Here is a 72089-nt window from a genome sequence, read left to right as displayed (position 1 = left end):
AGAGGACATATCACAGAAGTATATCCTGTTGATCACAAAATTATGTGTGAAAAAGCAGTTACTTTAATGAACACTACTGTGATGGCATTGAGGATAGCCAGAGGAAGGAGTTTAAGGCTAGCATGGCTGCCTAGCTATGTAAAGGGCTACAGCCTTAAGAATTTAAGGATCACAGGAGATGGGCATTGACTGAGACTGAGGAAGCCATCAGTGTTTCCAGAAGAGTTCAAGAAACCATGATAGAAGAGAAAGGCTTTCTTCCAGAGCAAGTCTTCTTCAGTTAAAATGAAACAGGCTTGTATTGGAAGAAGGTACACAAGTGCAGATTCCTAAGATTGCCAAGCAGACAATCTTAGACCAGGAAAGATTGCTTTACTCTAGTGCTGTGTGTCAACACATCAGGTCATGTGATCAAGTCAGAGTTCATCTACCAAACAAACAATCTGCAGATACTTAAGGACAAAACCAAAAATTGCCGCCCATGTTCTGACAACACAGTAAGAAGGCTTGGGTGATGGCCATCTTCTTAGAATGGTTCCATAAGTGCCTAATTCCTGAAGTGAAGAAATACCTCAAAGAAAAAGGACTGACATTCTAGGTTCTCCTCACAATTGTCAATGTTCCTAGCCATTTCAAGTCTCTCGCCTTTTCACAGAAATGATGTTATTGCCTCCTGACCCTATATCCTTGCCACAGCCACTTGATTTAGGCATCATTAAATGTATTAAAGCAACTTACACCTGCCTCATCTTTGGATAGATTTCTGCTGCCTTTGATGATAACCTTGGCTGCAGCATCACAGATTTATGAAAGAACTTCACAACTGCACGTGCAATTGTGCCTATTGCATAGATCATAGATGTCCTAAAGCCGGAGACAGTCAATGCATCTTGGAAACATGATGGGTTTAGGTCGTCATTGATTTCAGGGACTCCTGTACTATTGATGCAGACGTCACGAATATCGAAGGTTGCAAGGAAATTTCTGAGTAATTCTCCTCTGATGTGATTAAAGATGACGTCAAGGAACACATAGATGCACAAAGAGGAACCCTTCCCATGAGGAACTTGAATATCAGTTGAAGTTCTCTGCAGATGATGATAATTATGATATGATGATGAATGTTTAGAGGAAGCAGAGCCATCAATTTGAACACTTGAAAAATTTTTAACAGTTTTTAAGTGCAAGTGTTAAAGGACATGATCCTTAAATACTATCCTTCTGTGGAAGAAAGACTCTGTGTCACCTGAAGGGTAACAACATGCCTTCAATCACTGAAAGATGTGTTTGATGCAAAGAAAAAGAAGAAACAGCTTTCTCTAACAATGCTTCTGACTAATGCATCTGCAATTGTGAAGCGTCCACCTTCAACATTGAAGATTCTTAGCCCTCAACCTCCACAGATCCTGACATTAGTATTACTTATTGATCCTCCTCCAAAGCATAAATGTTTGCAACTGAAACAGTTCCTACAACATAGATGATCTTTCTGACAAGATGTTCAGGTGTCTGTCACTTATCTTTAGTGCCACACACCTCGCCACCTCAAATATTGTCACTGTAGGCTCATAGAGCAGTCATTGTCATCATCTGAGGGTTATCAAGAGAATAGAATCAGAGTTTTCACACTGTGTGTGTGTTTGTGTGTGTGTATGTGAGAGAGAGAGATAATTTGTATTTTCTCTATTGACATTTTCTACATGTACTTATATTTTAAATAATCTGGGTTTTCTGGGTTTTATTTTGTTTTATTTTTTGGGTTTCCCAGGCTAGGGGTCAAATCAGAGCTACTGCTGCATAGGCCACAGCAACGCAGGATTCAAGCCACGTCTGCAACCTACACCACAGCTCACAGCAACACCGGATTCCTTAACCCACTGAGCTAGGCCAGGGATTGAACTTGTGTCCTCATGCATGCTAGTCAGATCCGCTTCCACTGAACCACCACAGGAACTCCAATATTCTGTGTTTTATTCTGTGTATTTCTGTTTAAGGTCATTAAAGGAAAGTAAACCATAAGTATTAAAAGAAAGGACATGTTACATTGCTGCAGACATGTATAATGTAGTTAGGTAGGACGGTTGCCTCTATACTAAACACATGCAGACTTTTTTGGTCTTGTCATTATTCCCTAAACAATACAGTATAGCAACTATTTACATAGTATTTACATTGTATTAGGTATTATAGGTAATCTAGAGATGATTTAAATTATATGGGAGTATATGCATATGTTATGTGTAAATGCTACACCATTTTATATACGGGACTTGAGCATCTGCAGATTTCAGTATCTTCAGGGGTCCTGGAACCAATCCCCTGGAGTTACCAAGGGATGATTGTGTGGCCTTTTAGTGTTGGATTATTGTATTTATTTGGAAACAAGCTTGCAGTTTTAATAACTGTTCTCATGGTTCTTAGATTTTATTGTTATGCTAAGGTCCTATATTTTTTGTTTTCCTATTTAGCTGCCTGTTTGCCACTCATTTTTAGCCAAAGTAATTGCTCAGGGGAGATTACTCCCTCCTCCACCACTCTTTATCAGGCTTAAGAAAACAAAGAGATTGCTGGGTGTCTCTTCTAGCCCTAGGCGTGGGAGGGTTATTTTTCAGTAGTGAAGGGAATGAACATAGCTTCAAAAAGTGTATTTGCCATTTTTCAGCTATCCTAGTCTTGCTGGTTCTTGGCCCTTCAATTCTGGGGAAATGTCATGAATTGATTTTTAAAACACTTCTACTCTTTCCCACCATACTTTACTGTCCTCTCCATAGAGATATGTACTTACTCTTGACATTCTTTTAAAACATCTTTTAAAAAAATCAAACTTACTGCCCTATTTTATGTAATGAGGAGAAATTGTCTTTTACACCTACTTGTAAACATATATTTTGATCAGTTTATGGGGTGTGTTCAGGATAACTATTTTTATTTTAATCACATATGATAAACTGATATGCTATTTCTATTTGATTTAATTCTGCTGCTTTTTTGCTCACTAAATAGCAATGACAGACATGCTGATTCCTACAGATAGCAATTACCATTTTTATTTTTCCACAAATAATATATGGAAATGGATTGATAGATGTGATAAAGCACATATAAACAAAATAATGATAAGCATTTGTTTTCAAATGCTACATTAAATGATTCATAAACAAAAACATATTCTTCCAAACCACTATAGACTAAAATATTTATCCATGACACTAAAGTTAAAACAAACAAAAATGGATCCACTTTGGTGAATATCTTTTATTTTTTGCTGCTTATGTTAAAAAATCTAATTTTGAATTGCATGTTACTCTTGTGATGTAATAAATAAATGACTCCAAATATAGATAGCACAATAATTAGAATTTTTTTCTTTTTTCACATTTTCTATAATGATTTTTATTTTTTCCACTATAGTTGGTTTACAGTGTTTTGTCAACTTTCAACTGTACAGCAAAGTGACCCAGTCACACATATATATATACACTCTTTTTCTCACATTATCACCCATCATGTTCTATCACAAGTGACTAGATATAGTTCCCTGTGCTATACAGCAGGACTTCATTGCTTATCCTCTTCCAAATACAATAGTTTATTAACTCCAGAATCTCAGTCCATCCCTCTCCCCCTTGGCAACCACACAAGTCTATTCTCCAAGTCTGAGTTTCATTTCTGTGGAAAACTTAATTTATGTCATATATTAGATTCCATATATTAGTGATAATGATATCATATGGTGTTTGTCTTTCTCTTTCTGACTTACTTCACTTAGTATGACAGTCTCTATTTCCATCCATGTTGCTGCAAATGGCATTATTTTATTTTTTATGGCTGAGTAGTATTCCATTATATGTGGGGACACACATATATCTCACATCTTCCTAATCCAATCATCTGTTGATAGACATTTAGGTTATTTCCATATCTTGGCTGTTGTGAATAGTGCTGCAATAAACATGGGTGCATGTATCTTTTTGAATGAAAGTTTTGTCTAGATATATGCCCAAGAGTGGGATTGCCAGGTCATATGGTAGTTCTATATTTAGTTTTCTGAGGTACCTACATACTGTTTTCCATAATGGTTGTACTAATTTAATTCCCACCAGCAGTGTAGGAGGGTTCCCTTTCCTCCCCACACTCTCTAGCATTTGTTAATTGTTCACTTGTTAATGATGGCCATTCTGACAGATGTGAGGTAGTACCTCATGGTAGTTTTGATTTGCATTTATCTAATAATCAGTGATGTTGAGCATTTTTTCATGTGCCTGTTGGCCATTTGTATATCTTCTTTGGAGAAATGTCTATTCAGGTCTTTTGCCCATTTTTCAATTGGGTTGTTGGCTTTTTTGCTGTTGAGTTGTATAAGTTGTTTGTATATTTTAGAGATTAAGCCCTTGTCAGTTGCAACATTTGAAATTATTTTCTTTCATTCTGTAGGTTGCCTTTTTTTTTTTTATGATTTCCTTTGCTGTGCAAAAGCTTGTCAGTTTGGTTAGGTCCCTTTGGTTTATTTTTGCTTTTATGTCTGTTGCCTTGGGAATCTGACCTAAGAAAACATTTGTATGCTTGATGTCAGAGAATGTTTGCCTATGTTCTCTTCTAAGAGTTTATGGTATCTTGTCTTATGTTTAAGTCTTTAAGCCATTTCTAGTTTATTTTTGTGCATGGTGTGATGGTGTGTTCCAGTTTCATTAATTTATGTGTGGCTGTCCAGTTTTCCCAGCAACACTTGCTGAAAAGTCTGCCTTTTTCTCATTTTATATTCTTTCCTCCTTTGTCAAAACTTTAATTAATTGACCATGTTTGGGTTTATTTCTGGGTTCTCTATTCTGTTCCATTGGTCAGTATATCTGTTTTGGGACCAGTACCACACTGTCTTGATTACTGTGGCTTTGTAATTTTGCTTGAGGTCTGGGAGAGTTATGCCTCCTGCTTGGTTTTTGTTTCTCAGGATTGCTTTGGTAATTCTGGGTCTTTTGTGGTTCCATATAAATTTTTGGCTTGTTTATTCTAATTCTATGAAAAATGTCATGAGTAATTTGATAGGGATTGCATTGAATCTGTAGATTGCTTGGGGTAGTATGGCCATTTCTACAATATTCATTTTTCCAACCCAGGAGCATGGAGTATCTTTCCATTTCTTTGAATCTTCTGTAATTTCCTTGATTAATGTTTTATAGTTCTCACCATATAAGTCCTTTTCCTTCTTGGTCAGCTATATTGCCAGGTATTTGATTTTCTTAGGGTGCAATTTTAAAAGATATTATATTTTTGTATTCCATTTCTAATATTTCACTGTTAGTATACAGAAATGCTACTGACTTCTGAATGTCAATCTTATATCCTGCTACTTTGCTGAATTCGTTGATCAGTTCGAGTAGTTTTTGAGTTGAGTCCTTAGGATTTTCTATGTATGGTATCATGTCATCTGTATACAGAGACAGCTTTATCTCTTCTCTTCCTATTTGGATGCCTTTTATTTCTTTTGTTTGTCTGATTGCTGTGACTAGGACTTCAGTTCTGTGTTGAATAACAGTGATGAGATTGGGCATCCCTGTCTTATTCCAGATTTTAGTGGGAAGGCTTTCAGTTTTTCTCCATTGAGTGTTATATTTGCTGTGGGATTGTCATAAATGGCTTTTATTATGTTGAGGAATGTTCCCTCTACACCCACTTTGATAAGAGTTTTGATCATGAATGGATGTTGGACTTTGTCAAATGCTTTTTCTGCATCTATTGAGATGATCATGTGGTTTTTGATTTTTCTTTTGTTAATGTGGTGTATGACGTTGATTGATTTGCATATGTTGAACCATCCTTGTGTACCTGGGATAAATCCCACCTGGTCATGGTGTACGATCTTTTTTATATGTTGTTGGATTCAGTTGGCTAAAATTTTGTTGAGAATTTTTGTGTCTATATTCATCAAAGATATTGCCCAAGAGTTTTCTTTTCTGATGGTATCTTTGTCTGGTTTTGGAATTAGGGTTATGGTGGCATCCTAGAATGTCTTTGGAAGTGTTCCTTCTTCTTCAACCTTTTGAAAATTTTAAGGAGGATGGGTATAAGTTCCTCTTTGTATGTTTGGTAGAGTTCACCTGTGAATCTAATCCTGGACTTTTGTTTGTAGGGAGTGTTTTTATGACATATTCAATTTCATTTCTAGAGATTGGTCTGTTCAGTTGATCTATTTCTTCTTGATTCAGTTTTGGCAGGCTGTAAGACTCTAGAAAGTTGTCCATTTCTTCTAGGTTGTCAAATTTGTTGGCGTATAATTGTTCATCGTATTCTTGTATGGTTTTTTTGTATTTCTGCAGTATCTGTTGTGATTTCTCCTTTTTCATTTCTTATTTTTTTTATTTGGGTTTTTTTCTCTCCTCTTCTTGGTGATTTTAGCCAGAGGTTTGTCAATTTAAAAGGCAAATATAATATCAGAAATCAAATGGAGAGAGGTTGGTATGTTTCATTGAAATAGCTGATTAATAGTTTCTATTAACATTTATTTTTAAAAAGATGTCAAAGATTGATGAGAGATTTATAACATGCAAAACTTTTTAGGGTATTAGTATCTATTATACATAAAGGACTCACAAAAATTATATATATACAATTAAATTAGAGAAAATACCTAAATAGGTATTAATATAAGAGGAAATATTAATGGATAATAAAAATCTTAAAAAGGATTTGACCTTGTGAGAAACATGGAAACAAATGTTAAGATTGCAATGAAATACCTTTTAAATTTAGCAGATTGATAAATAATTTTGACAAAATCAAACCTCAGTAAGACTGGAGGAAGGGAAACACTGTTGGTAAGAATATAATTTATTTAAATAACTTTTGAAAACATTTGGCATAATTTTTTACTGTGACATATGCTATAAGCAATGATTCCTTTTCTATACATATACTCTGGAGAAATTTTAAATTTTGAATTAGGAAACAATCACTAGAATATTTTTAATAGTTTTATTCAAAAGAGCAAAATCTTCCAATCAATCTAAATATCTTTCAAAGGAAATTGAGTGGATAAGTTGGAATAGGTTCATACAATAAAACAGTCCTTCCAGATGAAGAATCCATTAGCTATAGATTCATGCATCAACATGGATGAATTTTTTGAGGGTGAAAAGTTGGGTTCATAAAAAGCAACTTATAAAAAGCTTTACATATTGTGATAAAATCAGTTCAAAAACTGCCAATATTGAAAAATATATTGGTTAGTAATATCCTACATATGAGATTGAAATCAATAAGAAAGATATGATGAATTAAAAATTCAGAATAAAAATTATCTCTGGGAAGGAGGGAGAAGCATTGAGGGAGGTAGCTATAGGGAGCTAAAAACAATATTGTCTTTATCTCTTCCTTAAGTTAGAAAAACTTAGAACCATGTCTGTTTCCATTATTATACTTCATAGCTTACATAAAAAGTTCATATATATAAATATTAAATAATCATTTATTTTACAGCTATATGCATATATAAAATTCTTATACCTACATGCATATATGAAATATAATAACCATTTATATTTTTAAAAAAAGAGTACTGTAGCCTGCTTTAGCAAGTGGATTGCCTGTGAATGTTCTGAACATGGGAAAATATTAATCCAGCATTAAAAATTCATAGAACAAATGATCCGCATCGTATATTAAGAACTTATAGGTTTTTACTCATTAAAGGCCTTCAAAGATAGGAAAAAAAATTTTTTTTTGATTCCTTTATGGACAGTCAGGACATAGAACTTGCCAAGCCCATAAACCCTTTCTACAAAGTTCCTTTAATATGTGCCTCCAGCCTGGACTGGTGTCATGTGATCTATCCACCCTGCCACAACTTTAGACCATATGTGGGGGGGCAAGGGAGAAAGGGAAGATGTCAAATTATATGTTATACAAAGGCCTATGAGTTGTTTACCACTAGCAGATTACCCAAATCAATCATACCTTCTCTGTAATGGAGTAAGTACATTAGAAATCTCAATACTGTGTTGATAGAAATTATTACATTTCAGTTACTGCGCAGACAATGCACATCACCCACTTGCTAGAGTTGTTTTGGATCTGGATCAGGATTTCCATGCTAAACAAATCTTGGAAAATAACAACTAATTGCCGTAACTTTGTTTCTGTGGGGTTTGGCTGCCTAGCCATGATCACTGTCTTCTTAATAGTCACATCTATATTTAAAAGAAATACCTATTATTTGAAATAAAAAGATTCTAAGCCCTAATCTTGCTATAACTACATCAATATTCACAATAATGCTTCAAAATATATAGGGACAAATAATCCAGTATTTCTAATATATACTTACATGTTGCACATATGTTTCTCTGCATATGTTTACCTGATTTTAAATGTGACACAGTATTATATTTTCTAAAGATTTCAAAGTAAACCTGTATATGGCTAAGAATTAACTGTGGAAATATCAGATGAAAAGTTAAGTGTTTTCAGAGTTCCTACTGTGGCTCAGCAGTGGGTTAAGAACCCAACATAGTGTCCATGAGGATGAGGGTTTGATCCCTGGCCTCATTCAGCAGGTTTAGGACCTGGCATTGCTATAGTGTGATGTAGGCCAGCAACTACAGCTCCAATTTGACCCCAGCGTGGGAACTTCCACATGCCACAGGTACAGCTGTTTAAAAACAAAAAGTCTTTCTCAACCTCACCTTGGACTCATTCTCCAAAGGTAACCACAGTGATTCTTATGTATCTTTCCAAAAGCAAATCTTTCTTGAATATACCCACTTGTTTATCTCTTTCTTGGACAAATCAAAAAATGTTTTATGTACTGCTTTACAGCTTTTTGCATTTATTTATTGGGAAACTTTTCCACATCAATTAGTTCAGTTCCTGAATTTTGTTGTGTTTGCAAACAAGGCTTCCATATACATACCACATGTATATACCTTTTTCTCACTTGTTCAAATGTACATCACACATCACTGGGGAATGGGGTGGGCATTTTTCCCTCTGATCCAGAAACTAGATAGATAGATAGATAGATAGATAGATAGATGTCAGAGTTCATGAACTGTCTCACAAAACTGTTAACATTTGGTCTAAGATACAATGAAACTAGACACCCCCAATCTAACTCAGAATCATCTCTGAAGGAATCCCAAGAAATTCAGCTAATATCCTTCATTTGTTCTGTTTTCTATACATGCCTTTCTTCGTCATTTCTCTTCATTCTGACATCACCATCAGCTTTGTCTTTTACACTTTCCCCACTTGGATTCTGATAACTTTCTCTCAAACACATGCACTAAATTATTAATATGAATCATATGAAATTTGTTTTAGGTAAAAAATGATTGAATATTGGCAATTTCCTATGGCCAATATTTTTCATACTCCTCTAATGCTGAGAGTGGAAATACACCTCAGTGGCCATTATGTTATCCTACATCTTGATACACATTTATAGTTGCATAGTCAAAAATAATATTGATATAATTTCCTTCCTCTGGCCCCCATTCCTGATCATAACTGTCACTCATCTTTCTACTTGGCTACTAAATAGTTACAATTTACTATTTTAAACTAATCAGGTATCCTGCACTATTGCTTTCCTTTTAGGCTTACCTCACTTGAAGCATCCTTTCAAAACTGAAAGAACTGGAGTTCCCGTCGTGGCTCAGTGGTTAACGAATCCGACTAGGAACCATGAGGTTGCGGGTTTGATCCCTGGCCTTGCTCAGTGGGTTAGGAATCCGGCGTTGCCGTGAGCTGTGGTGTAGATCTCAGATGTGGTGTAGATCGCACACGCAGCTCGGATCCCCGCGTTGCTGTGGCTGTGGTGTAGGCCGGTGGCTACAGCTCTGATTCGACCCCTAGCCTGGGAACCTCCATAAGCCGCAGGAGCGGCCCAAGAAATGGCAAAAAGACAAAAAAAAAAAAAAAAAAAAAAAAAAAAAACTGAAAGAACTGTTCATAATCAAGTGTATATCCTAAGTGTAAAACTTAGACCGCTCCAAATTTACCCAAACCATTCCATTCTAGTAGGTTCCACATTTTCATGCACACTATACAAATCTATCTTCATCAATTATTAATGCTAAATGTTACTACATAAGACATGTTTTGATTCTTTGTATAATTACTATAGCAAGCATTATCTATTTCATGTCTCATCTAATATGTCAAGGAGAAAAATCTCTGTTTTAGAAATTTCTACCATGAAAAAATACTTTTGCTTTCTAATTAAATGTTTTGTACCAGGTAACAGAAAAGGTACACTTCTTCAGATATGAACTTTTAGTTTATTGCTTTGACAGGCAGGAAAGTCAGAGCTAAAAATCAGAGCACACTGAAACTAAAATAACTGAAAAATTCCTAACTTTAGTCCTAACATTAACCCTAAACCTAACTCTAATTTGTTTCATTTCATTCTATAGCTAGACTTAAAATTTAAATTCCTATGTCTGCTTTCTTACTGCAACACATATTATTTTAGTAACTTCATCTTTTTTAAGAGATCAATAATAAAAATATTATCAAAACTTAGAATAGCATAGAGTAAATCCATACATTAAAATTAAGAATGCATAAATATTAATAAATTGAGTTTTGAAATAGCATATAGATTATAAATGTCTTGATTTGATTTTAAAATAATTTAATACTGGGGTTCCCATCATGGCTCAGTGGTAATGAACCCAACTAGTATCCATGAGGATGTGGATTCAATCCCTGGCCTTGCTGGGTGGGTTAACGACCTGGAGTTGCTGTGAACTGTGGTGTAGGTCACAGATATGGCTCAGATCCCATTGCTGTGCCTGTGGTGTAGGCCGGCAGCTGCAGTTCTGATTCAACCCCTAGCCTGGGAACTTCCATATGCTGCTGGTGCAGCCTAAAAAGACAAAATAATAATATTAATAATAATAATAATTAATATGAATTTAAGGGTCAGATAATAGCTAAAATTGGGCCAAAAATTTTTTAAAGAAATACTGTGTATGATATTATAATGGTAGATACTTGTCACTATAACTTTATCCAAACCCATAGAATGTATAACAGTAAGAATAAACCCTAATGTAAATTATGGCCCTTGGATGATAATGATCTGTCAGTGCAGGCTTATCAGTTAATAATATATGTACCCTGCTGATGGAGAATTTTGATAATGAGGAAGGAAGGCTATATTTTTGAGGGGACAGGGGGTATGTGAATTATTTCTCAATTTTTCTGTGAATGTAAAACTGCTATAAAAATAATCTTTATAAAAATAGATTGAAATAATTATATGAGAATAACTTGCTTCTACAGAATATGGATGCTTACTTTGTAATTACATGAAAAATTCCTAAAGTTTAAAAACAGTGTTACCTTTCACAACAAAATATTTCTCCTACTGTCATCTTTTTTTAACACATTGTTTTTTGGTTTATAAAAGTAAATGTCTGCCCCAAATCTGAGTAAATGTGCACAAATTCAAAAATAAAAGTGTTTATTACAATTCAATGCTTTTGAGAAAAGTCACCTAATTCCAATTTCTTCATAAATACTTAAAATTGAAATGGAGGCAAATGGCTTTGGATCTGAAATATTATCAGAGGTAACAATTACAGTATTTACAGATATCAATAAATAAAAATTGATATACCTTTCTGAGACATGAATCTGTGTTCAGTCCTTAACTGTACCTGTATTATCTGCCTCTAATTTATCAATAAAACCTATATATATATGTGTATATATATATACATGCTCTTTTCCCTTATGTTTTATGAAATGAATCATCACTGACCCATTCAGTTATATCTTCATTCTCAGCTCAGTAGATAGTGTGGTTCATGATGTACAAGATAATAACACAGGATGATAGTCTGATCACTGAAAGCATCAGAGTGGGAGAATATGAAATCTCATTAGGTATACTGGCAAGTAGCCTTGTATTTATGAATCAAAGTTCTCAATTCCCACTAGAAGTAAGTAAAGGCATCTGTTACCACATTCTGTTCAAATGAAGGCATGTGTTCTGCACAGAATTCCAAAATCAAATGTAGTCTGCAACCCCGTGCTTTGGAAACTCATTTTTCTCTAAAATTTAGGGGTGAAAGTGTGTATATTGCATATGATACCAACCATTATTTCAAACATAACCCAATTTAATTTATCAAATAATTTTGTATGTTGACTCTCTGCAACTCAGCTTTCTGGGACTACCCACTTTCACTGAGTCATTTAGTTAATGGGTAAGTATATTACGTTTTTCATCAGGTTTGTCATTTGTAAAATGAGAAAAATGACCTACTTCATTGGTATTGTTTTGAGTGTATGTATCAACTGCTTCCTGTTCAAGCAGGCAGCAGGAGTCCTGCTTCATTATTTTGGTGAGCTGTGTGATATGGAGGATGGGACAGACAGTGGGAAGTAATACTTTAGGGTCTTTAAGGACCATGACTTGGAGAATAGCAAGGAGGGAAAAAAGGGACTTAGGAAAATTATAAGCAAGAGGAAAGTTTTCGTCCAACTAAGCAATAAAACTGTTTTCCTAGGCTGCAAGTTGAGGGAGAGGGTTAGAATATGATGATAAAAAGGCTATGTGTCTTTTCTTAGGGAACAAACTCTACACCTCATGGGTTTTCCAGCATTACAAAAGATTTCTCTGTTCTAATCATCATACGAAAGTAGTAAGGAGACCCTGGGTCGGAAAGGGCCGTGTGATCAGAAACAAGGGATTCCTCAGCAATAACCTATGAGAGAGATGACTGATGATCAAATGCCTGACAGTCTGAAAGCTCCCAGAACTTTGACAATTCTAGAAGGAAGAGTAGGAAGCATATGAACGACAGTTTCAGAATTCCATGCCAATTCATCTGAACGGAGACTCAGAAGAAACATTCTGTTCATGTGCAAGTGCTGGAGACACACCATGTTTCATGCACATCATGTGCCATGGACAGAGATTTAAACTTGATCTGTGTCTAGCACAGTGCTCAGTATTTAGTAAGTGTGCATTTAAAAAAAAATGCTTTTTTTCGTAGTAGTCTAAATTTAAAAAAATAAAAATGAAAAGAGCTGTGGTACTCTAATAGGCAAACCCAAAGTTCTCAAGCTTCGCATACAGGAGAAGAGAAGAGTAACAGTCCAAATAAATAGATGACAATTTCTTTACTATTAGGGTTTCAACACTCTATTGTGCAAGCAAACTATCTGTAGAAACCAAGAAGACTAAACAAGAAATGTTGCTAACCCAACCTTTTTCCCATGTTTCCCAGCCCTGAAGCCATAATATTCCTGAGGAGCTTGCTACGTTGCCTCCTGTTTAAATGGAAACTCAAATTCCAAATTATCCTCCACCAACACTGGAACAGAAAAAGGATATAAATGAAAGAATTGGTTAATCTAATTAAAGTCTGAAGCTTAGTTCATAGTAACATACTAATGTTGGGTTCTTAGCTTTGACAAATGTAGCAGCAATGTAAACTGAAACTAGGTTGTCTACACAAGTTCTTTGAATAATCTTTTCAAATTTTCTGTGTGAAAAATTACTATAAATTTTAAAGTTTATTTTTTTAAAATAACAAATAGTTTGATGCCGATATCTCTTTTAGTTGAAGTAGTTTAGGACAAGGTACAAGGTGAAGTTTAATATAGATTCCAAGAAGTTTGATTAGATTCAAGCTAATATTGAAAGCACTGTGGTAACTATTCTGTACAGTGATCTGGAGGGTATATTAAAGAATTAGATAATTTCAAATATGTACATGAATATTTATGATTCAAATAGTTATATTTGCCATTCTTACTAGAATTTATAGGTGAGAAATCACCTTCTCAAATTTAGGATCAAGAAAATAAAACTATGATTTGAATTGGACCTTGAGTGATTACTCGTGTTTGGAAATGTACTGATTAGGAAGAGGATAAGAAAGAACATACTACATAAAGTCACTAGGGTATACAGAGTTTAGGTGACATAAAATACAATAGTGACGATTCTTCCAGTACTCTGGATAAGGAGCTTGGAGTTCCCACTGCATCCTAAGTAGGAAAGAATTGAACAGACTGAAAGATCAGCAACTCATCTTGAATTTATAGAGGGTAATGGACTCAGTGGGAAATGTCAACCCAAGATTAGAGAGAACACAGTTACATAAAGAGACAGTTTACAGTAGCAGAGACTCAGGAGCAGAGATTGCCATGAGAACCAGTGATGGGATAGGAGAACCTAAATTGTAATTAACAAAATGCTCAAGACTGATAACTCTGAGAGCCAAAAACTCCAGAGAGATCTAGTCATAAAGGGGTCCCACAATATTGCAAGATTTTCCCCCCAGGTTCCCACAGTAAATATCTAAGAAAATTCTGCTTCAGGCAGAGAGGGGCAAAGGAACGATGTTTGAAAAGCACCAGGGCATTCTGTTCTATTTAACAAAACCTGGCCACAGGGGAAATCAATTACCCAGACCTTAACTTTCTGGTGTATTATCAGAGCCTACCATACTTAGAGGAAAGGAAATGACTAACTCTAACCAGCACAATCCTTCCACTTGAGGGAAAGAAAAAAAACCCCAAAGTAGCCCACTCTGCCCATCTTGTTATGCCTAAGAGAGGAGAAAAATAAACTAAAAAAACTTGTGAGGTCCACATTCCAAGGCTCACTAAAAGACTGAGACCTAATCATAAGACTACATAATACATATGGATATTTATAGCAGCTTTGCTCATAATTGCCAATGCTTGTAAGCAACTAATATACCCTTCAATAGGTGAGCAAATAAACTGTGCTACAATAGAATGTTATTCAGTACTAGAAAGAAATGAACTATTAAGCCAAGAAAAGACATGGAGGAAACATAAATGCATATTACTAAGTGAAAGAAGCCAAGCTGAAAAGGCTACATATTGTATGATTCTAACTATGTGACATGCTGGAAAGGCATAACTGTGGAGACAGTAAAAAGATCAGTGGGGAATGGAGCACAGAAATTTTTTTAGGGCTGTGAAAATACTCTGTAGGATACTTTAATGATGGATACATATTACTTTACTTTTGTCCAAACACATGAAATGTAAATGTAAATTTACAATGTAAATTATAGACTTTGGATGATAATGATGTATCTATGAAGGTTCATCAGTTTTAACAAGTATACCACTATGGTGTCAGATATTGATGATGGGGAGGCCATGTGTGTGTAAGCAGTGATATGTAGGAAAGCTGGGCATTTTCCTTAAATTTTGCAATGAACCTTTAACCACTGTAAAAACTAAAGTCTTAATTTTTTTTTTTTTTTTTTTTTTTGGTCTTTTCTAGGGCCACGCCCTCGGCATATGGAGTTTCCCAGGCTAGGGGTCTAATCGGAGCTGTAGCTGCAGCCGCTGGCCTATACCAGAGCCGCAGCAATGCCAGATCTGAGCCGCATCTGTGACCTACACCACAGCTCATGGCAAGGCCCACTGAGCAAGGCCAGGGATCGTTGGATCCTCATGGTTCCTAGTTGGATTCATTAACCACTGAGCCATGGCAGGAACTCCTAACCTCTTATTTTTAAAAAGAACTTTTCTAAAAACAGTGGGAACTGAAGATAGATTAGTTTCCAGCATTTTGCAGAGCACATTAAAGATCAGGTTGTTGTGTTTTACTTAACTTTGCAAAATTTTGACTTAGGAAGTAATTTGTCAAGGCACTAATTACAAAATACTGCATTCTTCTAGAAATCGTGCCTTATTTTAATACAGACTCAGAGAAGTGTCCAATAAATTTCTTACTCTTTAGTATGAATTAGAACTCCCTCCCCCCAGGAGACAGACCCTGGGGAATGGAGCAGGCCAGTGACTGGGAAGTTTCAGTGTTAAGACAGAACAGTTAATCAAAGCAAAAGTTGACATGGAGTTCCTGCTGTAGCACAATCAGGCATCTCTTCAGTGCCAGGACACAGGCTCAATATCTGACCTGGCACATTGGGTTAAAGAATCCATCACTGCCATAGCTGGTGCATAGGTCACTATAGCTTGATATGATCCCTGGCCTGGGAACTCCATATACCACAAGGCTGCCAAAAAAAAAAAAAAAAAAAAAAAAAAGGAAAGTTGACATATACCACATAGTATCATGGGAAGGTAGTTGTTCCAAAAGATGGAAAATAAAAGGTTTCCTTACAGATCGATTAGATCAACTCTGTCAGATCAACAGAGTATGAGGCTACAGAAACCAGGACAAGAAAATTATATAGAAAAGCATATTGACAGCATAAGGAAATCTGAGACCTGGGTCCAAGTTATTGTGCTCATATTTAAGACTGGACTCCAGATTTTCAAAGATAAGGAACTGATGAGATCAGTACTTGACTTTTTGTCAAGAGAGGCTAAGATAGATAAACCAGATTCCTAACTCCTTCCAAATTCATAGGCCATCCTATTCCCTTCCTGCCAAAATTAAATATACCTCTGATCTATTCCCCTGACTGTGTGAAAAATACATAAGATGGCAGGAGAGACTTAAGCTGTTGGAAAGGGCTGTGGCAGAATGAGAAATTTTTGGCCAGAAACAGAGCGTCAGTAGAAATGATATACCAAGTGCCAAGAATTGCCAGAGCTTTGGAGTGAAAAATGTTGGATGATACCAAAAAGTAAAATGAAGACCCCAAGGATGGCCAAAAATAGACATGTTAAGTCTACTTAAACTGTATCACACAATGATGCCTGTGCACATCAGAAAGTATGCTCGATGCAGGGGAATTAAGTTTCAGAGTTCATTTTTTCTGCTTCTGTTCTCCCCAACTTGGACAAGTTAAACATTCCCCAAGGTATGTGCAATGTAGGTTAAATTCACCTTCTTTCCTCAACTGATGGTTCACATGGAAAAGTCCTAATAAGTCCCTGACTGCTCACTAGTCTGGTTCTGAGTCATGTTAAATCCTATGATCCATGGAGCTGGCCACAGATAGAGGTTGCTGCCTCTGGACCATAATACAGAATTAGGAATAGCTCAAGTTTCACTTACCAAAGCCAAGTTATCAGTTAGACACTGAGCCCTTAAAATGATACAAAACACAGGCTTTCCAAAATGGAGAACATGTTTCTATTTTTCACAGTTTTTCAGCTCTAATATGACAAAACAGTGATGCCTGAAGAATCTAACATAGAAAATAAAATATGCTTTAGTTTATTTAGCATGACTGACCATATCAATGTTATTTCCATACCTTATACTCTGAGGCAGAATCATTCATATGTGAAAGGCTTTATAAGTAATGTCCATGCTCATACAATTCCACTTTCTGTATAAATTGAATGAAGCTCAGATCTATTGAACCTAAAAGGAAAAGAAACTAAGAAATGTTAACTGGTAATGATGTACTTGCTGTTTTACATAATGTAAATAATATACTTGCTGTTTTACATAAATTAATTTATGCCCTGAAAGTAGCAGCAAAATTATATATATCTTTCATCATGTATATGAGTGCTAGCCTATTTTAATTTACATTATCTATTAGAGAGATCAAGATGAATAAATAAGCTTATTGGCAAGCTGTATTTATTTCCTAATGTAACAATATTTTCTAAAACTTGTATAAAAAAGTAAAAAAGGGACTTTGATGATGAGAGAAACTATTTTAAATGCATATAAGGATATAAAATATACACTAGTTTTTCAAGCAAGATGTGGTTTAATTGCCTCTTTAAAAATCACCTTTTGTCTTCCTATAAATTGAATATTCCCTCCTGACATTTTAATACACTCATATCCCCAGCCTCTTTGAAAATTCTGCATCCATTCCTAGGTGAGCTGTTTCCATCTTCAAAGCATTTACTCAGTTATCATTAAATATGGAATTGAAAGAAGTTTTGGTTACTTATCTTCAATAATATTCAAATTGATCATCTACAGTGAAATACAGCTTAAAATTTATGACTGAGTTAGTAAATTAAAAGAAATGACAAGACAAAGTTGAGATGACCAGCATTTCTGCTTTAATTTTTCAGAAATAAACAAAATTAAATTATTTTGACAAGGACATACATAACTGACCCATTTAGATGCAATCTAAAATTTTAGAAATAATATGAATATCATTTTTCTTTAAAAAGGAAAAAACAACATATTTCTAAATGAACTATGTTAGAGAAAAATTGGTGTTTTTTATTTGCTATAGCAAACAACTCTTTACCTGGAGTATACAATTTTTCCAGCTTGATATTTGTAGCAGCCTCTTTAAATGGCTTGTAATTTCATGAGTCTTCAGTGTTATCTTGATAGGAAAGTTCTTTCTGAGCTGTAGTGAGAGAAAAATCTTTTTCATTTAGAGAAAGTAAATAGACACTGTGATTATAATGCCATTATAAATTGACCAAGTGTGCAATTTAAAAATAAAACATTTAAGAGGTTAAAAGAGACATAATATATATTAGTTCTTGTTTGTTTTACATGCTAAGAAATATATGCACTTATTGTTTGCAGACTTTTTGATGATGGCCATTCTGGCTAGTGTAAGGTGGTACCTCATAGTGGTTTTGATTTGCATTTCTCTAATAATTAGTGATGTTGAACATCTTTTCATGTGTTTTTTGGAGAATTGTATGTCTGTATGTCTTTGGAGAACTGTCTGTTTAGATCTTCTGCCCATTTTTTGATGGGGTTAAAAACCACGACTAGCAAAGACACATGTACTCCAATGTTCATTGCAGCACTATTTGCAATAGCCAAGACATGGAAACAACCTAAATGTCCATCGACAGAGGAGTGGATCAAAAAGAAGTGGTACATATACACAATGGAATATTACTCAGCCATTAAAAAAAACGAAATACCGGCATTTTTAGCAACGTGGATGGACCTAGAAATTATCATGCTAAGTGAAGTCAGCCACACAATGAGACACCAACATCCAGTGCTTTCACTGACATGTTGAATCTGAAAAAAGGACAGACTGAACTTTGCAGAACAGATGCTGACTCACAGACATTGAAAAACTTATGGTCTCCTGAGGAGACAGTTTGGGGGGTGGGGGAATGTGCTTGGGCTGTGGGATGGAAATCCTGTGAAATCAGATTGTTATGATCATTACACAACTACAGATGTGAGAAATTCATTTGAGTAATAAAAAAAAGAAATATATGCTCTTTAACTTATTTCAAATGAAAGTTGCAGGAGGTAAAAAAATAAATCAGCAAAGAAGCACAATAAATGCAGGGCAAAGACTGTAAGAACTGTGGGCTAGGAGATTCGCATAGAAGTGGGAATAGCTCTAATTGCTTTAGTCAGAAATACCCATTCTGCTTTCTGTGCCTTCAGGATTTTATAGTTGAACTTCTTCTCTACCAAACAAAAACTATAATCATATAATTTCAAGTTTTAATTTTTTAGAGCTGGTTCTCATAGTTATGGCCTTGGTTCTATGATTTCTAACGTGACCTTCTATTAGGTCTTCTCACGATTCCTTCAGAAACTACAATATGTTTCCTTAAATTATATAAATTTGGAGTTGATTTGTATCTTCTTCCTTTTTTTCCCCTTTTTGCCCCTCCCTGACTATGCAAGAAACATATATATCTTTAACTCCACTTATTTCCTTTCCACTCTTTTACTGTTACGTATTTTATTTTTCTGTATGCATTACACCCTAAAAAGCACTGTAGCTATTGCTGTGCAATCAACATTGATTTGGTTCAACCCACATATTTACCAGTTTATTCCTTTCTTTTTTTCTTTTTCCTTCCCTCCCTTAGTTTTCTTTCTTTCCTTCCTTTTCTTCTTTTCTCTTTCCCTCCCTTCCTTCCTTCCTTCCTCCGTCCCTCCCTCCTTCTCGCTGTCTCTCTCTGATACTGTCTCTCTCCCTCTTTCTATATCTTGGGGTAATTTTCCTTCTGACTGAAAAACAGGGTTTAGAGTTTCCTGTTGGAGTTTCCAGTTGAGTGTCTGTTGGTGACACTTTTGTTATTCTAAAAATATCTTTATTTAGCCTGCATTCTTGATGGGTACCTTTGCTGGTTGTTGACTTTTAAGCTTATATTAATTTTCTTTCACTGTGTGAAGTAAATTTTTCCACTAGTTTTTTGTTGCCTTGTTGATGCGGAATAATAGGTTATTCTTTTTTCTAACTGCATTTTATGTGTTTTTCCTTGTCTTTGGTATTCTGAGCTTTTGCTGTTATATGGATCCATGTTGATTTCTGTCTACTTTCTCTGCTAGGAATTCTTTGGGCTTCCTAATTCTATAATCAATTCTAGGAACTTATTAGCCATTATATCTTCGATTATTAATTCTTCATTTTTTTCTCTCCTCACTTGGAACTCCAATCAAACCTATGTTACATCTTATTTGTTGTAAGATTTTCTTCTCTATATTTTCCATCTTTATCTGTATCTGTGAGTCATTGTGGATACTGGTTTTTTTTTTTCTCCTCCTGTCCTCTTTTGGTCAGCTTTGTGCAATAGAACTGCCTGCATTGATTGAAATGTTCTATATTTGCCTTTCCCAATATAGTAGCTGCTAAACACATATGGCTATGAAGTGCTTCAAATGTTACTAGTGCAACAGAAGAGCTAAATTTTATACTATATAAAATTTTATAAAATTTTTATTTTGAAATTAGATTTACAGAAGACTTGCAGGGAGGGTATGAAGGATTTCTAAGTACTTTTCAGCCAGCATCCCATAATGTTAACTATGACACATTGATCAAAACTAATATGTTTAAGTAGTGGTAAAACACTGTTAATTAAACCACAGTAATTACATGAATTTCACCCGTTTTTCCACTAATGTCCTTTATCCCCAGCAGAATTCATCCAGGAAACCATGTTCTATTTAATCACAGTATATCCAGTCCACGAATTTCTTACATGTCCTTGTCCTTCATGGTCTTGGCACTTTTAAAGAGAACTGGTAACATATCTTGTGGAATGTTCCTCAGTATTAATCTATAGGATGTTTTCCATAATTGGATTGTGGGTGTGGATTTTGGGGAAAAATACCACAGAGGTGGTACACCCTCCTCATCTTATCATTTAAAGGAATGTATGTTTACATGTACTGATCACATAGCCAAGGTGGTGCCTGTCAGGTTTCTCCACTGTGGTTACTATATTTACCTTGCCATACTCTGTGTGTTAGAATTTAGCCCAATGGCAGGAGGGGAATTAAGTCCTACCTCCCGGACAGAGGAATATCACAGAAATTGTGGACATATGTTAAAACCACAACAGGAATTAATCAATTTAGGGAGGTGGGTGACGCATTCAGCATATGCAACTATCCTGTTTCTCCTTAAAGTTTAACCTACTAATTTTAGTATTCATCAGTGTTCCTTCCCCATAGCAGTTATTGCTATGATGTACTAATGGCGATTTTATTTTATTTTTTCTTTTTAGGGCTGCACCTGGGGCATATGGAAGTTCCTAGGCTAGGGGTTGAATCAGAGCTGCAGCTCCCAGCCTATGCCACAGCCACACCAATGCCTGACCCTTGACCCTGAGAAAGACCAGGGATCAAATCTGCATCTTCATGGATACTATTTGGGTTCTTAACCTGCTGAGCCATGATGGGACCTCTGTACTAATGGTGATTTTAAAATTTCCCATCATGGCTCAGTGGTAACGAATCCGACTAGGAACCATGAGGTTGCAGGTTTGATCCCTGGCCTCGCTCAGTGGGTTAAGGATCCGGCATTATTGCTCCAATACTGCGTTGCTGTGGCTCTGGCAAAGGCCAGCAGCAACAGCTCCGATTAGACCCCTAGCCTGGGAACCTCTGTATGCTGGGGGTGTGGCCCTAGAAAAGCCCGCCCCCAGAAAAAAATTAAAAAATAAAATAAAATTTCCTTATTCCTTTTACATTTATTAACTTCAATTCTTCTATAAGAAGAATTTGTTCCTTCACATTTATTTATTCCTTCATTCACTCATTCATTCATTCAGTCACTTATCTATAACAGTATGCACTCAAGGATATTTATTTTATTTCTTTTTTATACTGCATTGGTATTTATTTTGTTCTTTACATTGTTCAAGCTTTGGTCAGAGGAGTTTTTTTTACTTAGCTTGTCTGTCCTTTTGACATATTCCATCTGTGAGAGAAAGAGAAAGAGAGACAGAGGGCACCTTCTTACTTTCTGGTAACACAATATGTTCTAGACAGATGACAAATTGAAATAATTGAGTACTATAGTTCAGGCATACAACACTGAAGCCATGCAGCCATTGAGGATCTGGTCTTAGACAGATCTATACATCACTGAGAGCTTGAACTTGCCCTCAACTATGCTAGACCCAAGGATACCACCAACCCATCTGTATTCAGAACAGCATCTGCCAGTTGTTGATCTCAAGATCTCCCGTTGTAACTATACACCTATTTCAGACCCCAACCAATCCTTCCTTAACAAGCACTCTTGTAGTTCATGTAATTAACTGTATCTTTACAGTTATTGCTTTTATAAGCCTCCCCAATTTTGTAGTCAAGCAGAGCACAATTTAAGTGCTTCTTAAATTTTTGTCTCCTAGGCTGCAGTCCCAACAAACTCCAAATAAACACCTTTTTATTTTAATCAGTCCTCTATTTATGAAATATTGGCTAATAAGGCTCATTTTGGGTTTTGTTATTGTTTTGTTTTTCCTTCCCTGGCCCTATAACCAGGCATTTCTTTAAGGATGTCTAGTTCCTTTTAATAGAGAGGGATACTTAGGAACTAAATCTGGGCAGTATGTAAAATTTTATCTAATTGTAAGGAATATAATTTTAATTTGAAATAGCCATCTATCATTAATAGCTACCATATTAGACAATATAGTACTAGATCATCAATTATTTTCACTGTTTTCCTTAGCTGAAAACTGCTATCATTATCACTAATTGCAACCTTCCATATAAAATTTCTACATAATATTCTGACCATCATCTTTTTGCCCAGGTCACTCTTTCGAATACCATCACTCCAACTATTCTTTATCCCTTGAATCTATTAATCCTAATCCTTTTCACTATATCCACTTTATATTTCATGATCAGATATCATAAATTACTCCCTTGAGTCATTTATTCCTCTCTTGATCATGCTACCAAGTCTGTATCCAGCTCTCTACTTTCTTAGCACTCCTGTGAAGTTGAATGCAGAAAGGAGAAGTTACCACCACAATGACCAGTCTCATATTGAGCTCATGGTCACAAACCACAGTGCTATCAGGAAAATATTTCATACATTACTAGTCTGTTTACTCTATCATTCTTTAAAATGACTATGTACAATCTTCTTTGCTCTCCTCCAATAATTCCTCTCCCATTTTCACTCTCAGATAAGGACTTTGATTCCAATTTCATTAAGAAATAAGAAAATTTCTTCCAGATGCTTGCCACCACAACATCCACCCAACCTGCATCCTCTTTTATTTACTCTTCCTCCTCACCTAAGACCATATGTAGGACCAGATTCCTATTTTTTAAAATGCTTCTGTTTTTTTACCATATCCCATTATCTCTCACTTTTCTTCTCTCCTACCTGAATGATAAAGAAGTTAGATAAGGGACCACTTAATAAAATAGAGACAGAGACTAATGATCTTTAAGAAGAAAAGATTACCCAAGAGTAGAAGGAAAGTGTGTTTCTCAAGAGGTATAATTCCTGCATAAAGTTTACAAGCATCATTCCTCAGAGAACTTTGAAGAGGTTATGTAACTTCAGGGAGAAATTTTTTTGGTGGCTATACTAGGTCTCAAAATTGCTCAAGAATATCCATATTCAAGATTGGCATGGATGTTTCGAAGTTTACTCCTTAGAGAAATGGAAATATCTCAGAAACAACTATGAAGAACTGGAAATGAATAATTTTTCTCCCATTTTCTGATCAACTTGTAAGTCTTCTTACTTCTCATATAACTCAAGGTAGAAGGACCACCACAAATCAAAGTTTTAAATTCTCAGGAGTTCCCATCGTGGTGCAGCAGAAACAAATCAACAAGGAATCATGAGGTTGAGGGGTCTATCCTTGGCCTCACTCAGTGGGTTAAGGATCCAGTGTTGCCATGAGCTGTGGTGTAGGCTGGCAGCTGTAATTCCAATTAGACCCCTAGCTTGGGAACCTCCTTATGCCATGGGTGTGGCCCTAAAAAGCAAAATAAATAAATAAATAAATAAAATTTTAAAAGTTTTAAATTCTCACCATTCTAATGGGTGAAAATTCATGGCAAGATTTAATTTGATTTAGAAAAACCAATGTAACATTTCTTGAACTCAGATGTGGTTGATAATTTATACTCAGTACATATATGGGGCAATTTTTCTGATTGTTAAAAATTTTCATGCACCTCATAATGACATCGCAGACAGAATATAAAAAGTAGAATCAGAGCTGATTTAAAACAATAGCCATACCTGAGAGAGATCAACTGTGTAAAGGTGAGTTGAACTCCCAAAAGTCACTGGTGATTTGGTGAATATAAGTAGACTTTAATGAGTCTGAGCTTGCAAAAATATATCAAAGTGCCTTAAAATCCTTGAGAAAATACAGAATGACAAGGGGAAAAAAATACCAGACAGGAAAAGAGTGTGAATGCTATTTCTGTATAGTTTCCTATAACAAAGAGCTTTAAGTGATTTTCTAGACCTCCTATTTCAGACAATGTATCTAAACAATCTGAATTTTCTCCAGGCCAAAATAAAGATGCACACACTACTTAGTCTTGATTTGTTCTAGTGATAAAAAAAAAGTCCCCGTATTCCTAATTCTGGACTTAACAATAAGGTTTGGATAGGTGGTAGGGAAAGAAGTTGTTTTGCCTATTTTAAAAAGTGACAAGTTCCCCCAAATGAGGATGTTTTAAGAATGAGATAGCTGCCATAGGAGAAGAGTAAATAAAATATTAAATGGGCACACAATGGCTTTGCTGCAGCAATGGTTACCCTCCAGGGCTAGGAAATGGTGACTGCTGCCAGCATGTTAAATTTCCTTAGACTTTGTGGCCCTTCACACTCACAGAGCTAACCATACTTCACCGACACTAGCTAAACAACTGAGTATGCTGTCATAGGCTCCCAGAATTAGTAAAATCTACATCAATTATATTTCAGGTCAAATATTTGATTCAGCAGTGTTAACCTGGAGAACTTCAGACTTAAGAAGTACGCACCTTCGGTGCATGAAGACCGATAGGTTGGCAGGGCAAGGTAAATGGCACGCTCTGCCCTCAGCTCAGTCAGACTGCTCTTCATCTTGCTCGCAAAACCTCCCAAGTACTAAAACTCCTGGGGGTTGGGGGGAGGGGGAAGGAGGCGCGAGAAGATGAGAGAAAGAAGTGATTGATTGCCTCCACAATAAAGCCAATCACCCACAGATCAGTTTCAATGGACTCAGCCCAAGCCTTGCCACCTGAAGACTTATAACAGTGGAAAGTCTTAACTATTTGATGAGCTTTTGGGAGGTCAGGTGAGAGAACTTTTCTACATACCCCCTCAAAATTTTGCTACCCAAAGTGTCACCCATTGATCAGCAGCATTAGCATCACTGGGAGAGTACTAGAAATGCAGACTGAGAGTAGTCAGATGGATTAAATCATAATCTGACTCTTAACATGATCCTTAGTTATTTCACATATATCTTAAAGTTCAGAAAACAGTGCTTTAAAATTTGCCTTACAAAGCAAGAGAACCTACATATCATTCCAACTATTTGAAGTCCCTTGCTCATCTATGGATTTGGTTGCCTGGTGCTCAAGTGACTTGGAGAAGGAAAATAGATTGCTTAATAACATGGTCCAGATGCAAAGACATGTCAACATTAGCCAGGGTAGCACTAGTCACTATCATGGTAATAGACAAACACAGAAATCTTGATGGCTTAATAAAATGCAAGTTTTGTATTGGGATTTTTTTTCTCACATATTGTAACTCAATACAGATATGGTCATCTTCCTTCACTTTACAGGGTTGCCATTTGGAATGAGAGGTCGCCAAGGCCACGGTGGTGGGAAAAAAATAAGATGAAAGTGGCTCCTTAGCTCTTTATTACCTTAGCCTAGGAATGGCAAATATCAGTCCTGTTTATGACCCACTGGGCAGAACTGGTTAAAGAGTGGAGTTCATTAATATTTAGTGACTACTGCTTCAATCTCCCTATGTGCTGTCATAATTATCATTTTAAAAATTTGGTTCACATTTTCATATTTCCTCTATAGCAGCTCAGATTCATTAAAGGCCATCTGTTTTGGATATTCTGCTTATTTCCCCTCTCACTGACTACTGGATCTCTGTTAGAGTATATTATTTTTATTTATTTGCTTACTGGGCTCCCATCCAGCTTCTTGGATACCTTAAGCAAGTGGTCTCAAGTGAATTATGGAAGTGCAAATGTCTCTACCCTTATGAACAGACAGATCTTCAAGATGTCAGTGTCCAGTTGTCACCAAGCAGAAAGCTTTCAATTCCTCCAAGACCCCTTGGCTCGGAGGAAAAATTGAACTCAGTCCATCTTTTTCATCTTCTTCTTAGTTCTTCATGTACCATAAGGACACAAACATACTAATTTCAACCTCCCATCACCACCCCAGATAATTTGAAATTTTTTGCAGAAGCTTCTATGTACCAGTGTTCACTTCCAGGATTCTTGGTTACTACCCCTGCTCCCCCAAATTCTCCTCCCATGAGGAAATAAACTCCTGAGCCAGCTCTTTCTATCAGCAACAGGACAGATTGGTCTCACTAGCATCACCTGCTCCTTAAGCCTTGCTGCCAGCCGCTCAGCAACATAAAGATATACAGAGGAACTATACGGCACCTTAACTATAGTTTACCCAGAATTTCTTCTCTCCCCATTTTGCAGGGGTAAAAAAAAGTCAACTTACAGTATTTTATATTCTTTGCGCTGTTGTCAATTTTGTAGTAAAATGCAGAGATTAGAACCAAGGTTAGCTGGCTCCAGCTTCCAAGTTACTTGTATCTAACAGGTTCTATTTACTCACATAAGCCTCAGAAAGGTGAATAGGATCTATACTGGGAATCACAAAAGCCAGAAGAGCACATCTGTAGATGATTGCCACAGGTCAGAATGCAGCAGGGGAGTTGAGAAATGTGCAGGAAGTTTCTACTGTTGTTACCAACTCTTTTGAGTTAGGCCTCAGCAAGGGTCATGCCTGCTGATCTTTGAGCCAATAGAATGAGACTGGGCTTGGTTCAGAGGAACAGGAAGGCTTTATTTGATCAAAGAATGGAGAGGTGCAAGCTAGTACTCTGGAGCACAAGTTCTCCCTGAAAGGCCATAGGCCTGGGTGGAGGCTGCTTTTTAGGTTCTAGTCAGGAGGGAGGGGGCAGAGTTACCACCCTTTGGGTGGAGCTGTAGCTTAGCTGCTTCACTGGTTCTAGTCAGCAGGGAGGAGGTGGAGTTCTCACACAGTTGTATCCTTGCTGCTCACGGCTCTCCCTCCAGGTTGCAGTGCGGGGCTCAGCGTCTTTGCTTCCACCTGTGGCCATCTTGAATTGTAGAGCTGGAAGCAGCACTGTGCACACTGGTCTGAACTGCTGAGGACAAGACCCCTGAACCCTACAAGAAGTGAAGCTAGACTAAGGCAAAGGAAACAAGAAAAAAAGGTCAGATTTTATTTTATTACCCAGATTCTATTTTTATTTTCTCGGCTTGGCTAGTGACGAATCCCAGCTCTGTCATTTGTCCTGCTCCTCGATCTTGAGGGGTGCTGAGGGGTGCAGGTCTGTCTTCTGCAAAAAACTGCTTCTGGCTGAGCTTGGATAATGTCATAACCCAGGGGGAAGAACAGAGCTTCTTCCCCACAGCTTTCAAATGTGTTGATTGTCCTCAGCTCTGAGTGTTTGTATCCCTGAGCGCCTGTTTTAAAATGCATGGCCCACGTAATAGAATACAATAATGATCACATGTCAGTTTTTTCCTGAAAATGAAGGTATCTGTCTATTTTACCTATAGGCAAAAGCATGCAATGTCAAGGTTCACCATGCTGGCCTGATCTCCCTGGTCACACTTTAGTTGTTTTCCAGGAGAGAAGCTTTGGGTCAGAAATAGGTTTACAGGAGTAGTTAAGGTGGCCCATTGCCCCAGGTTGTCTCTCCGAAGGCTGGGACTTAGGGTCCTATTCACTGGGTGTGATGTGCCCACAAGTGCTCTCTTTCAGGGAAGAATGGGTGGTTAGGATCACCAAGTGGGTTCCAATCTACTTACGAGTAAGCTAATTTTGTGGCTTCCCATTCTCCAGATTTTTAGGTTCACCTGGTCTCCTGGCTGGAATGGGTGCAGGGCCTGGTCAGTGGGTACGGGCAACACCTGGCCACCATATTCCCTGAGAGCTTTCAAAGTTTCTTCTACCTGGAGGACACACTTGAATTGTTCCATTTCAAGGGGATTATGGTGTTCTTTCTCTCAGTCATGAGGAATGGGAGTTCAAATGCACTTTAACTTATTCCTGGGGGCTAACCACATGAGGGCAGGGAAATGGAAGCGGCTTAATCCAATTTTCTTGAATTTCCTCAAATAACATGGCTAAGGCCCACTTCAAGGTCTATTTGGATAGCTCTACTTTCCCCAACAAGGCGGTCTTCAGGCTGAAGGCAAGGTCCATTTTACACCCAGGGCACCTGTTATTGCCTTTGTCACTTGAGACACAAACGCAGGACCATTATCACTTTGTAGGGATCCTGAGAGCCCAAACCTGAAGGTTATTTCTTTCAGTAGTGCCTTAGCCACTTCAGCTGCAGTTCTAGTTCTAGCAGGGAAAGTTTCTATCCACCCAGAAAATGTGTCCATTAACACTAAGGGATGCCTGAAGTTTCCTGGCACTCTTGTCAGGGCAGTGAAACCAATCTGCCAGTCTTCTCCAGGATATGTCCCTCTAGTCTGAATGGTCCTTATCTGACAGCCTCCAAGGGGTCTAAGGTTGGGGTCATTCATTGTGCAAATGGGGCATGTCTCATATATCTGACTGATTATACTTTCTATGCCAGGAGTCACCATGACCTCCACTAACAAATTATATGAGGCTCTTTTCCTGTAGTGAGTTCCTTGATGAGCCTCTCAGATGGCTTCACAAGCCACAGTTTGGGGAAAGAAATATTGCCAATGGTCATTAACTAGCCACACATGGACTCCTAGATGTTTATTGAAATCTCATTTTGGGGCTTTGTTTAATTCTTCCTTTGGGTAGGTTGGGGAATAATTAAATGGATCTGCCTTCTAGGTATGAGGGGTAGTTGCCAGGTTACTGAATCTAGGGCCACTCTTTTGGCAGTTATAACTACCTCATTTCCCTTTATTACCTCTGCACCCTCTTTTGGTGACCCTTGCAATGAATCACTGCCGCCTTTTTTTGGAAACTGTACTGCTTCTAAGAGCTTCAATATGCTTAAGCCATGTTTCACCTGTTTATTCTCTGCAGTAAGCTTGCCTCTTTCCTTCCAAATAGCCTTGTCTGCCTGTAGAATGGCATATGCACAGCAGAAATCTATGTTATACTTAATATCCTCCCTGTTCTGAGCTCTAAGGCTCAAGTGAGGGCTCTTAGCTCCACCTTTGGGGCAGAAGTCCTTGGGGGCAGGCTTTCTACCTCCATGACTTAGGTGCAGGTGGTCACTTGTATACCACCAACATTTCTCCCTGTCATAAAACCGTTCCCATCTGGGACCCATGCCTCTTCAAAAATTGAGAGAGGCTTGCTTCCTAGGTCAGGCTTACTGATCTGGATGGTGTCTGTGGTTTCTATACAGTCATGTTCCAGAGGCCCTATTTCTGTGGGTAGTAGGGAGGCGTTAGTGTGACAAGTTTTTATGATATCCACTGGTTGTCTAAAAGCACAGCCTGAACTTAAATTGACCAGGGGGATAGCTATTCTTGGAATTTAGTAAACATAGAACTTACTAAAGCCTGAACCTAGTATAGAAACCTTATGGTGATTGGCTGATGAAACATTAACTTTTCAGCCTTCTTTAGCAGGGTTGTAGTAACTGCAAGGCGACCATCCCTTAGTGGTTTGATCTAATTGTTTAGAGAAATTAGCAACCATCCAGGTAAGGGGTCCATTTTTGAGCTAATGCCCCAAGAGGGATTCCTCTTCTCTCATAAATATAAATGTCAAAGGGTTTATTTGAATCTGGGAGGGCTGGAGCAGGGGACTGAAGTGATTGCTTTCTCAATTCTCAAAAGGCCCTTTTACATTCTGAACTCGATGCGAAAGGATTATCACCCTTTCCTTTCAACTTTTCATATAGAGACATAGCTATTAGATCATAGTTAGGAATCCAGATGTAGTAAAACCTGCCAACCCTCTAAAACTAGCTGTCTTCTAATTTTAGAAGGGGTGACTTCAACTGGTTTCTCTCCTTTCCTGGGGTAGGCTTCTCTGGCCTTCTCTGAGAATGAGGCCTAGGTATTTCACCCTAGTTTGTGATATTTGACCTTTTTTATTGGACATCTTGTATATTTTATCAGCTAGGTAGTTCAGAGTGGTTACAATATTTTTGGAAGAGGCCTCCTTATTTAGAGTTGGTGATCAGAATATCATCCTGGAGGGTAAAATATAGATCTTTTACGTTTTTAGCTAAAGTTTCCCCAGAGAGAGAGGTGGAGTTTTGAACCCTTGGGGCAGGTCTGTCAAGAAGTATTGTTTTTGCTGGATATTTGGATCCTGCCATGCAAGGAAAACTTTCTTGTGACTCTGGGCTAATGGCGTATAGAGGAAGGCAGTTTCTAAATCTAGTACTAAATGTTAGGTCCTGGTGGACAGTAGAGTGGCCAGCAGGATGTGGGGATTAGGGGCTACTATGCTAGATGTATATCCTCAGTAGCTTCATCGACTGCCCTGATGTCGTCTACCCTCTAACATTCCCCATTAGGCTTCTTTACAGGGAGAATGGGGGTATTACAGGCTGACTAATAGGCATGGTCTAATAAGGCCCTGGTCAATTAGGCCCTGTATAGCAGGGGAAATGCCCAGTAAGGCCTCTTGGTGGAGAGGGTACTGTTTTCTGTTGGTCCATGTATGTCCAGGTTTTAGATGAACTATCAAGGAACTGGCTCCTGTAGCTCATCCCATCCATCCCTGGGCCCAGGCCTTGGTATTAACTCCAAGAGGTTGACTCCTCTATCCAGAGAGAGGTTTGTCCTCAGCCATTAATATTATCATCTTATGCCCTTTGTCTAATGGGACACCAAGCTCCAGTTTGTCTCCCTTTAGGAGAATAGTAGCCTCCAATTTATATATCTCTTTCAAGCTGAATGTAGAACATTCAGGAACATACAAGAAGGAATGGATGAGTGAGTGTCCATCCAGTTTACATTCAAATGGCTCTATGAATGCCTATTCCTTGGACTTTCCCTGATACTCCCATACTCTTACAACTCTTGTGATATAATTCGCCTGGTCTGGTGTTCAGAATTGAGTGAGCGGCACCAGTGTTGACTAAGAATTTGACAAGCTTTCCTTCTAAGTCCAGTGTCAGCTGGAACTCCTTGTGGGTCAGTTGGAGTAACAGCTTAAGACACTTTTGGCCCTATCATTCTTCCTCTCTTTGGACCATCTGCCTTTGAGGGTACTGGCTAGGATCTGTCATTTCTATCCTCCTTTGGGATATTCACTATTCCAGTGTCCTTCCTATTTACATATGGCACACTGATTGGGTTCTAGTTTCTCTGGCTTTCTATCCCTCAGTGGGGGCTAAGAGTCACTCAATGGAGTCAAGAGTCTTTAGTCTTCATGGTTAGTTATTCCAGATTCCTGTCCCGACTGATGACATTGGAGGGTGACAGCCTGGAGGTGGGCTTGCCTCCAGACCTCTTTATCCTCTGACTTTTCTTCTTCTATATCTCAGTAATTAAATACCCATTAGGCAACATCCAGTAAGCAGAGGTAGGGGTATTTGGATCTATTTCCAGTTTCTGACATTTACACCTAATGTCAGGGCACTTTAGGAAATGAAATACAACCTCAGGATTGCATTCCCTTCCAATGAGTCAGAGTGATTGTGAGCATAGATTCAAAGGCATTTTCTGAGGCACTCTGGGAATGCTGAAGTGTTTTCCATTGGCTCTTGATTGATTTCTTTTTTTTAATTTTTTTATTTTTTTTTATTTTTTTTTTTGTCTTTTTGTCTTGTTGTTGTTGTTGTTGTTGCTATTTCTTGGGCCGCTCCCGCGGCATATGGAGGTTCCCAGGCTAGGGGTTGAATCAGAGCTGTAGCCACTGGCCTACGCCAGAGCCACAGCAATGCGGGATCCAAGCCGCGTCTGCAACCTACACCACAGCTCAGGGCAACGCTGGATCGTTAACCCACTGAGCAAGGGCAGGGACCGAACCTGCAACCTCATGGTTCCTAGTCGGATTCGTTAACCACTGCGCCACGACGGGAACTCCCTGATTGATTTCTTTTACCTTATTTCAATTGATAACTTCTTTCCTGCTGCCTGGATTCCCTTTAGTATCATATTTTTATAATTGTGGTCTCTGTCTCTGTCTTCCACCCACTTCTCCATTATCTCAGTGGACCCAAGTGGTCTTGTTATCTGGAACCACTTGACTCCCTAGTCTGGAAATAGCATGGCCTGTCTGTTCTCTTTGTCTAGTTCGGAAAATTTGGACCAGCACCAAAATAGGCATTCAAAGGGTATGGATTGTGATATATCTGGGGTCCTCCTTGAATTTGTAACAGTCCATGCTGGAGACAGTCTCTCCTAACTCAGACTATCCCACAGGATTTTAGATGGGATTGCCTCTGGGCCAGAGTAGCTTGGCCACTTTAGCTCCTAATCAATTTGTCCCATTAGGGAGTAGCAGAGCAGCCTGAGGCAGGGGTCTTCTTTCTGCCTGAAGAGGAGTTTTGAAACTTTTTGAAATTTTGCAGGAGATGAGAGCTGAAAGCATGGGTAATTCCCACAGAGTACTCACCAGATCACTGATGCAGCTGGGATTCTGTGCTGGTATCAATGTGGAGAGCCCACAGAGCCTCCATCAATAAATGACTTCCCAAGGTCCACCTCACAAGCAGAGGGGAGAGGAGGCTGTGTGGTGGTCAGTCCTATTCTTGCCTTAGGTGGAGACCATTCATAGGGCTTCCCAGTAATGGAGTTCTTGATCTTGCAAGCAACTCACAGGGCTCCTCGGCCCACTTGAGAAAAACTAGTGCTGACCAGAAGAGGTCAGGTTAAAGATCATGTACCTGCCTTGGGACACTTTTATCCTCAGTGTCTTTTCCTGAACTCAGATTGGTCATCCTCATTCTATTTTTGTAGGTGCTCCTCATCCTGGGGCCTTTTCAAATCTTGTCTCTTGGCTTTTGGGGGTGACGATTTTCCTTTATCAAACCAATAGTGATGATGGAGAATGCTACTGTTAACTCCTGGTGGTCAGCAAGGAGGACAAAAAGCCAAGGCAACCACTCCTGCCTTGTACAGGTGGTTAAGAGCACAGCACAGATGGTGATACAGTGGACAAATCAGATATGGCTCTCCTTTGTCCATAGGTCCCCATTGTCTCCAGGCATCTGCTACCATGGGAAGGCCAGACAGAGGGAGCAGGCAAACATGTATGAGTTTCAATTTCCAATCCTCAACACTGCCACAGTATGACCCCCTCAAGGGGGTGTGGTCCAGATTACTCCAAGGGCTATGCTGTGTGTGCACTGCTTCCGGGTATTGAGTAGCTGGGCAGAATTGATCTGAATTTGGCTTAAGGCAGCATCCTTTCTACTCCATCAGTGTACTCAAAGACCAAAGTTCATCATCTTCACATGAAGTTCCCAAAGCCTCTGCTTTCCTCTTGATGGAGTCAGAGTGAGCCAGAGCCTAGTGGATAGGTGCATGTGAAAAGGACAGGTCCATCTCATGTAGGTGACCAAAATTTGTTACAAATTTTTTTACCTACCATTTCAAGTTGGGCCCCTACAAGTGTCCTTCAGCCTAGTGTCGTTCAAGCCAATAGAAAGAGACCATAGTATGTTCAGAAGCAAGGTGAAGTTTTATTCTTTGATCAAAGAACGGAAAGTTGTGCGCTTACACTTTAGAATTTATGTTCTCTCTCACAGGCCATTGATGGGGCTGCTTTATAATATTCTTTTCAACAGGAAAGGGGGGTGGTGGTCTTGCAGTTTAGGCACAGCTGTGCTGCGCAGGCTCCAGATCACAATGCAAAGCACAGAGTCTCTGAACACAACTCACCACCACCATGTTGAATTGAGATTGCGTACACAACCTGAAATGTTGAGTGTAGCCATTTTGCACCAGGAACTCTGGTTCAAAGTGCCAGGTGCAAGACCTCCACACACAGCACCTTATGTGAAATTGAAACTAGAGTAAAATTGAAAGATTAGACTTTATTACTCAGGTTTCATTTTTATTTTCTGGGAATTGTTAATGGGCTTTTCCGGTGACACTGCCAACAGATAATCTGAGACATGCTGTGTTTTCACCTCTGTCTTGACCTGTTTTCTAGTCCCCAACCTTAGGCGGAGGAGTTAGATGGATGAGGATTGGATTTCCCCCTACTGCATTGCTGGAAGGGCTAATTGAAAAGGCCAAGTGTCCCTGCAGGAAGGTAGGCCCCTGGTCCAACATGAACCCCCCTGGGTTTCTCATGTATAAAAATCTCTACCTCTACCCAGGCCATGGTTACCCTAAAGTTTCATTTTGACCAAAGAGCAGGATTTCAGCCAGGTATATGAGAAAAAATGTAGGGTAAATTTTGGTATGGTCAATACTCCAATTAATCCAGAAAGACAGTCCAGGCTAACAGTCTTTACAGACAGACAAGCAAATCCAATCATACTCTTGTATACAGACACAGGTTAACACACTGACCATCTCAGACTACTGAAGCCCAAAGAGTTAACCATTGTGGTTACAATGATGCCCTAGATACTCATAATGTTAGAGAACACTGACCAGCTCAACAAATCTTAATGCACACTCACAGTACAGCTTAGAACTGGTGATCACCCCAGATCTGAGCAGCTAAAATCGGTGACCCAAAAATAGGCTGATAAAAAAACTATACCACCATCTTAGGTCTGCTGACTCCTATTCTCTTCCCTAATAGCACTCAGATAGGTAAACATCTGTCCATCCTACCTTGGCTGCTTTTATGAGTGGAGTCCGGAGAAGGCTGTCATTACTCAGAGACTCTAGTATAGGGCCAAACTTCCCCTGAATTTCAATTTGAAGTGGTTTTTCCAGGAACACATATTTTCCAAACAAACACAAATGCATGCTATAAAAACTACTCTAAATCTTGACAAGGACATGTTATAAGGAAGTTGTAATTTATGTTTGAAATTTTTGTGTACTATTTAGGGTTGTCTAGACCTCTCAGGCTTCTATAGAGACAGATGTTGGACCAAATCGTCTTAGATATTTTCTAATCTGTTTTTATTTATATCACATATACACTGCTCTCTCAAGTATGTCAGCACTGTATTTATTGTTATATCTGAAAAAAAATAAATATAGAAAATAAACAAAATGAGCCAATATTTTAGTAATAAGTATTAAAGATGCTCAATTTACATATGTAATACTCTGTAAAGATCATTCAAGCTACAACCTGAATGATAAAACAAGTAAGAACAGGAAAGAAATCTTGGAAGTAGCTTAAATAAACAAAAATGTCTTTTCAAGGGGTAAATGCTTTTGCAGAAAGCAGTGAGGCCAACAGTTGAGCATTTCATTAATTTATTCATTCACAGATTTTTTTTTCAACCTATATTAAATGACTACTTACAAATTTCTTTTTGCTCTCCCCATGCTAAGTTAAGCCCTGAGAAGGTAATGATGAATACATAGTAAGATAACTTATTTCTGAAGAAATAGGAAATGGATGAGTCAGGAAAGATATAGCAGTGATATAGAGCTTGGAGAATGCTAGGTTGAAGGGTATAACTGTGATTTTGAGCTCTTAATTGATATTTATTAGACAATTTTCATTTGGTTATCTAGGTAATAGTGGAGAATTATGGAGGGCATTGATATTAAATGATACAGGGAGAATAAAACAAAAAATTAAAAAGTGAGTTCATTTTGTCAGAATTTAATTGCAGAGGATGTTGCAAAAATAAAAGAACAAAATCCTGAACATTAAGGAAGATAATGAACTCTTAATAGTGATTTCAGATAAAAATATATTACTAAAGTTACATCTCTCCAGAACTGTTCTAAATAGGCAACTAAATGAATTATCTCATGCTTAACAAGTATCTTTCAAAATACAGATTTTTTTGTCTTTAACGTGTCAGAGAAGTTTTGAGGCAGTCAATGAATAACTCAGCAAAGTCTTACCAACAAAAGAACCATTACATGGATAAGAAAAAATTCCAGAAAAATGATGGAAGGCATACTTAGGGAAAAAAAAATAATGTTTACTATATTTAAATACATTTTTAGATTTTTCATCTGTACTTTTTGTCTGCATAAATGAATTTTATTTTGTAGATTCCCATAAAGAGTTTATATAGACTCTGAATATTAAATAAATAAAATATAAACACCTTTGCTGCTATTCTCAATGAGCAAAGGAAGCCAAAAAAGCCAAATGCAGTATCTCCTAATCTTCTAAATTTACAGAAAGAAGCATTTTATAAGACTGCACTCCCACTTGATCATTATATTTTGTTAAATGTCATAATTTTAAGGAAGAGTCTTTTTCCCCTTATTCTTTGAAAGACTCCATAGCACCATTATGAATATTATAGACTCTGCAGCCAGGTTGCCTCAGTTCATACTCTAGTGCCACCACTTACCTGCTTTATGACCTAGTTCTCTGTGCCTCAGTTTTTCATCTATATAAAGTGAGGATGCTAATTATAGTACCCACATCTTATGGTGTTTGGAAGAAGTAAATGTCAAAATACTTAACACAGGGCTTGGCACTGTTAGACTTTACTACTGATGACCAATTTGGACATGGCCCCACTCTGGAGAGAGAATTGCCGATCACTAGCATAACAATAATAATGGAAGGAATAGACATTCAAATGTAAAGGAGACAAAGAGAAGGGGAATAGACGGTAGAAAGGGAGAAAATTCAGAAAGGAGAAGGGAATATAAAGAAGGCAGCCTTGGAGTTCCCGTTGTAGCTCAGTGGTAACATGCCCAACTAGTATCCATGAGGATGTGGACTCAGTCCCCAGCCTTGCTCAGTGGGTTAAGGATCCAGCATTGCTGTGAGCTCTGGTGTAGGTCCCAGACATGGCTCAGATCTGGCGTTGCTGTGGCTGTGGTGTAAGCCAGCAGCTGTAGCTCCAATTCAGGTGCAGCTATTTAAAAAAAAAAAAAAAAAAAGTAGACTTTATGGTGAAGGGGGTGGAATAAGGGAAAGAAGAAAAAACATTGTCCTTCCTAGGGAGGAAAAAAAAGAAGTGATGGCAACATCAAGGAAATAGAACATTCATCCCACTCTTTGGTTTTTATCATTAGAATTTATATAGGCGGATCATGACTAACTAGCACGTTAGAAACAAAGCTCTAATTAAGCCAAAATTCAGCATAGTTATTGAACTAACTGCATAATACACTTAATTATGTAGCTGACCACAAATACTGAAAGTGTAAATCATCCTTTCTTCCAGCAGTCAAGAAGACTGTTTGGTGGTGATTACTAGACTTAGATTTGTCAACAGTCAATATAAAGGAAAGTTACTGTTTCTGAGCTGTGTCACACATTTTGAAAGAGTACTCATTTATTTTCTTCTTTCATCCTACTCAAGTGGTTATTAGAAATCAACTCACAGCATAAAATAGCTAGAGGTCAGTAGTGAAACCTAGGGAACCCAAAGAAAAATCATAAAATAGAGATACTACTGGAAGTTAGAAGCAGAAATTAGAAAGAATGTGGCTATATCATTTTTAAGTCTGCTCTAGATGTTTGTGTTTTTACTAATACTGAGATTGTATCAACAATGGCAAAGAATGATTAGAAGCTGCAATTTATAATCTGTTAATTCTTTTGACCAATCTCAAGCATTAGTCAATAAATTCAAGGCAATTCCAAATTAAGTCTGTAGTGCCTTTGCAACGTAGTAAGTGGAGTATTGTTTATCATTACCCGAGTTTCTACAGTTTCTAGTCCCATAGGAAGGAAGAGCATTCAACCATTTACCCTCTGAACATGAACAAAAGCCTTATTTTCAGGTTAACTTTGACTGCTGGTTCATGGTAAAAATGAAAAACACCTAAATATAAAAAATATAGGCACAATTTCAAATATTGCAAAAAAAAAAAAAACCCTACTGGAATCACAGGCAAAGCCCCTGATATTGAAGATCAGGCTGATTTAAACCAGTAAACAAGTGAAGAAGAGAAAATCAACAAAGTCCTTCAAATGATAATGCTTAGAGTTTTAAAGCACAAAAAGTGGCTCTTGGGAAAAAATTATGATACTCTGGTATATTTTGTAAAATTGACCCTTTTTATGATGTTGCTGCAAAACTCAAAATTCAATTTAAAATATTGTGTGGTACTATTACACAACTGTTTTGTCTAAATGTTAATGCTTTAGCAAGTCTGTTTTAAGAATTACTAATTTTGGAGTTCCCGTCATGGCTCAGTGGTTAATGAATCCGACTAGGAACCATGAGGTTGCGGGTTCAATCCCTGGCCTTGCTCAGTGGGTTAAAGATCGGGCGTTGCTGTGAGCTGTGGTGTAGGTTGCAGACAGGCTTGGATCCCACGTTGCTGTGGCTCTGGCGTTAGGCCAGCGGCTACAGCTACGATTCGACTCCTAGCCTGGGAACCTCCATATGCCGAGGGAGTGGCCCAAGAAATGGCAAAAGACAAAAAAAAAAAAAAAAAAAGAATCACCAATTTTTATTGTAGCCAGATTTTATTAAATGTGGAATGAAATTACTTATATTATTGTTTTATTTTTTGGAAAGCCTCAATCCCACCTCACCTCTCTCAGCATTATTTTAGCTTTGTTTTAGGAGATTCACTTTTGTCTATTATTTTACACTGTTTCCTGTATAACAAGGACTATGAATGTACATCTAAGAATTATGGTTATGGTGATGAATTTAACTTCCTGATACCTTGTTAAATTCAATTCTGAATGTAAGAAGGTTTTTCTGCAAGATACTAGAAGGATTCAGAAATTCAGCCAACTAGAGATTATTTAGCATTCACATTTCCAGAGAATACAGTAATGATTTAAAATAGGAAAATACAAAGAAAGCCCAGGCATCCCATATCAGAGCAAAGAAACCTTCTTTATTAAAGAAATGTGTTTCTAAAACCTAATTTTCTGCCCTAATTCTCCAAATGTGTGAAGAACACCTAGAAACAAATAGAAGTAGTACCACTACCTTTATTACCTGATATTCCAATGATAAGGTGAATTTTGGGTTTAGTGGATAAGATGCAGCAATTCCTGAAGTTTAGAGCACTAACCATTAGACTGTTTAAATAATAACTTTTCAAGCGCATGCACAGAAATTATTGCATATATATAGGTGTTTAAATCCTTGTTATTCATGCTTAAGTGTTATTCCAAAACTGCTGAGACTTTCTGGGTAAGTGACTATGGCTAAAAGGAAAATGTTCTCATAATAGTCATTTCTATACCCTTTCCACTTATGCTCTAGCATTCAGTTTGCAGTTGAAAGCTTTCACATTTTTATCTCTGATGTAATGATAAACTGACATTTTTATAAAAAGATCTATTATTTTTTAGTTTTTTTAGTACATTGACATCTCATTTTTTTCCAAGTAGAATCTCATTTCATTGTCCTTTATTTGGACAGTTGGTGCGGCACCCTGCTACAGTTGTAAGCCATTTTTCCATCTAATGCTATTTGTCTAACATGGATAAAATGCCTCACAAGTGCTAAAAGCATCTAATAGTTTAAGGTTACACAGTCAACTCTGCTACATTTTTTGAAAACTGTTGTCTTTAGGCTTGGCTTAAATACCTTAATAATTTATCAGATGTCTCAAAGTGATTGAAGGTTAATGAACATTTAATATGGTTCAACTAGTACTGTGCTAAGCACTTTGCAGTCTACACAGCAACAGAAGAGGAACAAATAGACAATCAGCCTAGATGAGTTGTAAGGCAAGATGATTAATAGAAAATAAATTGTATCCATTCTTTCTGTCCAGTGAAAGAATTAGTTTCAACAGAGACCCAACAACAGTTTGATATATTGTTCTCTCCAAAATAGAAATAGGGACAAGACAAAAATAGAACACAGAGACAGGGACAGATAAATATAAGAATGAAAATATAATTTCTATTAGGTACATTTGTGGCCTACCCAATTTAATTAGCATAATTAAATTATATTCTTATATCAGTTTGAGATTTTGGCAGGAAACTGAAACAACTGCTCACTAAGGGTATTTAGAGGGTAGATATGGGGTTGAACGAAGAATTAAAGGAAATATTTTTATTTTTTAATGATTTTTGTTTTTTCCATTATAGTTGGTTTACAGTGTTCCATAAGTTTTCTACTGTACAGCAAAGTGACCCAGTCACACACACACACACGCATATATATATATACATTCTTTTTATCACATTATCCTCCATCATGTTCCATCACAGGTGACTAGATATAGTTCCCTGTACTATACAGCAGGATCTCATTGCTTATCCATTCCAAATGCAATAGTTTGCATCTATTAACCCCAGACTCCCAGTCCACCTCACTCCCTCCCCTTCCACAAGTCTGTTCTCCAAGTCCCTGCATTTCTTTTCTGTGGAAAGTTTCATTCGTGCTATATATTAGATTCCAGATATAAGTGATAGCATATGGTATTTGTCTTTCTCTTTCTACTTACTTCACTTAGTATGAGAGTCTCTAGTTCCATCCACGTTGCTGCAAATGGGATTATTTTGTTCTTTTTATGGCTGAGCAGTATTACATTGTGTATATATACCACATCTTCTTAATCCATTCATCTGTTGATGGACATTTAGGTTGTTTCTATGTCTTGGCTATTGTGAATAGTGCTGCAATGAACATGCGGGTGGATGTGTCTTTTTCAAGGAAAGTTTTGTCTAGATGTATGCCCAAGAGAGGGATTTCTGGGTTATATGGTAGTTCTATATTTAGTGGAAAAAAATTTTTTTAAAACAGTTCAAATGGTTTAGAAATAGCAGCTACAGGAATCCAGAGTCAAGAGCTAGTGAAGTTGGCCACCACTAATAGGACCAATAAGTCCAACTAAATCTTTTTTTTTGTGATTCTCAGCTTAGGATTCAGGTCTAGGAAGACAGAATCCAGCTGGCTTAATTTAGATCATGGACCATTTGCCTGAAGAAGGGAAGGCTCTCTTATAAAGAGTCTCATTGCATCATATTTAATAAGTTCCCCAAAGAAAAATCACTGTCCTCTTACCAGTAGGAAGATACATGCTGAAAATGCAAACCAACAAATGTCCCCAATACAATTCTGTGCTAACTTAGGTAGAAAAAATAAACAAAACCTGGATAAATTAAAGAAATCTGGCCTGAACTGAAGTTAAAAAATTGTCTTGGACAAAAAAATGAGAAAATGGAGCATAAACAATTTTACTAATTCTTTAGTGAGAATATTGACCTGAAACTAATAGACTGTCAGATATTTCTTCAGCAAAGATGGGTTTATTCAGGATCAACAGAAGGTTGCAATTTGGGGTCTGCAACCACATGCAGTTCCCAAAAAGCAAAGGAAGGAGAGCACCTTTATAGAGAAGAAAGGAAAGTTGGGAGAGTTCTAGTAAACAAAGAATATGTGGCTTTTAATTGCCTGAGCCCTTACCAGGAAAGAAGAGGAGTCGTCTTGTAGGGCTCTGCTACTATTGCAGGGTGTGAGAATTCACATTTCTAGTCCCCCAAATTTATTTAACTGAGGTTTCTTTTTATTAATTTTAGAATTTATCCCTTTTGGATCAAGCAAGAGTCAAGTTTTCTAGTTTCAGCTACTTTTTGTTCCTTCATGTCAGAAAAGATCTTTCCTGGATGTAATGTCTCACATCGAAGAGAAAGTACACAGATTGGCAAATTGCAAGGGTTACATTTAAGTAACAAGGAGGATTGGGGAGAGAACTTTCAGGCACTTTTTGATCTGATATCCATATATTATCAAGATCATTGGGGAGTTCCCGTAGTGGCTCAGTGGTTAACGAATCCAACTAGGAACCATGAGGTTGTGGGTTTGATCCCTGGCCTTGCTCAGTGGGTTAAGGATCCCACATTGCCGTGAGCTGTGGTGTAGGTCACAGATGCAGCTTGGATCCCGAGTTGCTGTGGCTCTGGTGTAGGCTGGTGGCTATAACTCCTATTAGACCCCTAGCCTAGGAACCTCCATATGTCGTGGGAGAGGCCCTAGAAAAGGCAAAAAGACAAAAAAAAGATCATAGAAACTGAAAATTATCTGAAGGATTCTGCCATTATCTAAGGTTTGGCAACAAACTTCCAACCAGCCTGGTCCAAATATCTTGGGAAAGATGTCTCATCAGATGTCATCTTCTTCAGCTCTGGGAAATCTTTGCTTTCAGGTCACCTGATGATACACAGGTTTAGTCAGGGTTTTGGCACTTTCTTTAGGTATGTGACATGAATCCAAAAATCTATTCCTCGGAATTTGGCAGTACAAGTTAGTAATACTTGATTGGAGCCTTACCAGTGAGGTGAAAGAGAGTTCTTCTGGAGGTATCTTTTCCAACAGACAAAAATCTCCAAGTTGCAGAGAGTGATGATTAAGGCCTTTGTCTGCCAAGACTTCATTGTGAAAAGACTGTTCTGCCAAAACATGGTTATTTTTAATAGAGGCACTTTTACTTTTGCAATACTGAAGTATCTCTCCTTTTATCAATTTTGAGTCAAAAGAAGCAGGAGACAAGTGCTTTGGGCATCCTGTGAGGTTTGAGTTCCAAAATGGGGTAGATCTGGGATTTGGAAAGATCAATGGCAATGATTTAGTCAGGTGTAGGAAGGACCTACATGATTTTTGCCGGTTGAATCTTAATAATGCCACTAGTACATCTGACTATACCAGAGGATTGAGGTGGTAAGCACAGTGAGAGCATTCAACAGCACAGACTTGTTGAAGCACCTGGCCTAATAAAATGTGTTCCTCCATCATTGTGAAGTTTGAGAATAGTTATGCAGGTAGGGGATGATCTTTTCCAAAAGGACCTTAGCCACAAAAGAGACAGTAGCCTGTCTGCAAGGCAAGGCTTCAGTCTAGAGTGAAAACATACAAGCCATGACTAAAACATATTTCTATCCATTACACAGAGAAAGTTGTATGAAATCTATTTACCAAACCTCGAATGGTCCATTTAGCAGTGTAAAATGCCTGAGAGTAGTACAAACAGGCTTCCCTGAATTGTGCTTTGAACAAGTGGGACAAGTGAAGTAGATCCTTTCTGTGGCCTTGTTAATGTTTTTCCACCAACATTGATTCATGGAGGCTATCATTTTGTCAGTAGACCAATGATTTATTGCATGTATGCTGTAAGGAGTGGGACTGGCTCGTTATTTGGTACAAACCAGAGAATTTTATTTTTATCAAACCAACAATTATTGAATTTCCAATCTTGATATTCCTTTTCTGAGGCCACTTATTTGGCCTCTCTAGCCAGTTTTTCTAGATTATCATTTGTGGAAATACCTTATTGGACCATAACAGTGGTTTGGCTGCTATGTGTTCCTTTAATGGCAGTATTCCTTGTAGAAATATCAAGAAAGTAATTTCCATTAGCTTCTAGAGCCTCAAGCTTAAAATGTCCCAGAATTTTAATTAGGTAAAGCAGCAGGTAAAAGTTTTGTATTCAGTAATTTCCAAGCATAGGGCAATTTTTAATTTTATTTCTGCTGGAAGTAATGAAGACATGTTACTTCCACAACATTCCAAAATCATGTGCTTCTCTGAAAGCATTTCTGCTATCAGTATAAATATTGGCAGTGTTGTCCTTGGATGAAGTACAAGTCCATTTAAGAGCATATATTTCAGCCTGTGGGGCTGAAGTAGCTGAGTAGCTGTGAGTAAAGATGCCTCAAGAACATCAAAAAGAGTTGCAATAGCATCCCAGTACAATATTTGCTATTATCATCTTTTAAATAAGAACCAACATTGAACCAAGAGAAGTCATTACCCGATGGAATTTTTTGTAGATCATGAAGAGGAGTCAGGATGTGGTCTTACTGTGTTATGCAGTAGTAAGAGACTTCATCATTGATGGAAGGGAGAAGAATATCAGGGTTTAGGTTGTTATAATAGAGTTACGCGAGCAGCAGTGAAAAAAGGACTTCATAATAGCTGAGGTGAGGTGAAGATGGCTGAGAAATGTTGAGGATAATGAGAATTCAGGAGACCTTCTACTGAATAGGATACAGAAGTGGTTAAGGGGATCCAACAATGATTTTCTCAGCAGTCTTAACCAAAATGGCAGTGGCTATAATGGCTGTATGGCAAGGTAGATATTGCTGTGCCACAGGATCCAGTTACTGGCTATAATTCCATGTTGGGGGGAGTTCCTGTTGTGGCTCAGTGATAATGAACCTGATTACCATCCATGAGGATGCAGGTTCAATACCTGGCCTCACTCAATGGGTTAAGGATCTGGCATTGCCATGAGCTGTGGTGTAGGTGGAAAACATGGCTCTGATCTGATGTCGCTGTGGCATAGGCCAGCAGCTGCAGCTCGGATTCAACCCCTAGCCTGGGAACTTCCATATGCTTCAGGAAGCACCCTTAAAAAAAAATAAATAAAAAAAGGAAAAAATATATGTACTAGATGGGTCCATAGTTGTTCCTGTGGTTGGTTTGTTTATTTTTTGGTGAGTACTAAGGGCATTCTCTTCCATTTCATATAGCAAAAGGAAAAAGGAAATCTGATAATTGGGATGTCCAAGGGGAGATGAGTTCATCAAATTCTTTAATGCCTGGAAGACATGTTGTCAGGTACTTCCCATAAAATTATGTTGTGGTTATTATGTTGAGTAAAACATAGAGGTTTGGCCATAAGAGAAAAGTTTGGAATCCAATTTCAGCAATAACTAAGTAGCCTTAGAAAACCTCAAAGTTTGTCCTTGGTTTTGGGAAACTTAGGATCATGAAGACTATCTGGATCTAGGTGTAGTCCTTGTTCCAATATCAGATGCCCTGAGTACTTAACCTCAGTTTGAGAAACTTCAATTTTTCTTCAACGTCATTATTTCCCTTTAAGGCTAAAAGCTTTAGCAAGTGGACACTCTCTTCTTGGGAAGAGTCTTAAGGAAGATAGCAAAGAACCAAATCTTCCCCACATTGCAACAAAGTAGAACCTCTGGGGAACTTTATTTCATCTAGATCAGCCTTTAGGATTTGTGGTAAATAAGAAGGATTCACAGTATACTCCTGAGACATTACTGTCTAGTTGACTTGTTTTTCTTCCCAAGTGATTGCAGAAAGGTATTGGCTAGATCAACTTGAATACTAAAGAATGCCCTGAATAAGTCAATTATAGTAAAGAATTTACTTCCAGTGGAAGTGGACTTTAATAATCTATTAGGGTTAAGAAGCGCAGAGTGTTGAAGGATAACAATATTTATTGCTCAAATGTTCTGGACAAACCGTCATCCTCTGCCCTTAGGTTTCTTCACTGGTGCAATAGGAATGTTGTAAGAGCCTTGAGCCTTGCAACCTTCTATTATGGGCTATATGCCTTGAAGATCTTCTTTACTTATGGGGTATTAATTAATTCAGGGAAGAGGTTTTTGGGGGTCTATTCAAATCTTGATGGAAGGTGCTCTGTAATGTTGCTATAAATCAATTGGATATTTTGCCCATAAGGAAAGTGGTAGCTGATTCAATAGGGAAAAATGATCAGTGTTTCCAGAATCTGCTCTAGCACTTGCAGAGATAGAGCAAATAAAAGATGTCAAAGACTCATATAATGTACCTGCTTGGTTAGTTTGATGAATACTGTCAAATTCTGGAATGATTTCCCCTTTTTGAGAGGAACAAACTCTAAGTCTCAGCCTAATACATGGATGGGACAGAGGAACTAAGGAAAAAAGTATATCTCTCAAAGGGCCTAAACAAAGGGGGAGAGATTCAGAGGAAAGAAACTCCTGAGGTTCATTAAAGATTCATGCTCTTTGAATTGTTTCAGAACACCAAGGCAGGTGCTGTTTTATAGTAATAGGGTTGAGCGCCAAGAGTGTGGCTGTGGTGTCAGGACTGGAAGAAATTCATTCCCGATCAGGAGAAATATTACTCTAATTTGATTTAAGAGGGAAGATTGGGCAGACCCTTCTCAGACCTTCACTACTCTGTCTTTGAAAATTGTGAAGATATTAGAAAGACTGGTTGGAGGTCCGAACGTGCCCAGAGTGCTTAAACTGATAACAGTCCTTTGTCCACTGTCCTGGCTCTCTGCAGTAATAGCAGAAACTAAAAGGGATTTGTTTTTGGTTTTGGAGTCTTCATTTGCTGGAGTGGAAGATTAAGAATTGTGGTGGTCTTCTTTTAGGTGACTCATCTAGTGTGTAAGAGAGCTTGCTTTCCAGATTAACTAAATGTCTAACTGAAATAGGCAATTTTCCATTCCACCCTGTCCCTTTTACTAGAAGGGAAATGTCCCTGTTCAACTCATTAACAAATAAAACCTTAAAAACTACTTGGGTGAAATCTACTTCTGAAGGTGACCAGAATTTCCTTTTAAAACATTCTGAAGTGAATTGTAAAAATCACAAAGAGCTTCATAATATTTTTGTTTGCAAACCTGAATTTTGTTCCAATCAACAGTCTTTGGGAAAATGCTAGAATTTGCTCAATGAAGTCGCCTAGTGATTGTTCAAGCCTAATTATACAATAAGTTAATGGACTGGTCTCCAAGTTGTAATTCCAGGGAACTTTTCAGGACTTTCCAAACTAGCAGTTTTCATCCAATATTTGTTCTGACCTTCACCAACAAACTTATGAACTAGCCAACATTAGTCAGAAAAGACAGGTTGATAAGTCTGAATGGCTATTAAATTCCTCAGCAAATCAGTGAGGGAAAATCTTTGACAATGGAATGCAATTCAGCTTTAGTCCAGGGAATACAAGAAATTTAAGGATTTAGCTTCTGATTATCAGATGTTTAATTTTAGAGGGATAGAGTCTGACAAGTTCAGAGGAAGATGGAGGGAGGCGAGTATCAGAGAAAATGGGAAGTTTGGAAGGAGAATGCGTTTCGAGGATTTGCCGGTAGAGGCATAGGCATTGCAGAAGGAAAGGAGGAAGATGGAGCCAAAGGCATAGCCTGAGACAAAGAAGCCAAAGAAGAAGAGCCTAAGGGTTCCCTGAGCCACTTTATCTTTAATTATTTATTTGCCTCAGTCTTAAAATGTTTTTTTTTCAGAGAGGCAATTATAGACTCTTGATCATGTTGGTAAGCCTCAAAATACCAATTAAAATAAATATTCCTCTCAATCCTGGAAATTTTTGAGCTATTGTAGTCCAATACAGTTTTAAGAAAATTAAGTTTGAGGATTTCAAATTTTCCCCCTAACAGCTATTGATACTCTAAATTGCCTTTGGTCAAGCTGGTCCATTTAAGTTAGAAATGCACATGAGTATGGCAAAGTTTTTAAACATAAAAACTAGCCAGAGTCTCTGTGGAGGGTGGAAGGGATGGCACCCTCAAAACACTTAGGTAACTGGGATCCTATTTCCTAGGGGGGTTTCATTTAGTGTAAAGAACTATTTCAAACAGCTTGAATGCCTATCCCAGACAGTTCTAAGAAGATAGTTTTGTCCTAGAGGCACCAGGCTGAAGGCCTTTTTTTTTCCCCCCAGCCAGTTTACAGATAATAAACTTTCCAAAGGAATAGGCCTAAGGCTGAAAAAAAAAAATGCACAGTTTTATTTGAAGCAGCCTTTTCTGGAAGAAATGGGGCTGAAGGCATTTTTCAGCCAGCTTTGGTTGTAACAGTCTGATCTCAAGATAAGACTAAAGTACCAAACAAATACTCACATACAGAACAAGGTCTCAGCTAGAAAAGCAAAACCTTTAAACTGATCCCTAATAAAGCCTGGAGAGCTTCAAACACAAAGAGGGCACCAAATCAGATCCAGGAGAAAGATGCACCTTCAAACTCTAGGATCAGTAAAAAAAGCAGTGGGTGACTCTGGGCTCAGCTGTGAGTATTGCATCTGTTTGTTCTTCAGCTCCAGAGCCACTGGGGATCTTCTCTGGTCCCCATGTAGGTCATCACAATATTGACCTAAAAAAAAGTAGACTGTCAGACATTTCTTCAGCAAAGATGGGTTTCTGCAGGATCAGCAGAGAATTGCAACTTGGGGTCTGCAACAATGGCAAGCCACATGCAAGTCCCCAGAGGTAAGAGAAGAAGAAGGCTTTAATGGAGGAGAAAGGGGGGAGCTACAGTAAACAGAAAGTCCATGGCTTTTCTTGCCAGGAAAGGGAAGGAGTCTTTCTTCTTGTTGTTGGGCTATTGTTATCACAGGGTGTAGGAGCTCCTCCTCTAGTTTCCCAACTCTATTTAATTTGATTTCTATTAACTTTTACAAAAAACAAAATTCATTTCCCGACAGTTCTTGTTAACTCTGTAAGGTCAGGTGGTAAAGGATTTTTTCCAGGTTTGTTTCTATTTCTGGACTTGGTATATATCACCAGTTACTGCAATCAAAGTTCTCATGCCCCATGTTGACAAATCAGGTAAGCAAGATCACTTATAGCATCTTTCCGTGTCTCAATTTCTTTTCTGCCTGACTAGGCTATCTGTGGTTTGTTCAACTGTGAACATGGCAGTGCTGTGACCAAAAGATGAAAGAGCTCTCCCATTACTCAAGTACTACTGCAGAACTAGGGAACAAACCCTGGTTTTCTGCCTCCCAAGTCCAACTATTCTACTGAAATAAAAATGTCTCCTCTATTACTCAGAAGAAAGCTCCATGACCATAGAATATACTCCAAAAGAGGAATTCCACTGGCAATTTCCACTGGCAAAAAGGAGAAGCAATTAGAGGATGTGCTTGACAATTGGAATAGGAAATCCAAAGTAGAATCCCAGCACAGCTGCTGTTTTTTCCTGTTTGAATCTAGCAACAATATTCAGTTAACTGCATTTTAATCATGCAATTTGTTATACCATCAAAGAAGACATTATGTCTTAAAAATATTGTTGGAAGGATAGGTTGACCATATTAAATTGCTTTTCAAGTATAAGGCTAATTTTAGTTTTCTTACAAAACACTGTTTTCCTTCTTCTATTTAAAATTTCAAAATGTGTTTTGAATACACTAAGCAATGCTATAGTCATTACCATTCCCAGAGACCAACAATTTACTCCTAGCAGAGAGCACTCTTAGTGCTGAATCATATTTCCATCTTCTCACTAACATGAGAACACTGTCCAGGGGCAAATGGGGCACAAAGAAGTAGCATATTGTTCTCACTCGAAGATCCAGCTTTAAATGGTAGAATTCAAAGGGCTTATTTTACTGTTAAAAGAAATGTCAAGTTTCTTTTCATCAAAGCGTTTGTTGAGTTTTTTGGTTTTTTTTAATGAAACCATACTTTAGTATAGGGCACAGATTCACTAAAAGTTATGGTTTCCTTACTGACCATCAGGAAACAGTCCAGAAAAAGCACAGTCTCTGGGGTCAGATGGATGGGCTTTCATCCATCTCTACCACTCACATCCATGTGACTCCGGTCATGCCATTTAATTTCCCTAAGCCTCAGTTTCCTCATCTCTAGAATGAGAACTGATTTTATAGATGAGGGGAATATGTGTGATAAAGTATTTTATTCTTGTAAAATGCTTAGCATAGTATCTGAAATATAGTAAGCATTCAAAAAATATGATTTTTTATTTCATAAATTGCTTAACTTATCTTGGGGTAATTATTTTACTCATAAATCACAAATAATGTTCATTGCTAGAGTGCTGTTGAGATCAAATGAGATAGTATATACAAAACTTTTTTGTAAATATGAAATAACTTTAAAAAGCAATATTTTGTGATTAGAAGAGTAAAGTCATAAAAATAAAAACAGACTGACCCCTGATCTTACCTGTATTATGTCCTCTGCAATAGAAACAGAAAATATTATAGTAATAGGAAAAAAAGAATCAAAACTCGGAATTCCCATCATGGCTCAGCAGAAACGAATCCGACTGGGAACCATGAAGTTGGGGGTTTAATCCCTGGCCTTGCTCAGTGGGTTAAGGACCCAGTATTGCCGGCATTGCCGCAAGCTGTTGTGTAGGTCACAGACGCAGCTTGGTTGCTGTGGCTGTAGGTCGGTGACTACAGTTACAGCTCTGATTAGACTCTAGCATGGGAATCTCCATATGCTGTGCCCTGGGTGCGGCCCTAAAAAGACCAAAAAAAAAAAAAAAAAAAGAGAAAAAAGAAGAAGCAGCAGCAAAACTCACCAAAAGTGTAAAGTAGGATTCTCTGTACTTTTTGAGTCTGAACTCTCACCAAATCATCCATAAAATGAATCATGACCTTTTCAGAATGAGGAGCTGAAGACACATATGAGAGATACATGTCTATTTTAAGAGTTTGGGTGCAAATTCAGCTAAAACTACCTCTCTGCAACAATTGAAATGATCAAAAAATCAAATCAGTCTTACTTAGAAAAGTCTGAAGCTGTGATACTATATACTGAGTATACGTTGTCATGATAGATAACATGATGATATAAAGAATGTCTTCCAAGGAGGAGGTGCCTCTCAAAACAATACAAACAAAAATGTAAATAATAATAATTAAACTGCAATTAATATGATATCCTTTCTATCCTGGAGATAGGAAATGTATGTCAAATGATAAGGATTAATTGGTGTCAATCCAACCCTAATACATAGTAGTGGCCTGTGGGCAGTTGCTACATCAAGCTTCCCTAAAGTGATAAAAAGAGACCTTCTTTCTAGGTCATTCTTTTTTACCTGACTCTTTAAAACTAATTGCACATATTTACACACCAGAAGTGACTAGCTCACTTTTGATTAGTGAGGTATTGCTTAAGTGCCAATGAATCTATCGGCCTTCCTAAGTGTATATAAATAACTTTAGTCAGTTTATTAGTGATAAACTCTGTAAGATTTAATACACATGACATTTTATTTTGATTAACAATGTCTCACACCTGGGAGATGCTACCTGAAGCAGCTGGGTCACCTCTTCCAATGTTTCTCTTTTTTTCTGGATATATATTTATAATTTTAAAATTATTTTTCATTATATTTTCATTATAAGATATTGACTATAGTGCCCTTGTTATACAGTAAATCCTATGGCCTTTTTTTCTTTTTTTTTTTTTTTTTTGATCTTTTTAGGGATGCACCCACAGCATATGGAAGTTCTTAGGCTAGGGGTCGAATTGGAGTTGCAGCTACTAGCCACAGCCACACCAGATCAGAGACACATCTACAAACTATACCACAGCTCAGAGAAATGCTGGATCCTTAACCCACTTAGCAAGGCCAGGGATTGAACCCACATCCACATGGATACTAGTTGGGTTCTTAACCTGCTGAGCCACAACAGAAAATCCCTTTTTTTATGTATAGTAGTTTGTATCTGTTAAACTCATACTCCTAATGTATTTCTTCCTCCTCTCCCCTTTGGTAACTATAAGTCTGTTTTCTATTTCTGTGAGTCTGTTTGTTTTGTATATAGATTCATTTGTATTTTTAGATTTATAAGTGATATCATGTAATATTTGTCTTTCTCTGACTTACTTCTCTTAGTTTGATATTATCTACATCCATCCATGTGGCTGCAAATGTCAATATTTCATTATTTTTATGGCTGAGTATTGCTCTATATATCACTTCTTAAACTAATTGTCTATTGATGGACACTTAGGTTTTCTTCCATGTCTTAGCTATTGTAAATAGGGGTGCTATGAACATTGAGGTGCATGTATCTTTTCAAATTAGAGTTTTCATCTTTTCCAGATAGTTGCCCAGGAGTAGAATTGCTGGATCGAAGGGTAGCTCTATTTTTAGTTTTTTAAGGAACCACAGTGTCTGCATTGATTTACATTCCCACTAACAGTATAGGAGGGTTCCTTTTTTCTCCACCCTCTCCAGCATTTATTGTTTGTGGAATTTTTGATGCTGGCCATTCTGATAGGTATGAGAGGATACCTCATTGTGGTTTTGATTTCCATTTCTCTAATAATTAGTGATATTGAGCATCTTTTCATTTGCCTGTTGGCCATCCTCATGCCTTCTTTAGAAAAACACTTATTTAGGTCTTCTGTCCATTTATTGATTGGGTTTTGGGGTTTTTGATGTTGACTTGTATGAGCTGTTTGTATATTTGGGATATTAACCCCTTGGGATATTAATCCCATCGTTTGCAAATATTTTCTCCCATTCTGTAAGTTGCCTTTTTTTGTTGTTGTTGATGATTTCCTTTGCTGTGCTAAAGACTTTAAGTTTGATTAGGTTCCATTTGTTTATTTTTGCTTTTATTTCTTTTGCTTTGGGAGATTGATCTAAGAAAACATTGCTATGATTTATGTCCAAGGATGTTTTCCTTATATTCTCTTCTAGGAATATTATAATGTCATGTCTTATATTTAGATCTTTAAATCATTTTAAGTTTATTTTTGTATATGGTATGAAAGAGTGTTCTAATTTCATTGATTTACATGTATCTGTCCAAGTTTCTCAACACCACTTGTTGAAGAGACTGTCTTTTCTCCATGGTATATTCTTTCCTCCTTTGTTGTAGATTAATTGACCTTAGGTGTGTAGGTTTATTTCTGGGCTCTCTATTATGTTTTGTTGATTTATATGTTTGTGTTTGTGCCAATATCATGCTGTTTTGATTATTATAGCTTTCTATTTTTGATTGGGTTCTGGAAAGGTAATGCTTCTGGCTTTGTAATTTTTCCTCAGGATTGCTTTGGCAATTCTGGGTCTTTTACAGTTCCATATAAATTTTAGAATTATTTTATCTTTGTGAAAAATGGCATGGGTATTTTGATAGAGATTGCATTAAATCTGTAGTTTGCTTTGTATCATATTGCCATTCTAACAATACTAATTCTTGCAATCTAAAAGCATGGCATATGTATCTATTTCTTTGAATCATCTTCAATTTCCTGTATCAATATTGTATAGTTTTCAGTGTATAGGTCTTCACTTTCTTGGCTAAGTTTCTTCCTAGATATCTTATTTTTCTGATGTGATTTGATTTTTTATTATGTTTTTAATTTTACTGCAGTGTAGTTGACTTACAATGTTGTGTTAGCTTCAGGTGTACAACAAAGTGAATCAGTTATACATATACATGTATTCATACCTTTTCAGATTCATTTACCATATAAGTTACTACACAGTGTTGAATAAATTTCCCTGTGCTATACAGTAGGTCCTTGTTAATCACCCATTCTATATATAGTAGTGTGTATATATGTCAACCCCAACCTTCCAATTTATTCCTCCTCTAAACATTTTCCCTTTGGTAACCATTAGTTTGGTTTTGAAATCTTTGAGTCTGTTTCTATTTTGTGAATAAGTTATCATTTTATTAAATACCATGTATTAGTTATATGATATTTGTCTGTCTTTGTCTGATTTGCTTCACTTAGTATAATTTTTGGGTCCATCCAGTTTGCTGCAAATGGCATTGTTTTGTTCTTTTTTATGGCTGGTAATACTTCATTGCCCATATGTACCACATCTTAATCCATTCATCTTTCAATGGACATTTAGGTTGCTTCCATGTCTTGGCAACTGTAAATAGTGCTGCAGTGAACATTTGGGTGCATGTATCTTTTTGAATTATATTTTTTTCTGGATGGATGCCTAGGAGTTGGATTGCTGGGTCTTATGGTAGTTCTATATTTAGTTTTTGAAGAATCTCCATACTGTCATAGTGGCTGCACCAATCTATATCCCCACCAATAGTGTAGGAGGGTTCTCTTTCTCCACACCTTCTTTAGCATTTATTGTTTGTAGACCTTTTTGATGATGGTCATTCTGTCTTGTGTGAGGTGCTACTTCTTTGTAATTTTGATTTGCATTTCTCTAATAATTAGTGATGTTAAGCATCTTTCCATGAGCTTTGTGGACTTCCGTATGGTAAAGAAATGGCAATTTAGATTATCTGTCCTTTTTTTTTAATTGCTTTTTAGGGCCACACCCATGGTATATGGGGGTTCCCAGGCTAGGGGTCCATTCAGAGCTACAGCTGCTGGCCTACACCACAGCCACAGCAAGGCAGGATCTGAGCCACCTCTGTGACCTACACCATAGCTCAAGGTAATGCCAGATCCTTAATCCACTGAACAAGGCCAGGGATCAAACCCACAACCTCATGGTTCCTAATCGGATTTGTTTCTGCTACACTATGACAGGAACTCCAATCTGAACATTTTTGATTGCATCTTTTTTTTATATAAAGCCAAATGAAATGTTTGTATTCTTTGGAAATTAATCTCTCTCTCTCTCTCTCTCTTTTTTTTTTTTTTTGTCTTTTTGCCTTTTCTAGGGCTGCTCTGCAACACATGGAGGTTCCCAGGCTAGGGGTCAAATCGGAGCTGTAGCCACCGGCCTACACCAGAACCACAGCAATGCAAGATCCGAGCCGTGTCTGCGACCTACACCACAGCTCATGGCAATGCTGGATCCTTAACCCACTGAGCAAGGCCAGGGATGGAACCCGCAACCTCATGGTTCTTAGTCATATTCGTTAACCACTGTGCCACAACGGAAACTCCTGAAAATTAACCTCTTGTTGCTTGATTCATTTGAAAAGATTTTCTCCCATTCAGTGGGTTGCCTTTTTTTATGGTTTCCTTTGCTGTGCAAAAGCTTCTAAGTTTAAATAGGTCCTATTTGTATATTTTTGTTTTTATTTTCATCACTCTAGGAGGTGGATCCAAAAAGATTTTTCTGCAATTTATGTCAAAGTTGTTCTTCCTATATTTTGCTCTAGGAGGTTTATAGTACCTGGAATTATGTTTAAGTCTTTAATCCATTTTGAATTTATTTTTGTGTATGGCAGAAGAGAATTTCTAATTTTATTCTTTTATGTGTACCTGTCCAGTTGTCCTGGCACCACTTGTTGAAGAGACTGTCTTTTCTCCATTGTATATTCTTGCCTCCTTTGTCATAGATTAATTGACCATATGTGTATGGTTTTATTTCTGGGCTTTCTGTACTGTTTCGCTGATCTATATTTTGATTTTTGCATTGGTACCACATTGTTTTGTTGACTATAGCTTTGTAGTATATTCTGATGTTTGGGCACCTGACACCTCCAGTTCTGTTTTTCCTTCTCAAGATAGCTTTAACTGTTCAGAGTCTTTTGTGATTCCATACAAATTTTTAAATTTTTTTTACTTCTTTGAAATTTGCTATTGGTAATTTAATAGGTATTGCACTAAATCTATAGATCACCTTGGGTAGTATATTCATTTTAACAATATTGAGTCTTCCAGTCTAAGATCATGGTACATTTTTCCATCTGCTTGTGTCATCCTTAATTTCTTTAATCAGTATTTTACAGTTTTCAGGGTACAGTTCTTTTGTCTCTTTAGGTAGGTTTATTCCTAGGTATTTTATTCTTTTTGATGTGATGGTAAATGAGATTGCTTCCTAAATTTCTATTTCTGATCTTTTGTTGTTAGCATAGGAGTTCAAGAGAGTTATGTGTATTAATTTTGTGTCCTGCAACTTTATCAAATTAATTAATGAGCTCTAGTAGTTTTCTGGTAGCTTCTTCAGGATTTTCTATGTATAGTAGCAGATCATCTGCAAACAGTGATCATTTTACTTCTTTTCCAATTTAGATTTTCTTTTTATTCTCTGAGAGTTGTAGCTAAGACTTTCAAAACTATGTTGAATAAAAATGGTCATAGTGGACATCCTTGTCTTTTTCCTGATCTTAGCAGAAATGCTTTCAGCTTTCACATATATGACCTTTACTATGTTGAGGTAGGTTTCCTCTATGCCTATTTTCTGGAAATTTTTTTATCCTAAGTGGGCATTGAATTTTGTCAAAAGCTTATTCTGCATGTATTGAGATGACCATGTAGTTTTTATTCTTCAGTAAGTTAAAGTGGTGTATCATGTTGATTTTCAGATACTGAAGAATCTTTACATCCTTGAGATAAATCCCACTTGATCATGGTGTATGATCCTTTTAATGTATTGTTGAATTTAATATATTGTTGCTGACAATTTGTTGAGGATTTTGCATCTATGTTTATCATTAATGTTGGCCTGTAATTTTCTTTGTCTTTGGTATCTTTGTCTGGTTTGGGTATCAGGGAGATTGTGGCCTCACTGACTGAGTTTGGGAGTGTTCCTTCCACTGCAATTTTTGGAAGAGTTTCAGAAGAATAGTTATTGACTCTTCTCTAAATATTTGATAGAATTTTCCTATGAAGCCATCTAATCCTGGACTTTTGTTTTTTGGAAGTTTTTAAATCACTGTTTCAATTTCAGTACCTGTGACAGATCTACTCATATTTTCTATTTCTTCCTGGTTTATTCTTGGAAGTTGTACCTCTGTAAGAATTTATCCATTTATTCTAAGTTGTCCATTTTATTGGCACATAGTTGTTTGTAGTATTCTCTTATAATCATTTCTATTTCTGTGGTGTCAATTGTAATTTCTCCTTTTTCATCGCTAACTTTATTGATTTGAACCCTCCCTCTTTTTTTCTTGATGAGTCTGGCTAAATGTTTATCAATTTTGTATATCTTTTCAAAGAACCAACTTTTGGTTTCATTTGTCTTTATTGTTTTCTTTATCTCATTTATTTCTGCTCTGATCTTTATGATTTCTTCTGCCAACTTTGGGCTTTGTTTATTCATCTTTCTCTATGGGCTTTAGGCATAAGATTAGGTAGTTTATTTGGAATTTTTCTTGTTTCCCAAGGTGAGATTTTGTTGCTATAAACTTCTTTCTTAGAATTGCTTTTGCTATATCCCATAGATTTTTTTTAAGTTTTATTGAAGCATAGTTGATTTACAACATTGTGATAATTCCCGCTATATAACAAAGTGATTCAGTTACACACACATATATATATCCATTCTTTTTCAGATTCTTTCCTCTATATATTTTCACAGGATGTGCACATTGCAGTGTATGGAATGGTTGGCCAATGGGAACCTGCTATATAGTACAGGAGACCCTTCCCGTATGTTTTGGATCATTGTGTTTTCATTGTCAGTTGTCTCTAGGCATTTTTTTTGTTTCGCCTTTGATTTTTTCACTGATCCAATGCTTGTTTAGTAACATAATATTTAGCCTCCATGTCTTTGTGTTTTTTGCTGTTTTTTTTTTCTGGTGGTTGATTTCTAGTATTAGAGCATTGTGGTTGGAAAAAATGATCGGTATGTTTTCAATTTTCTTAAATTTACTGAGGTTTCATTCATGGCCCAAGCAAGATATGCTCTCTCCTGGAGAATATTCCATGTGCACATGAGAAGAATGTATATTCTGCTGCTTTTGGATGGAAAATTCTACAAATATCAATTAAATCTATCTAGTCTAATGTGCCATTTAAGGCCTGTGTTTTTTATATTGATTTTCTGTTTAGATGATCTTCAATTGATGTAAGTGGGGTGTTATTTATTGTGTTACTGTTGATTACTCCTTTTATGGCTGTTAGCAGTTGCCTTATATATTGTGATGCTCCTATGTTGGGTGCATACATATTTATAATTGTTATATATTCTTGGATTCTCCCCTGGAATCATGAGGTAGTGCCCTTCTTTGTCTCTTGTAGCATTCCTTATTTTAAAATCTATTTTGTCTGATATGAATAGTGCTACTCTAACTTTTTTTGATTTCCATTTGCATGGAATATCTTCTTCTATTCCCACACTTTCAACCTGTATGTGTCCCATGTCTGAAGTGGGTCACTTGTAGACTGTGTGTGTGTGTGTGTGTGTGTGTGTCTTGATTTTGTATACATTCAGCCAGTCTGCATTTTTTGGTTAGAGCATTTATTCTTCTATTCAAGGTAATTAGCAATATGCATTATTGCCATTGCCATTTTCTTAATTGTTTGAATATGTTATTTTCGGATTTTTTATTCGGTCCTCTTTTGTTCTTTTGTGATTTGGTGACTGTCTTTATTGTTGGATTTGAATTGCTTTTTCTTTTTATGTGAGTTTGTCTATTGTGGTTGTTTTATTTGTGGTTTCCACAACTTTTTTGTTTTTTTTTTTGTATTTTTGCCTTTTTAGTGCCACACCTGTGGCATATGGAGGTTCCCAGGCTAGGGGTCTGATTGGAGCTATAGCTGCCAGTCTATGCCAGAGCCACAGCAATGCCAGATCCAAGCTGTGTTTGCAAGTTATGTCACAGCTCATGGCAATGCTGGATCCTTAACCCACTGAGCTAGGCCAGGGATGGAACCTGCAACTTCATGGTTCCTAGTTGGATTTATTAACCATTGAGCCATGACGGGAACTCTAACAACTTTTTTTTTTTTTTTTTTGCTGTTTTGTTTTGTCTTTTTAGAGCTGCACCCATGGCATATAGAAGTTCTAAGGCTAGGGGTTGAATTGGAGCCATAGCTGCTGGCGGATGCCACTGCCATGGCAACACCAGATCCAAGCTGCATCTGCAACCTATGCTGCAGCTTGTGGCAATGCTGGATCCTTAACCCAATGAGTGAGGCCAGGGATTGAACCTACATCCTCGTGGATACTAGTCAGGTTCTTAATCTGCCGAGCCATAACAGGAACTCTTTCACAATATTATGATATAGCATTCTATATATATGCAAAATTGGTTTAGTTGCTTCTTAATTTCAAATGCACTTTCAAATTTCTGCATTCATCCTCTCCTCTTCTCAGGATTGCTGGTTTTAATATATGTATGATTTCCCACTTTTATTTTATGTTTACCTTTACTGGTGAACTTTCCCATTTGTAATTTTCTTATTTCTAGTTGTGGCATTTTCTTTTCAACCTAGAGAAGTTACTTTAGAATTTCTTATGAAGCTTGTTTGCTGGTGCTGATTTATTTGTCTGTAATGATTTTTATTTCCCTTTCAAATCTGAATGAGAGTCTTGCTGGGTGTATCTTTGGTTGAAAGTTATTCCCTTTAATCACTTTAAATATATCATGCCAAACCCTTCTGCCCTGTAAGTTTCTGCTGAAAAAAATCTGCAGATAAACTTATGGGGGTTCCCTTATATTTTGCTTTTCTCTTGTCACTCAATATTTTTTCAACTTGACTAATATGTGTCTTGGGATATTTCTCCTTGGGTTTATCCTGTATAGGACTCTCTTTACTTTCTCTACTTGAATGTTTCCATTACCATATTAGGAACATTTTTTTACTATAATCTCTTCAAATATTTTCTAAGGCCCTTTCTCTCTCTGTTCTCCTTCTTAGACTGCTATGATGTGAATGTTGGTATGTTTAAAATTGTCTGAGTTCTTTTAGATTGTCCTCTTTTCTTTTCATTCTTTTTTTGTATTCTTTTTGTGGTAGTGATTTTCACACTCTGTCTTCCACACCCTTATTTGTTCTTCTGTCTCAGTTATTCTGCTATTGATTCCTTCTAGTGTATTTTTTTTTGTTTCAGATATTGTATTGTTCATGTTTGTTTGCTTGCTCTTTAAATCTTCTAGCTCTTTGTTAAATATTTCTTGTAGATTCTTGATCTGTGCATCCACTCTTTTTCCAAGATCCAAGATCTTAGATCATTCTTACAATCATTAATATGAATTATTTTTCAAGTAGATTACTTATCTCCTCTTCATTTAGTTGTTTTTGTGGGTTTTTATCTTTTTCCTTTTTCCAAAACGTATTTCCCCGTAGTCTCATTTTGTGTAAATTTCCATGTTTGTGGTCTCCTTACCATAGGTTGCAGCATTTTAATTCCTCTTGTTTCTGGTTTCTTCCCTCTAGAAGATGAGGTTGGTCTAGGGCTTTGCGCAGCTTCCTGGTTGGAAGACCTGGTGCCTTCCCACTCGTGGGCGGATCTAGATCCTTTCTCTCTAGTGGTCAAGGCTGTGTCATGGCATGTGTTTAGAGGTGGCTGCCGGCTCATTATGACTTTAGGTATCCTGTCTGGCTTTAATAATTTTGGTGAAAGGGTTGTTTTTAGTTTGGATGCCTTCCACTTCTCTCCTCCATGTATTCTGGCCATCCTCCCCTTGCTAGGATATGTGACTAATGTTGTGGTGACCAGAGCCTGCACTAGATATTAAGTAGGGCCTCCTATTTGCTCTGTGGTTATCACAGCCCTGTAAGAGTCAGGGCTTTTTCCCTATTTGTTGGAGTAGAAGCCCCTAGGTATGATTCGAGCTACATTCCTGATATGCAGTGTGAGGTAGGAAGGATTATATCCCTCTCACTGGGAGAGGAGCCACTGTGTATTCCTCTGTTGGTGCTGTTCACCTGTGAGTGTGCTCTATTGTGTCACTTTTTTCAGAGTACTTTGGGCTCACAAAGTACTCTGTTGTTGGCACTGTTCTTGACTCCACCTTGATCATGGCTATATTGGCAATTGGCCCTGGTGTCTTTCAGGCATTGTTTGCACTTGGGCACCAGTGCAGGTCCACTGAGGTCAGGATCCAGGGCTGCAGTATTCATGCACCTGGGCCTGCTATGGGAGCTATGGAGTCAGCTCAGTCTCTGGTCTGGTCCAACCACCACATATATGCACCCACAAAGCCCACAGCTGCTAAAGCCAGACCTCTTTCAGGTGCAAGAGCACTTGTCTGCTCGGATGTTCCACCAGTGTTTAATTTACATGGCCAGAAGTGTGGGTGTAAATCTGTAGTTCATGCAGCCAGGAGGAGAGGTTTCAGCTCTTCCTTCTTAGTTTCAGCTCCACGTCTATATGTGACCAACCTACCAGAGACTGCTCCTGACTCAGCAGGTGCACAGGGGAGTGGAGTATCCATTGGTTGCTTTGGAGGCAGCAGGCACACTGGGGACAGGGCAGCATTAGTGTGTGGGGAGGCGGGGTGGGGCTGTGATCAGGCATACAAGGGTCTTTTCCAGTTGGAGGGAGTGGGACTATGATAGGGAGGTGCAGTCTAGCTCAGGTTGGAGCCTCCACCAGAGCTGATAGAGGCAGGGGCCTGTGTGGGGAAGAATGCTGCCATGCCAGTCCTGCCCCTTGCACCTAACAATGGTGCTTAGGCTGTGGTGGCCTGGGCTTCCTCCCCAGATATTCCTGGTTGTGGCCTTTTCCCCTCCCACTCCTCCACATTGTCTCACACAGACAGTAGCCATCCTATCCTGAGGTCTGTTCTCCAAGTCCCATGCTTTGGCCTCAGCCCTTGCCTATATCTGTGGATGGGCATCTCATGCTTGGGCATACAGGGCAGCTGCACAGAACATCTGTGTATGCTTCCTTCTGTCCTGCCTGCCACAGACTCGCTATTGTGCTTTCCTCTGAGCATCCAAAGCTCCTTTCCTCTCCCAGCTGGTGTCCCTACTGGTGAGGGGACTCTCCCATGTGTGACAAACCCTCCTCTCCTTCAACTCCCTCCCTGGGGTGCAGGTCCTTGCTTCTACCTTTTTTTCTCTCTTTCTTCCTATGTAGTTACATGGAGATCTCTTTTGTCCTTTCAGATGTTTCAGTTCCTCTGCCACTGTTCAGTAGATGTCCTGTGACAATTGTTTCATGTGTAAATGTAGTCCTGATGTATTTGTGGGAAAAAGTGAACTCCACATCCTCCTGCCATCTTGATCCCACCTCTGATGCAATTTTAAATGGGATTTTTTTTTTACATTCTCTTTCTGATATTTCATTGTTAATGTAAAGAAATGCAAAAGATTTCTGTATATTAATCTTGCATCTTTCTATCTTGCTAAATCATTATTTGTTCTAATAGTCTTTATGTGGAGACTTTAAAATTCTCTATGTAGAGTATCCTATCATTTGCAAATATTGACACTTTTACTTCTTCACCTCCAATTTGACATTTATTGAATTTTGTTTCTTTTCCTTGTCTCATTGCTGAGTTCAGGACTCCTAATACTATGTTGAATAGAAATGATGAGAATGATCATCATTGTCTGTTTCCTGAATTATCATAGAGGCTTTCAGCTATTCCCCTTTGAATATTATGTTGGCTGTAGATTTGTCATGAATGGTTTTTATGCTATTGAGATAAGATCTCATCATACGCACTTGGGTGGGAATTTTATCCTGAATGGTGTTGAATTTTATCAGATGTTTTTTTTCTGCATCTATGGAGACAATCATTTGTTTTTTGTATTTCCTTTTGTTAATCAATTATATTGCTTGATTGCATATGTTGAGCCATTTTTGCAACCCTGGGATGACTCCAACTTGATCATAGTGTATGATCCTTTTTATGTCTGTCGGATTCAGTTCGCTGATATTTTCTTGGAGATTTTTGCATCTGTATTCATTAAAGATATTGACCTGTAATTTTATTTTTCTCTGGTGGATTTGTCCAGTTTTGGTATCAGGGTGGTGGTGGCTTCATAGAATGAATTTGAGTGTGCCCTCCTCTTCAGTCTTTTGGAATAGTTTGAGAAGGATTGTGTGTGTTTGGTAGGATTCCTTGGTAAAGCTATTCAGTCCTGGACTTCTGTTCGCAGAGAGGTTTTTTTTTTTTTAATTGTAATTATTATTAAACATTCTGTTTCACTTCTAGTGATTGGTATGTTCAAATTATCTGTTTCTTAACACCAGTTTTTTTTTTGTTTTTGTTTTTGTTTTGTTTTGTTTTGTCTTTTTGCCATTTTTCTTGGGCCGCTCCCACGGCATATGGAGGTTCCCAGGCTAGGGGTTGAATCGGAGCTGTAGCCACTGGCCCACGCCAGAGCCACAGCAACGCAGGATCTGAGCCGCGTCTGCAACCTACACCACAGCTCATGGCAACGCCGGATCGTTAACCCACTGAGCAAGGGCAGGGACCGAACCCGCAACCTCATGGTTCCTAGTCGGATTCGTTAACCACTGCACCACGAGGGGAACTCCTTAACACCAGTTTTTGCAGGCAGTGTGTTTCTAGAAACGTGTTCATTTCTTCTGCGTTGTCCAATTTGCTGGTATATAACTGTTCATACTATTCTCATTTTTTTTTTTTTTGTATTTCTGAACTATCTGTTGTTATTTCTCCTCTTTCATTTCTTATTTTGTTTATTTGTATCCTCTCTCTTTTCTTCTTAGTGAGCCTGGTTGGAAGTTTGTTGATTTTGTTTACCTTTTCAAAAAAATCTCTTGGTTTCATTGATTTTTCTATCTTATTGATCTCTTTTATTTCCTCTCTAATCTTTGCTTCCTTCCTTCTGTTGACTTTGGATTTGGCTTGTTCTTTTTCTAATTCTCTTAGATAGTAAGTTAGGTTGTTATTTGCAATTTTTTTGTTTCTTGAGGAAGGCCTATATTGCTATGGACTTCTCTCTTAGATCTGCTTTTCTTGCATCACATAGATTTTTTATAAGGTGTGTTTTTATTGTCATTTTTCTTGAGGTATTTTCTGATTTTTTTCCCTTGATTTCATCATTGACACATGGTTTTTCAGTAGCATGTTGCTTAGTTTCCTTGTGATTTTTTCCTTTTTTTTCTAATTGCATTTAATTTCTAATTTCATACCATTGTGAAGAGAAAAGACAGTTGATATAATTTCTAAACTCTTAAATTTGTCGAGGCTTGTTTGTGTCCTAGTACATGGTCTAACCTAAAGAATATTCTAATTTCACCTGAAAAGGAATGTAGTATCCTATAGATATGAATTAAGTCCAAATGGTCTGTTGTGTCATTTAGCACCACTTTTACATTATTGACTTTTTGTCTGAAATATAGAAATTTGATATTACTCCTACTATTACTGTATTCATGTCAGTTTCTCCCTTTTTGTCTTTGTTTTTAGATACTCCTATATTGGTTCCTATATGTAATGTCTTCTTGTGTTGATTCCTTTACCATTTTATAATGCATTTCTTTGTGTTTCTGTATTGAATTTGTTTTAAAGTTTATATTGTCTGATGTAAGTATTGCTACTCTTACTTTCTTGTCATTTCTATTTACATGAAATACCTTTTCCTATTCTTTCATTTTCCGTGTGTCTTTTACCTAAAATGAGTCTCTTATAGGCAGCAAATGGTAGATTTCTTTTTTTTTTAATTCTATCTGCCACTCTGTCTTTTGATTGGAACATTTAGTCCATAGATACTTAGAGTAGTTAATAATAAGTATGTAGTTATTGCCAATTTAATCTTTATTTTCCAGTTGATTTTATAGTTCTTCATTCCTTTCTTCTTACTGTTTTTACTTTCGTGGTTTGATGGTTTTCTTTTGTGTTAGGCTTAGATTATTTTCTTTTTTTGTTGTTGTTGATCTATTGTTTTTGATTTGTGGTTACTCTCTTTTCCAGTGTGTTGATCCATAACTGTACTGACTTGCTATAAACTGATAGTCATGTAAATTTGAACACAGTCTAAAAGATCTATTTTTTTTTATTCCCCTCCTCTACATTTTGTGATTTTAATATTCTGTTTTACATATTCCTTTTGCTATTAATTATACCACTTATATATATATATATATATATATATATTTTAATATATGTACTGGCTTATTTAAGTGATAGTCAATTCTTTCATATATTTGTTTTTCCTATTGTGATTTTCCCTTTCCTATAGATTCTTCTTTTCTAAAAGAATTCTTCCTTTTAAAATTTCTTTTAGGGTAGAAATTCCTATATTCTTTCAGTTTTTGCCTAAGAAATTCTTTCTCTCTCCTTCAATTCTAAATGATAGTTTTGCTGGGTAGAGTATCATAGACTGCAAGTTTTTCCCTTTAGGACTTTAAATATATCATGCTACTCCCTTTGGCCTGCAAAATTTCTGCAGAGAGATCAGTTAATAGCCCTATGGGGATTCTTTTGTAATTGATCTTTGTTTTTCTCTTGTGGCTTTTAGAATCCTCTCTTTTAACTTTTGCCATTATAATTTTGACATGTCTTCTTGGGGGTCTGTTTGGATTAATCTTGTTTGAGATCTGCTATGCTTCTTATACCTGGATATCTGTTTCCTTCTTTCGATTTAGGGAATTTTCAGCCACAATTTCTTCAAATACATTTTCAATCCCCTTCTCTTTCCTACTCCTGGAAACTCTATTATGGGTCGATTGGCATGCATTATGTTATTGTATAGGCCTCATATCTTGCTTTTTTTTTTTTTTTTTGTCTTTCTGTCTACTGTTCTGATTGGGTGATTTCCATCACTCCATCTTCCAGATCACTTATTTGTTCTTTGCACTAGATAGTCTGCTACTCAATGCTTCTAGATTGGTCTTTATCTTGGCAAATGGGTCATGTATTTTTTTTTATTAAAATTAGTTGATTTACAATGTTTGTTCAATTTCTGTTGTTCAGCAAAGTGATACAATCACACAGAGTTCCCTGTGCTGTACAGTAGGACCCCATTACCATCCATTCCAAATGTTACAGTTTGCATCTACTAACCCCAAACTCTCTGTCCATCCCACTCTCTCCCTTCTTCCCCCTGGCAGTCACAAGTCTGCTTTCCATGTTTATGATCTATTTCTGTGTTGTAGCTAGGGTCATCCATGCCATATATTATTTTTTTTTACTAATTTTATTACTTTTACAGTTGTACAACAATCTGTGCCATATTTTAGATTCCACATATAAGTGATATACTATGGTATTTGTCTTTTCCACTTTTATTCCACTTAGAATGAGAATCTATCATTCCATCTATGTTGCTGCAAATGACATTATTTTGTCTTTTTATGGTTGAGTGTATTCCATTGTATACATGTATCACATCTTCTTAATACATTCATTTGTTGATGGACATTTAGATCATTTCCATGTCTTGGCTATGGTGAAATAGTGCTGCCATGAACATAGGGGTGCATGTATCTTTTTGAAGGAATGTTTTGTCTGGATATATGCCCAGGAGTGGGATTGCCATCATATGGTAGTCCTATGTTTAGTTTTCTGAGGTACCTCCATACTGTTTTCCATAGTGATGATACCAATTTACATTCCCACCAACAGTGAAGGAGGATTCTATTTTCTCTTCACCCTCTTCAGCATTTGTTGTTGTTTTCATTGTTTGTCTTTTTAGGGCCACACCCATGGCATATGAAGTTTCCCAGGCTAGAGGTCAAATCAGAGCTGTAGTTGCTGGCCTACGCCACAGCCACAGCCACAGCCACAGCAACATGGGATCTGAGCTATATCTGTGACCTACCAACAGATCCAACCAATGCCGGATCCTTAACCCATTGAGCAAGGCCAGAGATCGAACTCACATCCTCATGGATACTAGCTGGTTTTGTTAACCACTGGGCCACAATGGGAACTCCCTCCAGCATTTGTTATTTTTGACTTGCTAGTGATGGCCATACTGACCAGTGTGAGGTGGTACCTCATTGTAGTTTTGATTTGCATTTTTTTAATAATTAGTGATGTTGAGCATTTTTTCATGTGCCTGTTGGCCATCCAAAAAAAGAATTCACCTGTGAAGTCAGGTCCTGGACTTTTATTTTTTGGAAGTTTTTAAACAACATTTTCAAGTTCAGTACTTGTGATTGGTTCATTCATGTTTTCTGTATCTTCCTAGTTCAGTCTTGGTAGGTTGTACTTTGTAAGAATCTGTCTATTTTTTCTAGGTTGTACATTTTATTGGCATAGAGTTACTCACAGTAGTCTCATGATGCTTTGTATTTCTGTGGTGTCAATTGCAACTTATTTATTTATTTATTTATTTTATTTTGCTTTTTAGGGCCACATTTGCATCACATGGAAGGTCCCAGGCTAGGGGTCTAATTGGAGCTACAGCTGCTGGCCTACACCATAGCCACAGCAATGCCAGATCCAAGCCATGTCTGTGACCTACACCACAGCTCACAGCAATGCCGATCCTTAACCCACTACTGAGCAAGGCCAGGGGTTGAAACTTCATCCTCATGGATGCTAGTCAGATTCATTTCCACTAAGCCATGAGAGGAACTTACCTTTTTTATTTAAAATTTTACTGATTTGAACCCTCTGCCTTTTTTTCTTGATGAGTCTAGCTAAAGTTTTATCAATTTTGTTGATATTTTCAAGAACCAACCTTTGGTTTCATTGATCTTTATTGTTTTATTTGTCTCTACATCATTAGTTTCAGCTGCAATCTTTATGATTTCTTTCCTTTTACTAATTTCTGCCTTTGTTTGTCTTTCCTCCTCTAGTTGCCTTAGGTGTACGTTCATGTTGTTTGACTTTTTTCTTGTTTACTGAGATAAGAGTATATTGCTATAAACTTTGCTCTCAGAACTGCTTTTGCTGTGTCCCATAGATTTTGGATTGTTCTATTTTCATTGTCATTTGTCTCTAAGTATCTTTTGATTTCCTCTTTGATTTCTTCAATGAGATATTGGTTTTTTAGTAGCATATTCTTTAGCTTCCAGGAGTTTGTGTTTTTTGCTTTTGTTTTTTAGTTTGTTTTTCTTGTAGTTGATTTTTAGTCTAATAGCATGTGGTTGGAGGAAATGCTTGAAATAATTTCAACTTTTTAAAATTCATCACGGCTTGATTTATGCCCCAAGATATGATATGTCCTGGAAAATGTGCACTTGAGAATGTACATTATGCTGCTTTGGGATGGAATGTTCTATAAATATCACTTAAGTCTATCTGATTTATGGGGTTATTTAAGGCCTGTATTTTCTTGTTTATTTTCTGTCCAGATGATCTGACCATTGGTGTAAGTTGGATGTTAAAATCCCCCACTATTATAGTGCTGCTGTTGGTTTCTCCATTTCTGGCTCTTAACAGTTGCCTTATATATTGAGGTGCTCCTATGTTAAGTGCATATATTTTTATAATTGTTTTATATTATACTTGGACAGATACTTTGATCATTATTGTAGTGTCCTACTTTGTCTTTTGTAACCCTTTTTATTTTAAAGTCTGTTTTGTCTGATATGAGTATTGCTACTTCTGCTTTCCTTTGATTTCCATTTACTTGTAATATTTTCTTCCATTCCCTCACTTTTAGTCTGTATGTATCCTTAGGAATAATGTAGGTCTTTTGTAAACAGCATATATATATATGTGTCTTATTTTCATATGCATTCAGCCAGTCTATGTCTTTTGGTTGGAGCATTTAATTCATTTATATTCAGTGTAATCATGGATAAATATGTGTTTATTGACATTTTGTTAAATGTTTTTGGATTGTTAATATGAACTGAAGTTTGGCACTTGCCATCAACCTCTACATGGATTAAATCATGAGCCAGTGCAGCTGCTGACCCATAGCACCACCTGAGCATAGCTCAGGGTGAAAATCAGGTGTGAGGCACTCTTTCTCTGGGAAAACTGGAAGAACAGGTCTTCAGATAGTCAGATATATTTAGAAGATTTTATGTGCCCAATTATTGCATCTCCTCATATCTGGAAAAACACTAAAATCCTTCATGGTGATGTCTGCTCCTTGTGACTGGTAGTAACCTTCAGGAGATTGGCAACGAAATTTTGTAAAATGTGTGTGTGGCTCCATGCATCTTCCCCTCACCTTATGCATATCCTGATATTCCCCCTTTTCCTCTTTGGGTGGTATTTCAGAGCTATGTGAAATACTGCTGCCAGTCTGTAGTTAAGAATAAAACAAAGAATGTCCCAGTCTTCTGCACATGCAGTTACCTCCAAGGATGAGAGTTAGTGAGTCCTGCAGGGTGTCAAAACTCAGGATACCGGCCCTGATAGTGGATGTGCATATCAAAGGAATGATTTCAGTGAGCACAGGCCTCTTTTGTTCCAGCTACCTGCCCTTTGTTGCAAAAACTCCTATATATCCTATCTCCTCCCTTGCCACTTTGGAAGGTTTCTCAGGGCTACTTGAGATGCTGTCTCCCGGGCTTAAGTCCTAATTTTGCCCCAAATAAAACTTTAACTCTCAACTTTCAGGGTTTTTTTTCTTTTTTTTTTTTTTTAAGTTGACATTACTTTGGGTCATTTCTTCCTCCCTTCCTCTTTTGTTGTCTTTTGTGATTTGCTATCTTTAGCATTGTATTTGGAATGCTTTTTCTTTCTTTCTGTTTTTTAATGTGTGTGTCCATTGCAGTTCTTTGGTTTGTGCTTCCCATTAGATTTGGATATAATTATATGTGTACAAAATTATTTTGGGTTGCAGTTCTATTTTCAGAAGCATTTTCAATTTCTGCATTTGTCTTCTCATGATTGCTAGTTTTGATATCATATTTGTCAATAAGTGATTTTCTATCTTTATGCTATTCTTGTTTTTACCAGTGAGTTTTCTCACTTGAAATTTTCTTGTTTATGTCTGTGGCTTCTTCTTTTCTGCTTAGAGAAGTTCCTTTAGTTGTTGTAGAACTGGTTTGGAGGTGCTGAGCTCTCTTAGTTTTTGCTTGTCTGAAAAGATATTGATCTCTCCATGGAATCTGAATGAGAGCTTTGCTGAGTATAGTATTCATGATTTTAGATTCCTTCCCTTCATTACCTTTAATATATCTTGTCACTCCCTTCTAGCTTGAAGAGTTTCTGCTGAAAGATCAACTGTTATCCTAATGGAGGATTCCTTTATGCTATTTGTTGATTTTCCCTTGTGGCTTTTAATATTTTTTCTTTGTATTTAATTTTTGTGAGCTTGATTAGTATGCGTCTTGCTGTTTCTCCTTGGATTTATCCTGCATGAGATTCTCTGGGCTTCCTCAAATTTAGTGACTGTTTCCTTTCCATATTAGGGAAGTTTTCTGCTTTAATCTCTTTGAATATTTTCTCTGGCCCTTTTTTATTTTTTTAATTTTTTAATAAAATGATATTTGTTTTTTCCATTATAGCTGGTTTACAGTGTTCTATCAATTTTCTACTGTATAACATGGTGACCCAGTTACACATACATGTATACATTATTTTTTCTCACATTATCATGCTCCATCATAAGTGACCAGACATAGTTTCCAGTGATACACAGCAGGATCTCATTGCTAGTCCATTCCAAAGACAATAGTCTGCATCTATTAACCCCAAGCTCCCCATCCATCACACTCCCTTCCTCTCCCCCTTGGTAACCACAAATTTATTCTTCAAGTCCATGATTTTCTTTTCTGTGGAAAGGTTCTTTTGTGCCATATATTAGATTCCAGATATAAGTGATACCATATGGTATTTATCTTTCTTGTTCTTACTTACTTCACTCAGTATAAGTCCTCTAGTTCCATCCCTTTCTCTCTCGCTTCTCTTTCTGGGACACATATGATATGAATATTGGTATGTTTAATGTTGTCCCAGAGATCTCTTACACTCCCCTCAGTTCTTTTCATTCTTTTTTTAAAAGAATTCTGTGGCAGTGATTTCCACCACTCTGTCTTCCACATCAATTATTCATTCTTCTGCCTCTGTTATCTGTGTGACATTGATTCCTTCTAGTGTATTTTTCATTTCATATATTGTTTTATCCATATCAGTTTCTTGTTCTTTAGGTCTTCTAGCCCTTTGTTAAGCATTTCTTGTAACTTCTCTGTCTGTGCCTCCATCTTCTCCCCAAGATCTTGGATCATCTTTACTATCATCACTCTGAACTCTTTTTCAGGTAGATTAACTATTTCCTTTATATTTAGTTGTTTTTGTGTTTTTTTGTCATGTTCCTTTGTATTGTAACTATTTTGTTGTCATCTCATAATGTCTAACTTTCTATGTTTATTGTCCCCTTTACAGCAGGTATGTAGATGCAGCAGCTTGCACCTAGTCCTGGAGTTCTCAGGGTTGGTAGTGGTTCACGTGTACCCACAGCTTGAGATGGGAACTGTTGTATTATACTAACTCCCTTGGATATGGGTGGTGGCTGGGAATGGGTTCTGTGATTTGGCAGTGTTTCATGGTTTACAGGATTTCTTTTAAGGCAGAAATAGGCAGCACTGGCTCCTGAGACCCCTCCTGCTTCCATATAGCTATCAGCATGATTTCCTGCAGTTGGCAACATCAGAAGCTGCTCCTACAGTCCCTTCTTTTGTTAGGGAGGCTCTTGGGGCTGCTCTCTGTAGCTGCAGGGGCAAGTGCCTTTCTGTAGTCACTCCCTTTGTGTGACCACTCTAGGGACCATTCTCTGTAGCCCCAAGGGCTTGGGCTACTCCCCATCAGTTCCCAAAAGGCTTTCTCTGTTGCTGTGGGCCCTGCACTCTTCCACCAATCCCTACCCCTACCAAGCTGGTGGCAGAGTGCTTCATGTTGCCACTGCAAAGTAAAACATGCACCAGTAAGCATGTTCTCTCCACTCCTTTGGTTAGCCATGCAGTGTACATTGCTGCCATGGTCCCCTGCTTGCTTGTTGGCTCGGATCGCTGAGCTTGTGCTATTCCTAAGGATCATTTGCACTTTTTCAGAAATAACTTTTTCTGCCCTCTAAGCAAAACAAGTCTCTCTGCCCACCCAGGAGGCTTGGTGTGGACTCCTGGAGTATGAGTGGTATTTCCAAATTCACCTTCCACCCCCTAGACAGATTGGGGCTTTCTGCCAGCCCAGAAGGCCCCTTCTGACTCCCAGGATCATTTGTGCTGTTTCAGAAATAATTTTCTCCAAAGACGGTGACAGCTAAGGCAAGTAAGGTTACTTTCCTGTACAGCAGAAATTGACAGAACATTACAAATCAACTATAATAATTTTAAAGGAGTACAAATTAAAAAATAATAAAATTGCCATGATCAGAGCATTTGTTATCTTCATTCCCTCTTCAATATTTATTTCAATGCTCTTGAATGGTTTTGTGCTGAAATACCTTTTGTTTTTTTCAATAGTTTACATAACTGGACTTCCCTCTTGGCTCATAATATTTTATACAACCAACAATATACAAATGAACTTAAATAACTTACTCTTTGTAAATAAATCATTCAGAACTTTGAGATAAAGGTAAGAACACCAACATTGCTCTTTTCTTAATGTCTTGTACAAGCAGCAAGGCTTTCAAGAGTATTTAGATAAAATACTCCTTTAAAAATTCCTGAAGAATAGAAAAGAATGAAAGTATGGCAAAGTAACCTAACAGCTATGCTTTATTCTCACAGGCATTCCTATCATTACATTATATGTATATGTGTGTGTATAATTATAACATGTACACATGAAATGATAAAAATAATATAAATTACATACAAATTCTAAGTTATAAATATTTATAATTGGTCATATATATAAAAAACAGAATTGCATAGCCAGTAAATATTTTTTTCTACA

Source organism: Sus scrofa, chromosome 6 (assembly GCF_054392235.1).
Source record: "Sus scrofa isolate SSC_HxYL_T2T_F1_AM1 chromosome 6, Sscrofa_HxYL_maternal_Yorkshire_Landrace_v2.0, whole genome shotgun sequence".
Lineage (NCBI taxonomy): Eukaryota > Metazoa > Chordata > Mammalia > Artiodactyla > Suidae > Sus > Sus scrofa.
The sequence above is the reverse complement of the archived record's forward strand: the minus strand, read 5'-3'. Positions refer to the sequence as shown.